The 70042-nt window shown below is 34.8% G+C and overlaps 6 protein-coding genes and 1 long non-coding RNA gene across 10 annotated transcripts; 4 read left to right on the top strand and 3 right to left on the bottom strand.

Annotated features, from left to right (window-relative positions):
• Positions 1 to 11667: 11667 nt before the first annotated feature.
• On the bottom strand, positions 11668 to 13492 carry LOC130511286 (putative defensin-like protein 38). Its single transcript, XM_057008200.1, has 2 exons — positions 13426 to 13492; positions 11668 to 11894 (listed from the first exon to the last, which is right to left on the bottom strand). Exons 1-2 carry the CDS (start codon positions 13490 to 13492, stop codon positions 11668 to 11670), a joined length of 294 nt encoding a protein of 97 aa, XP_056864180.1.
• A 14047-nt stretch (positions 13493 to 27539) lies between these two features.
• Positions 27540 to 29249, top strand: LOC108849873 (pentatricopeptide repeat-containing protein At5g41170, mitochondrial). The gene is given in 2 exon segments (XM_018623487.2): positions 27540 to 27755; positions 27758 to 29249. Coding segments are annotated over 2 exon segments (1185 nt in total). The 5' UTR covers positions 27540 to 27668; the 3' UTR covers positions 28856 to 29249.
• Positions 29250 to 30764: 1515 nt separating this feature from the next.
• On the top strand, positions 30765 to 34686 carry LOC108854209 (DNA repair endonuclease UVH1). Its single transcript, XM_018627718.2, has 9 exons — positions 30765 to 31713; positions 31790 to 32013; positions 32096 to 32181; positions 32326 to 32475; positions 32555 to 33289; positions 33426 to 33536; positions 33628 to 33888; positions 33998 to 34221; positions 34316 to 34686. Exons 1-9 carry the CDS (start codon positions 30848 to 30850, stop codon positions 34524 to 34526), a joined length of 2868 nt encoding a protein of 955 aa, XP_018483220.2. The 5' UTR covers positions 30765 to 30847; the 3' UTR covers positions 34527 to 34686.
• A 163-nt stretch (positions 34687 to 34849) lies between these two features.
• LOC108854210 (uncharacterized) lies at positions 34850 to 38804 on the bottom strand. The gene is made up of 9 exons (XM_018627719.2): positions 38569 to 38804; positions 38195 to 38398; positions 37925 to 38047; positions 37707 to 37747; positions 37558 to 37630; positions 35714 to 37465; positions 35503 to 35634; positions 35340 to 35413; positions 34850 to 35267 (listed from the first exon to the last, which is right to left on the bottom strand). Exons 1-9 carry the CDS (start codon positions 38647 to 38649, stop codon positions 35081 to 35083), a joined length of 2667 nt encoding a protein of 888 aa, XP_018483221.1. The 5' UTR covers positions 38650 to 38804; the 3' UTR covers positions 34850 to 35080.
• Positions 38805 to 38976: 172 nt separating this feature from the next.
• LOC130511828 (uncharacterized) lies at positions 38977 to 39797 on the top strand. The gene is made up of 2 exons (XR_008945345.1): positions 38977 to 39270; positions 39462 to 39797. It is a non-coding gene; the product is annotated as an uncharacterized LOC130511828 (long non-coding RNA).
• Positions 39798 to 57435: 17638 nt separating this feature from the next.
• Positions 57436 to 60760, top strand: LOC108852096 (phytyl ester synthase 2, chloroplastic). The gene is given in 14 exon segments (XM_018625590.2): positions 57436 to 57738; positions 57741 to 57869; positions 57959 to 58010; positions 58089 to 58144; positions 58221 to 58379; positions 58455 to 58559; positions 58638 to 58741; positions 58862 to 58983; positions 59130 to 59238; positions 59323 to 59453; positions 59552 to 59921; positions 59983 to 60096; positions 60177 to 60262; positions 60335 to 60760. Coding segments are annotated over 14 exon segments (2067 nt in total). The 5' UTR covers positions 57436 to 57518; the 3' UTR covers positions 60645 to 60760.
• Positions 60761 to 60898: 138 nt separating this feature from the next.
• LOC108849644 (uncharacterized) lies at positions 60899 to 63946 on the bottom strand. Of its 4 annotated transcripts, none has more exons than XM_018623229.2 (6): positions 63855 to 63946; positions 62322 to 63380; positions 61989 to 62240; positions 61824 to 61904; positions 61421 to 61738; positions 60899 to 61324 (listed from the first exon to the last, which is right to left on the bottom strand). In XM_018623229.2, exons 2-6 carry the CDS (start codon positions 63234 to 63236, stop codon positions 61268 to 61270), a joined length of 1623 nt encoding a protein of 540 aa, XP_018478731.2. In that variant the 5' UTR covers positions 63237 to 63380; positions 63855 to 63946; the 3' UTR covers positions 60899 to 61267. The 4 variants fall into 4 exon arrangements, with proteins under 4 accessions (XP_018478731.2, XP_018478733.2, XP_018478734.2 ...); XM_018623231.2 differs by having other exon boundaries at positions 63835 to 63945; XM_018623232.2 differs by having other exon boundaries at positions 61989 to 62237; positions 63739 to 63939.
• Positions 63947 to 70042: the final 6096 nt, after the last annotated feature.

Here is a 70042-nt window from a genome sequence, read left to right as displayed (position 1 = left end):
TAAATAAAATAAGTATCAAAAGGTACTTTAGTTTTAATATGGTAGATAATATAATGGACTTCTAATTTTTGTTAATAACATAAGTCCGTAAAACTTATTTTTTAATTACTGATATCTATGTAACAATATTATATTTCTTTTTATACTACTATTCATATTTTCAAACAATTTCTAAATGTACTTCAATTTTCATAATATAGAAATAAATTTTGATTTGAGATGGATAAACTTGGAAAATTACTGAAATAAATACACAATAAACTAACAATCAAACACAAACATAATAATTGTAGCTTTACATAAAAGGTTTGTTAGGATGCGGCTTACCTGTTGAACCAACAAAAATAGCATCACAATAACGGCAAACATAAATAACATTTGAACTGATGGCCATTTGTTTCTTTTTATTTTCTTGTTATTTTCGTGTTTTAAATTAGCATGGAATGATTATTGAATTTGGTTAAGCATCTGATTCTTTTATACAAATATTTTTTTCTTTTTTTAGAAATAAAATACAAGGTCTTCCCTAAAATATCAATAAAACACTAAAAACTAGGAGAAGTAATATACATACATTGACTTAGTATCTTTCAAAATTTTTGACTTTTTGTTTTAAATTAAATTCATAAAGCCTTTTATTTAATCTCTTGTTGTGATAATCTCAACTCTTACAGTTGAACCGCATAAATCTATTAAGACAATCGATTTTAGTCATCCATACAATTATTTTGTCCCATTACTGTTCATATCAAGACTTACCTTACAGCCGTCACTTGCTTTAATGGTTTCGGTGGGAATGTTGTTTTACGGTTTTTGCGGGGAATTGTTTTCGCGTTTTTGGCATAAAATGTATTTTTGTTGGGAAAACATGTTTTTTATGGTTTTAGCGAAAAAATCGGGGTTTTGCGGTTTTGCAGAAAACGCGTTTTTGCCAGAAAACGCTATTTTTTCGGTTTTGGCAAAAATGTGTTTTTATGGGAAAACGTGTTTTTGTGGTTTTGGAGGGAAAACCTGTTTTTGTGGGAAATTCGTTTCTGCGATTTTGGTTGGAATAGACATTTTCAGTTCTGGTGGGAAAACGAGATTTTTTGGGTTTTTGGCGCAAAAATGTGATTATCGGTTTTGGTAGGAAAACAATACTTTTTTGCTTTTGGTGGGAAAAAATATTTTTCAGTTTTGGCAGGAAAAAACTTTTTCGGTTTTGGCAAAAACGATATATTTCGGGTTTGGCAGGAAAACCGAGATATTTTGGTTTTGGCGGAAAACAAGATTTTACAGTTTTGGTGGAAAAACGTGTTTTCCGGATTTGGCGAAAAATGCCTTTTTGCGGTTTTGGCGGAAAATGTTTCTTTTTTTGCAAGAAAATGCATTTTTGTGGTTATTTTTTGAGTGACAAAATGATATTAGATTTAAGTTTGTAATTTGTTAATTATATCAGAGGTATAATAGACATTTTACCGTTTTGACAAACCATCTCCATCGAGATGGTTCAATTTGGATCAGCCAGTTGATATTCAAAATTTAGCCAAAATTTCAAAAACTTATCAAGATGAATCCTCTAAATGATTACCTCTTTTATGTCTAAACAAACAAAACTCTCATCTCCATCTTAATGAATCATCTGGATGGTGAAACAAACTGCCCCTTATATGATTTTTTTAAATAAGTTAGTGTATGGAAGAAGAGGAAAGTCGGAGGCTGGGAGCTGACCATGTATCACATCACCACCGTCACTGTTCTTCACTAACGGAGAGCCAGACTATCACACCGGAGTCGTCACACATCACCGTAATAGGAATCATGCTATCGGAAGCCATCTGTGATACTCTCGTTGGTGATATACAATGAATTCAAGAAGTTTTGACGTGGAGAGAAGACGTATACGAACCAGCTGAGCCGTCGCCTTTGTCACTGCCACCAGCATGCACCACCAGCTGAGTTTCTACAAACTCTTCTTTTCAACTCGTTGCGTCTTGTCGGTGGATCCATGTTCAACATGTATCTGTCTTCACCGAAAGTAACATTGTTATCTCTCTATTTACTCACCGAAGGTGATCTCACTCAAATTACCCTAAGGAGTGAATTACTCTCTCAAATAAGTGGATCAGTTGATGAGATAATCTTTTCTTTTTGAAGGAGATCAGATAATCCTTCTGTGCTTAACACAAACAGAAAAAAAGAAAGTGGGTGTAAGTTAGAAAATACATTGGAGTTGATCTTAAACCACATTCTGATACAAACATACAATGGACTTGATCACTTATTAAAACATAATAACTTAGAAAATATTACTTCATCACCCATTTGATCCATTTGAGGTTGTAGGCTAAGGCTAACAATAAACACATACCAAAATTTCATTCAACTCTTCCATAAGCCTTCGGCATGTTCCTACATATGTCTGAATTTTTTAGAACAACAATAGTTAAGCATATTTTCTTTCTTTTCCATATTTCTTTCGTTTAATTTATTTTATCATTATAATTTTGAAAGACTTTTTCTCATATCTTTAATGTTGATATTCTTATTTATACATGTTTCTTGATTACTTAATTGATTATAAGATGATTTATTACACACATCAACATAATAACTATTGATATCAAGTAGTAGTTGTACTGACGAAGAATTTCCATACACTTTCATGGTCTGTGGATTTAGACACCTGAGCATTTGGATCCATCATCGAAATGGTAGCAATAGCAATCTTTTTTTGTCGTCTTTGGAAGTATTAGACAACTTCCATTGGTTATATATTCATGTTTGCAAGACGTTTTGCACAACGCATCACCATTTTTCTTTGTACAAGTGTCATGTGAGGCCAATTTGCTTCGTGTTTTTCTTACAATAATGATTCGATGTTTGAGCATGTCCATTTTCTATTCCTGATGAAATAAAATTAAAAGTAGTTAAAGCATAATTAAGTAGTAAAATTTAGGTTTACTGATAGTGATTAGGTCTCAATAAAAAAAGATTATACAAATATTTTCGTATAATTAGGTTTGATTAAAATAAATAAAAAATTTGGACGTGCAAGTAACATTTGAGTGGTTTACAAAGTTGTCTTGTTTTTTTTACATATCTGAAAAAAAATTTAATGTTCTTATGGAATATGTTAAGAATTATTGAAATTTTTTCATACGAAGTCTAACCTAAACTCAAAAAACAACGTAATGTTCTCACTTTTATGTGTTTGTACTTTAAAATTAACTATAATTTGATCTGCGTCTCCACGTGGATTTTTTTTATTTAAATTTTGTTTTACGTAAAATCATAACCATTGATTTTATAAAATACCCATGTATATTTTTATGTTTTTAAATTACATTTAGAGTAGAATGTATTATTTTATAATAATAGATGTTTTATAATAACTCTTTTTATTTGTACATAATATTATATCTAAAATGTTATCAATTGATGCAATTTGATGTAGTTGTACTATTTATATATATTATTTTTTGTTTTTTAGTTAAAATGACACAACATACTAAAATTTAAATTTGTTGCATTAGTTTTCGATGAATTATTATTATTTTATGATATTTTTATTCTTGAAAATTGTACTTTCAAAATATTTAATTTGACTAAACTAAATAAGGAAATACTATATATAAAATATTGTTTATATAATATATATACTATATATTTCAGTTTGTGTTTTATTTTGACCACACAAAAAACAACCATAATTTTGTTATAGCCTCTAATAACATAATAACAATTTAACTAAAACTAGATTCTGACCCGCCCTTTTATATTTTTGTTTTTTTAAAATTAATATTTTTATATTTATGTTTTTATTATATTCGTATGTTTTTTTTGAAGTCATATTTGTGTGTAAATATTAATCAAAATATATTTATTAAATAATGGCAGTTTAAAAACTGATCTGGTATATATTCGGTTAGGGATGGGTTGTGGGTCGAACCCGGCCGCTGACCCACCAACCCGCGGATTTAAATTTTGTTTTGGTCAAAAATCTGACCCATACAACCCGTAAGCAAATAATTTTGTACCCGTTCTGCTTAATTTTGCGGTTATCCGCAGGTTATATTTTTTTTAAACCATAATTCTTTAATTTAATTATTATAAAATATATAAAAATATATTTATAATAAACCTTTTATATATTATCAAATTCATATTACAGTTATATATTTTGATTTGAATAAAACAATATTTAAAACTTAAATAAGATATATGGTTTGAAAGTTGAGGTCGGATCATAATTTTAAATATGATATATGATTAATTAGCGTTTGTTATGTAAATATGGTTGCTTTTCCAATTTCTTAAAAGGACAACTCTTTTTATTCAAAGGTTGCAGTTAATTCAAATTCAATATATTGATATATTGAAAAATCTAATTGGAAAATCATGTCTGACCTGGATCTGGTTCAATTCGAGTAACCGGTTTGGATAGATTGGTTCATTAATAACAGAACCGACTGCTTTATTGGTTTGGAATAAAAAAAACGCGTGTGTGGTGGAGTGTGTTTAATTGTCTTTAAGTGATTTGGCAGTTATATTAATACAAAAGGTATATTAAGATGTATTTAGTGGCAGTTATAAAAATGAAAGGTGGACATAACTTACTATCAATTGGACATGTTGAAGAATTAATAGAATAGATGATTAAGGGTCAAGATATGAATATCTATCTGGTTAGATAAGATTTGAAATTTTAATTAATTATTTTAAATGCTGCGGTAGAATCTGTAAAACAAAGTTATAAAAATAAGTACTTAATTTATTCTAAATGCAGTGGCTACATATGTAAATAAAATGAAGTATAAATATATATAAATAAATGGAAGTACCAGAAGTTACTTCAATTTTAATAGTATAGATTAATCTTAAATGCTGTGACATGATCTGTTAAAAATAAAGTATTAAAATATTTATTTAGTTTATTCTAAATAAAGTATAAATATGTAAATAAAAATAAGTATCAAAAGGTACTTTAGTTTTAATATGGTAGATAATATAATGGACTTCTAATTTTTGTTAATAACATAAGTCTGTAACTTATTTTTTAATTACTGATATCTATGTTAACAATATTATATCTTTTTTATGCTTACTATTCATATTTTCAAACAATTTCTAAATGTACTTCAATTTTCATAATATAGAAATAAATTTTGATTTGAGATGGATAAACTTGGAAAATTACTGAAATAAATACACAATAAACTAACAATCAAACACAAACATAATAATTGCAGCTTTACATAAAATGTTTGTTTACGATGCGGCTTACCTGTTGAAAAACCACAAAATAGCATCACAATAACGGCAAACATAATAACATTTGAACTGATGGCCATTTGTTTCTTTTTATTTTCTTGTTATTTTCGTGTTTTAAATTAGCATGGAATGATTATTGAATTTGGTTAAGCATCTGATTCTTTTATACAAATATTTTTTTTTCTTTTTTAGAAATAAAATACAAGGTCTTCCCTAAAATATCAATAAAACACTAAAAACTAGGAGAAGTAATATACATACATTGACTTAGTATCTTTCAAATTTTTTGACTTTTTGTTTTAAATTAAATTCATAAAGCTTTTATTTAATCTCTTGTTGTGATAATCTCAACTCTTACAGTTGAACCGCATAAATCTATTAAGACAATCGATTTTAGTCATCCATACAATTATTTTGTCCCATTACTGTTCATATCAAGACTTACCTTACAGCCGTCACTTGCTTTAATGGTTTCGGTGGGAAATGTTGTTTTACGGTTTTTGCGGGAAATTTTGTTTTCGCGTTTTTGGCATAAAATGTATATTTTTTGGAAAACATGTTTTTTTGTGGTTTTAGCAAAAAAAACGGGTTTTGCGGTTTTGGCAGAAAACGCGTTTTTGCCAGAAAACGCTATTTTTCGGTTTTGGCGAAAATGTGTTTTTATGGGAAAACGTGTTTTTTGGTTTTGGAGGGAAAACGTGTTTTTGTGGTTTGGAGGGAAAACCTGTTTTTGTGGGAAATTCGTTTCTGCGATTTTGGTGGAATAGACATTTTCAGTTCTGGTGGAAAAACGAGATTTTTTTGGGGTTTTGGCGCAAAAATGTGATTATCGGTTTTGGTAGGAAAACAATACTTTTTTGCTTTTGGTGGGAAAATATTTTTCAGTTTTGGCAGGAAAAAACTTTTTCGGTTTTGGCCAAAAACGATATATTTCGGGTTTGGCAGGAAAACCGAGATATTTTGGTTTTGGCGGAAAACAAGATTTTACAGTTTTGGTGGAAAAACGTGTTTTCCGTTTTGGCGAAAAATGCCTTTTTGCGGTTTTGGCGGAAAATGTTTCTTTTTTTGCAAGAAAATGCATTTTTGTGGTTATTTTTTTAGTGACAAAATGATATTAGATTTAAGTTTGTAATTTGTTAATTATATCAGAGGTATAATAGACATTTTTACCGATTGACAAAACCATCTCCATCGAGATGGTTCAATTTGGATCAGCCAGTTGATATTCAAAATTTAGCCAAAATTTCAAAAACTTATCAAGATGAATCCTCTAAATGATTACCTCTTTTATGTCAAACAAACAAAACTCTCATCTCCACCTTAATGAATCATCTGGATGGTGAAACAAACTGCCCCTTATATGATTTTTTAAATAAGTTAGTGTATGGAAGAAGAGGAAAGTCGGAGGCTGGGAGCTGACCATGTATCACATCACCACCGTCACTGTTCTTCACTAACGGAGAGCCAGACTATCACACCGGAGTCGTCACACATCACCGTAATAGGAATCATGCTATCGGAAGCCATCTGTGATACTCTCGTTGGTGATATACAATGAATTCGAGAAGTTTTGACGTGGAGAGAAGACGTATACGAACCAGCTGAGCCGTCGCCTTTGTCACTGCCACCAGCATGCACCACCAGCTGAGTTTCTACAAACTCTTCTTTTCAACTCGTTGCGTCTTGTCGGTGGATCCATGTTCAACATGTATCTGTCTTCACCGAAAGTTAGATTGTTATCTCTCTATTTACTCACCGAAGGTGATCTCACTCAAATTACCCTAAGGAGTGAATTACTCTCTCAAATAAGTGGATCAGTTGATGAGATAATCTTTTCTTTTCTGAAGGAGATCAGATAATCCTTCTGTGCTTAACACAAACAGAAAAAAAAAGAAAGTGGGTGTAAGTTAGAAAATACATTGGAGTTGATCTTAAACCACATTCTGATACAAACATACAATGGACTTGATCACTTATTAAAACATAATAACTTAGAAAATATACTTCATCACCCATTTGATCCATTTGAGGTTGTAGGCTAAGGCTAACAATAAACACATACCAAAATTTCATTCAACTCTTCCATAAGCCTTCGGCATGTTCCTACATATGTCTTTGAATTTTTTAGAACAACAATAGTTAAGCATCTTTTCTTTCTTTTCCATATTTCTTTCGTTTAATTTATTTTATCATTATAATTTTGAAAGACTTTTCTCATATCTTTAATGTTGATATTCTTATTTATACATGTTTCTTGATTACTTAATTGATTATAAGATGAATTTATTACACACATCAACATAATAACTATTGATATCAAGTAGTAGTTGTACTGACGAAGAATTTCCACACACTTTCATGGCCTGTGGATTTAGACACCTGAGCATTTGGATCCATCATCCAAATAGTAGCAATAGCAATCTTTTTTTGTCGTCTTTGGAAGTATTAGACAACTTCCATTGGTTATATATTCATGTTTGCAAGACGTTTTGCACAACGCATCACCATTTTTCTTTGTACAAGTGTCATGTGAGGCCAATTTGCTTCGTGTTTTCTTACAATAATGATTCGATGTTTGAGCATGTCCATTTTCTATACCTGATGAAATAAAATTAAAAGTAGTTAAAGCATAATTAAGTAGTAAAATTTAGTTTACTGATAGTGATTAGGTCTCAATAAAAAAAAGATTATACAAATATTTTCGTATAATTAGGTTTGATTAAATAAATAAAAATTTGGACGTGCAAGTAACATTTGAGTGGTTTACAAAGTTGTCTTGTTTTTTTTTACATATCTGAAAAAAAAAAATTAATGTTCTTATGGAATATGTTAAGAAATTATTGAAATTTTTTCATACGAAGTCTAACCTAAACTCAAAAAACAACGTAATGTTCTCACTCTTTATGTGTTTGTACTTTAAAATTAACTATAATTTGATCTGCGTCTCCACGTAGATTTTTTTATTTAAATTTTGTTTTACGTAAAATCATAACCATTGATTTTATAAAATTCCCATGTATATTTTTATGTTTTTTTAAATTACATTTAGAGTAGAATGTATTAATTTATAATATAGATGTTTTATATACTCTTTTTATTTGTACATAATATTATATCTAAAATGTTATCAATTGGTGCAATTTGATGTAGTTGTACTATTTATATATATTAACTTTTTTTTTTTGTTTTTTAGTTAAAATGACCCAACATACTAAAATTTAATTTGTTGCATAGTTTTCGATGAATTATTATTAATTTTATGATATTTTATTCTTGAAAATTGTACTTTCTAAATATTTAAATTTGACTAAACTAAATAAAGAAATACTATATATAAATATTGTTTTATATAATATATATACTATCTATTTCAGTTTGTGTTTTTATTTTGACCACACAAAAAACAACCATAATTTTGTTATAGCCTTTAATAATATAATAAAAATTTAACTAAAATGATTAACGGTCAAGATATGAATATCTATCTGGTTAGATAAGATTTGAAATTTTAATTAATTATTTTAAATGCTGCGGTAGAATCTGTAAAACAAAGTTATAAAAATAAGTACTTAATTTATTCTAAATTCAGTGGCTACATATGTAAATAAAATGAAGTATAAATATATATAAATAAATGGAAGTACCAGAAGTTACTTCAATTTTAATAGTATAGATTAATCTTAAATGCTGTGACATGATCTGTTAAAAATAAAGTATTAAAATATTTATTTAGTTTATTCTAAATAAAGTATAAATATGTAAATAAAAATAAGTATCAAAAGGTACTTTAGTTTTAATATGGTAGATAATATAATGGACTTCTAATTTTTGTTAATAACATAAGTCCGTAACTTATTTTTTAGTTACTGATATCTATGTTAACAATATTATATTTCTTTTTATACTACTATTCATATTTTCAAACAATTTCTAAATGTACTTCAATTTTCATAATATAGAAATAAATTTTGATTTGAGATGGATAAACTTGGAAAATTACTGAAATAAATACACAATAAACTAACAATCAAACACAAACATAATAATTGCAGCTTTACATAAAATGTTTGTTTAGGATGCGGCTTACCTGTTGAAACCAACAAAAATAGCATCACAATAACGGCAAACATAATAACATTTGAACTGATGGCCATTTGTTTTTTTTATTTTCTTGTTTTTTCGTGTTTTAAATTAGCATGGAATGATTATTGAATTTGGTTAAGCATCTGATTCTTTTATACAAATATTTTTTTCTTTTTTTTGAAATAAAATACAAGGTCTTCCCTAAAATTTCAATAAAACACTAAAAACTAGGAGAAGTAGTATACATACATTGACTTAGTATTTTGACTTTTTGTTTTAAATTAAATTCATAAACCCTTTTATTTAATCTCTTGTTGTGATAATCTCAACTCTTACAGTTGAACCGCATAAATCTATTAAGACAATCGATTTTAGTCATCCTTACAATTATTTTGTCCCATTACTGTTCATATCAAGACTTACCTTACAGCCGTCACTTGCTTTAATGGTTTCGGTGGGAAATGTTGTTTTTACGGTTTTTGCGGGAAATTTGTTTTCGCGTTTTTGGCATAAAATGTATTTTTGTAGGGAAAACATGTTTTTGTGGTTTTGGCGAAAAAAAGGGTTTTGCGGTTTTAGCAGAAAACGTGTTTCTGCCAGAAAACGCTATTTTCGGTTTTGGCGAAAATGTGTTTTTATGGGAAAACGTGTTTTTGCGGTTTTGGCGGGAAAACCTGTTTTTGTGGGAAATTCGTTTCTGCGATTTTGGTGGGAATAGACATTTTCAGTTATGGTGGGAAAACGAGATTTTTTGGGGTTTTGGCGCAAAAATGTGATTATCGGTTTTGGTGGGAAAACAATACTTTTTTTCTTTTGGTGGGAAAAATATTTTTCAGTTTTGACAGGAAAACACTTTTTCGGTTTTGGCCGAAAAACGATATATTTCGGGTTTGGCAGGAAAACCGAGATATTTTGGTTTTGGCGGAAAACAAGATTTTACAGTTTTGGTGGAAAAACGTGTTTTCCGGTTTTGGCGAAAAATGCCTTTTTGCGGTTTTTGGCGGAAATTGTTTCTTTTTTTGCAAGAAAATGCATTTTTGTGGTTTTTTATTTTTTTTGAGTGACGAAATGATATTAGATTTAAGTTTGTAATTTGTTAACTATATCAGAGGTATAATAGACATTTTACCGTTTTGACAAAACCATCTCCATCGAGATAGTTCAATTTGGATCAGCCAGTTGATATTCAAAATTTAGCCAAAATTTCAAAAACTTATCCAGATGAATCCTCTAAATGATTACCTCTTTTATGTCTAAACAAACAAAACTCTCATCTCCATCTTAATGAATCATTGGATGGTGAAACAAACTGCCCCTTTTATGATATCTTTTAAATAAGTTAGTGTATGGAAGAAGAGGAAAGTCGAAGGCTGGGAGCTGACCATGTATCACATCACCACCGTCACCGTTCTTCACTAACGGAGAGCCAGACTATCACACCGGAGTCGTCACACATCACCGTAATAGGAATCATGCTATCGGAAGCCATCTGTGATACTCTCGTTGGTGATATACAATGAATTCGAGAAGTTTTGACGTGGAGAGAAGACGTATACGAACCAGCTGAGCTGTCGCCTTTGTCACTGCCACCAGCATGCACCACCAGCTGAGTTTCTACAAACTCTTCTTTTCACTCGTTGCGTCTTGTCGGTGGATCCATGTTCAACATGTCTCTGTCTTCACCGAAAGTAACATTGTTATCTCTCTATTTACTCACCGAAGGTGATCTCACTCAAATTACCCTAAGGAGTGAATTACTCTCTCAAATAAGTGGATCAGTTTATGAGATAATCTTTTATTTTCTGAAGGAGATCAGATAATCCTTCTGTGCTTAACACAAACAGAAAAGGAGAAAGTGGGTGTAAGTTAGAAAATACATTGGAGTTGATCTTAAACCACATTCTGATACAAACATACAATGGACTTGATCAGTTATTAAAACATAATAACTTAGAAAATATACTTCATCACCCATTTGATCCATTTGAGGTTGTAGGCTAAGGCTAACAATAAACACATACCGAAATTTCATTCAACTCTACCATAAGCCTTCGGCATGTTCCTACATATGTCTTTGAATTTTTTAGAACAACATTAGTTAAGCATCTTTTCTTTCTTTTCCATATTTCTTTCGTTTAATTTATTTTATCATTATAATTTTGAAAGACTTTTTCTCATATCTTCAATGTTGATATTCTTATTTATACATGTTTCTTGATTACTTAATTGATTATAAGATGAATTTATTACACACATCAACATAATAACTATTGATATCAAGTAGTAGTTGTACTGACGAAGAATTTCCATACACTTTCATGGCCTGTGGATTTAGACACCTGAGCATTTGGATCCATCATCGAAATGGTAGCAATAGCAATCTTTTTTTGTCGTCTTTGGAAGTATTAGACAACTTCCATTGGTTATATATTCATGTTTGCAAGACGTTTTGCACAACGCATCACCATTTTTCTTTGTACAAGTGTCATGTGAGGCCAATTTGCTTCGTGTTTTCTTACAATAATGATTCGATGTTTGAGCATGTCCATTTTCTATTCCTGATGAAATAAAATTAAAAGTAGTTAAAGCATAATTAAGTAGTAAATTTAGGTTTACTGATAGTGATTAGGTCTCAATAAAAAAAAGATTATACAAATATTTTCGTATAATTAGGTTTGATTAAATAAATAAAAATTTTGGACGTGCAAGTAACATTTGAGTGGTTTACAAAGTTGTCTTGTTTTTTTTACATATCTGAAAAAAAAAATTAATGTTCTTATGAATATGTTAAGAAATTATTGAAACTTTTTCATACGAAGTCTAACCTAAACTCAAAAAACAACGTAATGTTTTCACTTTTATGTGTTTGTACTTTAAAATTAACTATAATTTGATCTGCGTCTCCACGTGGATTTTTTTTATTTAACTTTTGTTTAACGTAAAATCATAACCATTGATTTTATAAAATACCCATGCATATTTTATGTTTTTTAAATTATATTTAGAGTAGAATGTATTATTTTATAATATAGATGTTTTATAATACTCTTTTTATTTGTACATAATATTATATCTAAAATGTTATCAATTGATGCAATTTGATGTAGTTGTACTATTTAAATATTAACTTTTTTTTTTTTTTTGTTTTTTAGTTAAAAATGACACAACATACTAAAATTTTAATTTGTTGCATTAGTTTTCGATGAATTATTATTAGTTTTATGATATTTTATTCTTGAAAATTGTACTTTCAAAATATTTAAATTTGACTAAACTAAATAAGAAAATATTATATATAAATATTGTTTTATATAATATATATACTATATATTTCAGTTTGTTTTTTATTTTGACCACAAAAAAAACAACCATAATTTTGTTATAGCCTCTAATAACATAATAAAAATTTAACTAAAATGATTAATGGTCAAGATATGAATATCTATCTGGTTAGATAAGATTTGAAATTTTAATTAATTATTTTAAATGATGCGGTAGAATCTGTAAAACAAAGTTATAAAAATAAGTACTTAATTTATTCTAAATGCAGTGGCTACATATGTAAATAAAATGAAGTAAAAATGTATATAAATAAATGGAAGTACCAGAAGTTACTTCAATTTTAATAGTATAGATTAATCTTAAATGCTGTGACATGATCTGTTAAAAATAAAGTATTAAAATTTTATTTAGTTTATTCTAAATGTGGTGGCTAAATCTATAAATAAATAAAAATATAAATATGTAAATAAAAATAAGTATCAAAAGGTACTTTAGTTTTAATATGGTAGATAATATAATGGACTTCTAATTTTTGTTAATAACATAAGTCCGTAACTTATTTTTTTAATACTGATATCTATGTTTCTAAACAATATTATATTCCTTTTTATACTACTATTCATATTTTCAAACAATTTCTAAATGTACTTCAATTTTCATAATATAGAAATAAATTTTGATTTGAGATGGATAAACTTGGAAAATTACTGAAATAAATACACAATAAACTAACAATAAACTAACAGTCAAAACACAAACATAATAATTGCAGCTTTACATAAAATGTTTGTTTAGGATGCGGCTTACCTGTTGAAACCAACAAAAATAGCATCACAATAACGGCAAACATAATAACATTTGAACTGATGGTCATTTGTTTCTTTTTATTTTCTTGTTATTTCGTGTTTTAAATTAGCATGGAATGATTATTGAATTTGGTTAAGCATCTGATTCTTTATACAAATATTTTTTTCTTTTTTTAGAAATAAAATACAAATTAAGTCTTCCCTAAAATTTCAATAAAACACTAAAAACTAGGAGAAGTAATATACATACATTGACTTAGTATCTTTCAAAATTTTTTGACTTTTGTTTTTAAATTAAATTCATAAAGGCTTTTATTTAATCTCTTGTTGTGATAATCTCAACTCCTACAGTTGAACCGCATAAATCTATTAAGACAATCAATTTTAGTCATCCATACAATTATTTTGTCCCATTACTGTTCATATCAAGACTTACCTTACAGCCGTCACTTGCTTTAATGGTTTCGGTGGGAAATGTTGTTTTACGGTTTTGGCGGAAAATTTGTTTTTGCGTTTTTGGCATAAAATGTGTTTTTGTTGGGAAAACATGTTTTTGTGGTTTTGGCGAAAAAACGGGTTTTGCGGTTTTGACGGAAAACGCGTTTCTGCCAGAAAATGCTATTTTCGGTTTTGGCGAAAATGTGTTTTATGGGAAAACGTATTTTTGCGGTTTTGGCGGGAAAACATGTTTTTGTGGGAAATTCGTTTCTGTGATTTTGGTGGGAATAGACATTTTCAGTTTTGGTGGGAAACCGAAATATTTTTTGGGTTTTGGCGCAAAAATGCGATTATCGGTTTTGGTGGGAAAACAATATTTTTTGCTTTTGGTGGGAAAAATATTTTTCAGTTTTGGCAGGAAACACTTTTTCGGTTTTGGCCGAAAACCGATATATTTCGGGTTTGGCAGGAAAACCGAGATATTTTGGTTTTGGCGGAAAACAAGATTTTACAGTTTTGGAGGAAAAACGTGTTTTCCGGTTTTGGCAAAAAATGCATTTTTGCGGTTTTGGCGGAAAATGTTTCTTTTTTTGCAAGAAAATGCATTTTTGTGGTTTTGTTATTATTTTTTGAGTGACGAAATGATATTTAGATTTACGTTTGTAATTTGTTAATTATATCAGAGTTATAATAAACATTTTACCATTTTGACAAAACCATCTCCATCGAGATGGTTCAATTTGGATCAGCCAGTTGATATTCAAAATTTAGCCAAAATTTCAAAAACTTTTCCAGATGAATCCTCTAAATGATTACATCTTTTATGTCTAAACAAACAAAACTCTCATCTCCATCTTAATGAATCATCTCGATGGTGAAACAAACTGCCCCTTATATGATTTTTTAAATAAGTTAGTGTATGGAAGAAGAGGAAAGTCGGAGGCTGGGAGCTGACCATGTATCACATCATCACCGTCACCGTTCTTCACTAACGGAGAGCCAGACTATCACACCGGAGTCGTCACACATCATCGTAATAGTAATCATGCTATCGGAAGCCATCTGTGATACTCTCGTTGGTGATATACAATGAATTCGAGAAGTTTTGACGTGGAGAGAAGGCGTATACGAATCAGCTGAGCCATCGCCTTTGTCAGTGCCACCAGCATGCACCACCAGCTGAGTTTCTACAAACTCTTCTTTTCAACTCGTTGCGTCTTGTCGGTGGATCCATGTTCAACATGTCTCTGTCTTCACCGAAAGTAACATTGTTATCTCTCTATTTACTCACTGAAGGTGATCTCACTCAAATTACCCTAAGGAGTGAATTACTCTCTCAAATAAGTGGATCAGTTGATGAGATAATCTTTCTTTTCTGAAGGAGATCAGATAATCCTTCTGTGCTAAACACAAACAGAAAAGGAGAAAGTGGGTGTAACTTAGAAAATACATTGGAGTTGATCTTAAACCACATTCTGATAAAAACATAAAATGGACTTGACCACTTATTAAAACATAATAACTCAGAAAATATACTTCATCACCCATTTGATCCATTTGAGGTTGTAGGCTAAGGCTAACAATAAACATACCAAATTTCATTCAACTCTACCATAAGCCTTCGGCATGTTCCTACATATGTCTTTGAATTTTTTAGAACAACAATAGTTAAGAAATTTATCATTTCTTTCTTTTCCATATTTCTTTCGTTTAATTTATTTTATCATTATAATCTTGAAAGAATTTTTATCATATCTTCAATTTTGATATTCTTATTTATACATGTTTCTTGATTACTTAATTGATTATAAGATGAATTTATTACACACATCAACATAATAACTATTGATATCAAGTAGTAGTTGTACTGACGAAGAATTTCCATACACTTTCATGGCCTGTGGATTTAGAAACCTGAGCATTTGGATCCATCATCGATATGGTAGCAATAGCAATCTTTTTTTGTTGTGTTTGGAAGTATTAGACAACTTCCATTGAGATAATATTCATGTTTGCAAGACGTTTTGCACAACGCATCACCATTTTTCTTTGTACAAGTGTCATGAGAGGCCAATTTGCTTCTTGTTTTCTTACAATAAGCATTCGATGTTTGAGCATGTCCATTTTCTATTCCTGATTAAATAAAATTAAAAGTAGTTAAAGCATGATTAAGTAGTAAAATTTAGGTTTACTGATAGTGATTATGTCTTTATAAAAACAAGATTATACAAACATATTCATATAATGGGGTTTGATTAAATAAATAAAAAAATTTGGACGTGCAAGTAACATTTGAGTGGTTTACAAATTTGACTTGTTTTTTTACATATCTGAAAAAATATTTAATGTTCTTATGGAGTATGTTAAGAACTTACTGAAAAATATTCATACGAAGTCTAACCTAAACTCAAATAACAAAAATTTTCACTTTTATATTTCTTTTTACTTTAAAATTAACTAGAATTTGATCTCTATTTCCACGTGGATGTGTTTGGTTTAACTTGTGTTCAATGTAAACTCATAACCATTGATTTTATAAAAACCCCATGTGTATTTTTTTTTTGTAAATTACACTTAGAGTAGAATATATTATTTTATAATATAGATGTTTATAATACTCTTTTTATTTGTACATAATATTATATCTAAAATGTTATAAATTGATGCAATTTGATGTAATTGTACTATTTATATATTAACTTCTTTTTTCTTTTTTTAGTTAAAAATGACACAACATACTAAAATTTTAATTTGTTACATTAGTTTTAGATGAATAATTATTAATTTTATGATATTTCTTTCTTGAAAATTGTACTTTCAAATATTTATATTTGACTAAACTAAATAAGGAAATACTATGTATAAATAATGTTTCATATAATATATATACTACATATTTCAGTTTGTATTTTTATTTTGACCAAAAAAAAAACCATAATTTTGTTATAGCCTCTAATAACATAATAAAAATTTAACTAAAATGATTAACGGTTAAGATATGAATATCTATCTGGTTAGATAAGATCTGAAATTTTAATTAATTATTTTAATTTGTTTTAAATGCTGCGGTAGAATCTATAAAACAAAGTTATAAAAATAAGTACTCAATTTATTCTAAATGCAGTGGCTAAATAAGTAAATAAAATGAAGTATAAATATATAAATAAATGGAAGTACCAAAAGTTACTTCAATTTTAATAGTATAGATTAATCTTAAATGCTGTGACATAATCTGTTAAAAATAAAGTATAAGAATATGTATTTAGTTTATTCTAAATGTGGTGGCTAAATCTATAAATAAATAAAAATCTAAATATGTAAATAAAATTAAGTATCAAAACGTACTTTAGTTTTAATATGGTAGATAATATAGTGGACTTCTAATTTTTATTAATAACATAAGTCCGTAACTTATTTTTTAATTTACTGATATCTATGTTTCCAAACAATATTATATTCCTTTTTATACTGCTATTCATATTTTCAAACAATTTCTAAATGTACTTCAATTTTCATAATATAGATATAAATTTTGGTTTGAGATGGATAAATTTGGAAAATTACTGAAATAAATACACAATAAACTAACAATCAAACACAAACATAATAATTGCAGCTTTACATAAAATGTTTGTTTAGGATGCGGCTTACCTGTTGAAACCAACAAAAATAGCATCACAATAACGACAAACATAATACCATTTGAACTGATGGCCATTTGTTTCTTTTTATTTTCTTGTTATTTTCGTGTTTTAAATTAGTATGGAATGATTATTGAATTCGGTTAAGCATCTGATTCTTTTATACAAATATTTTTTTCTTTTTTTAGAAATAAAATACAAGGTCTTTCCTAAAATTTCAATAGAACACTAAAACTAGGAGAAGTAATATATATACATTGACTTAGTATCTTTCAAAATTTTTGACTTTTTGTTTTAAATTAAATTCAGAAAGCCTTTTATTTAATCTCTTGTTGTGATAATCTCAACTCTTACTGTTGAACCACATAAATTTATTAGGACAATCGATTTTAGTCATCCAAACAATTATTTTGTCCCATTATTGTTCATATCAAGACTTACCTTACAGCTGTCACTTGCTTTAATGGTTTAGGAACTTCGCAGTTTGCATCGATTGATGACAGTAATGTCATGTCGATCGATGGCGGTAGCAATAGGGTGATCGATTTCTTCCTCTTCGGATCGATCGGCGGAAGGGTGGAGTGGGTTCAGATGTTTCTCTGTGAACTCTTCATGCGTGATTATCCGAACTGGGTTGCTCGTAGCCGTAGATCTTATGGACTCTGTCGATAGATTTCACACCTCAAACATCGAAGGATAGTCCTCTTCCCATGTCGATCGATCGTGTTCATCTTCTATCAATCGATGGGTGTCAATATGCATAGCATTGCCGGCTCCAACAACCTTCTTATGGGGGTTCCCATATTCATCCACTACCCATAAATCATCTACCACAATAGCATTGATGTGGTGTCTGATGAGATCTTCTTCTCTAGCTTTGATGAAAGCTTCTTGTCTCTTGATAGCTTCAGAAGTCTGAACCACTTGTGTCTCCAATTTCTTCACATGAGTGCTCAAAGTGTCAAACTTTGAGGTCAAGCTATTGTACACATCATCTATCTTCCCATTAAAATCCACTGTGAGCTTCTGTTGACCCTCTAGAACTGAGTCAAGAATAGCTCCAAACTTGCTCTCCTGAGTAAGTGGTGGTGGATTCTGGTAGAAAGAATTTGTGAGGTTCTTGTTGCTGTTGTAGTTGTTGTTGCTGAAGGGTTTCTAGTACTGTGAATTCTGGTTGAAGTTGCTCCTCTGACTGTTGCCATAGAAATTCATGTTCTGATTCTGATTCCCATATCTCTGGAATCTTCCTATGTACTTCACATCCTTTTCCTCATCAGTCTCTATAACTTCTACATCTTCAGCAAAACTGACTTGCTTCTTAAAGCTATCCAGCTTGGTTTGCATCTCGTCCAACTGCTATATCCCTAAGGCATTGGCCGCTTTTCTCCTTTCATAGTCAGTGTTCTTACTGTTGCTAGTTGCCAAGTTCTCAATAAGTCTCACAGCCTCTTCTAAATTCCTGGTGTTGAAGTTTTCTTCACTAACTGTATCTAGAATTGTCTGGTAGACCAGGTCTAATCCTCTGAAGAAAGTGCTTAGTAGCTGCACTTGGTTGAATCCAGGGTGTGGACAATCTCTCTGATAGGTCTTGAAACGGACCCAACAGCGTCTGAAAGGTTCTGCAGGCTTCTGCTTGAAGGTAGCAATCTTAGTTCTCAAGTCTTCTGCGCGTGCTTCATCAAGGAAGTTCATCAAGAAAGCATTTTTGATGTCATTCCAGGATGTAAGAGATCCTGATGATAGTTGTTTAAGCCATTGCAAAGCTTCTCCAATAAGAGAGTGCTTTTAAAGTTTGCAAAGTAGGTAATCAGCTGGTACTCCATTGGCTTTGATAACTGATATGAGATCCTCGTACCTCTCTAGATGGTCTATAGGATGCTCATTAGGTGCTCCACTGTAGGGTATATGTCCTACAAGTGTGTAGTAGATAGGCTTCAACTCAAAATCGGTCCTCTGAATCTCTAGAGGGCGGATTGCAGATCTGTTGGCATAGTATTGATCTGGACGGTTGTACTCAGCCAGTGATCTGTTTCTGGTGGCCTTTTCTGCAGCTTGAGCAGCAGCTGCAGCAGCTTCAGCTTCTAGATCAGGGATTGCGATCCCCTGATCATTAATCTTTTGACCTGCTGCATAATGCAGGTGACCATCTTGGTAACGCAGGTTTCCATGTTCGTCCGTTCCGAGTATTAAAGTCACGACCATGTTCTCAGTATTGATCGATGCGCGAAAATGCGGTATCGGTCGATGTCAGATGAAAGATGTGAGTCGACGGGTACTGAAAAGTATCGGTCGATGTGGATGAAATAGTATCGATCGATGTCAGAGTGAGATCGATCGATGTAGGTGAACTGGTGTCGATCGGCGGTGACTGAAACTCGGTAGACAGTTGGCGATGAGAATCGGTCGATGCACAGGCAGGTGTATCGATCGATGCGGAACTGATCTGTTTGCGGATTGAACGTTCCAAAGCAGCGGGGTCAGCAGACAATAATTCATTTTTTTCCTTGCTTCTAATTATGTTGGGCATGCACCTGAAAAGAAAAGTAAAAAAAAATTATCAGTGACAATAGTAACAGAAAGTAAAACCCAGACTTAAATAAAATCTAATGACGATCAAAGCTCCCCGGTAACGGCGCCAAATTTGATACTTGCTCAAATTACCCTATAGCAATATTACTCTCATCAAAAGAGGTCAATTTTAGTACTTAGGGATCGAATCCACAAGGAGCTGAGGAATCAATAGATCTTATTATAACTAAGCTAGACTGAAGATTATTATTGCAGTGAAAATAAATGTAAACAAGGAAACTATTTTGAGCAGGACAATTACTCAAGATGATTGGATGGGTTAACTAGTATAATTTAAAAGAGTTAGATCTAAGGTTACTATTCAGGTTATCACGATTATAGAGGTATGATTCCTATGTGAGATGCTTGCATGATATAAAAGAACCCAACTAAGCAATAGCCCAACTGTCGTTGCGACCATCTAATAACTAGAACCGATGAACACGCCCCTGGCGAGCCATAGATTAAGGTATTGATAGATATTATGTCGCACGTATCGATCGACTTGCTGTCGCATGTATCCATCGATATGCTGTCGAATATATTGATTGTCATTTACCCCGCGTCTATCGATCGATCACTCTATATGAGTATCGATCGATCCGCTACTAATAAGCTTTACCGATCGTAGGTTGAATACAGTTCACCAAACAATCACTCAGTCAGCTGTCGCTTGTTCCAGGTAAACTGCTAGCTCAAAGAAAATAGATCCAATGATTGTATATTTGTATTCATGTGTAGGTTAACTACTCCTACACAAGCATTAAGCATGATCTTCTAAGATGAATATCACATGCTCAGGTAATCATATTTTGGGCTAATCCCTCATAACTATTTGAACCCTAAATCTAACAAAGGTGTCTACTCAGACATAGCCAAGTAAGACATAGACAAAATCATAGAAAGCTCTGTAAATAGAATAGATAAATAAATGGTGTTCAAGAATGCTCTCAGATTTGACAACTCTCTCTCTCACCAAAACTATGAAACTAAAAACTATATTAGAAAAACCATTGTCTGCTAAAACACATAGGCAAGACTTAAATACTAGAATAATTAGGTTAAAACACGTTAGGGGAATTATGGTAAATAGATGGTGTATTGGGCTTCAAGTCGGTTGTGACCAAATGTGGGCTTCTGCGGCTAAGTGTCGATCGATAGTACTGAGTGTACATCGATCGACGCGTGTCTCTCCTTGTCGACCTCGAGTGGTCGATACGGTCCTTCTCGGGTGTAAACTCTTTAATGCTCCAAAATTCTCTAAAATCATCATCTTTCTTCCACTAGCTCCGGTACCTATAAATATGCAATATATACCCAAGAATGGATAGGATATATCCTAAAATACCAATATACCATGCCTAAAAGTGGGTCAAAATCATGGTATATCAATTGAGCCATCGGAGTTTCTTGCCTGATCCTTAGCCATAAACCAGACATAGAGTCCGGACTGAGAAAGTCGGGCTTTGACATAGACACGAACCGGCAAAGAAAGCTGAGCATCCGGAATAGTGAAACACATACCACCTGAATGAGCCACATCATCAACTCTGGCGCTGGGATGTAGAGCTCCACCACATACGACTGCGGTGCTCGCTTTTCCGGTTGACCATTCAATTGTCGCAAAACCCCAGTACATGTCGTCTCTGAGAACCAGAGGACGAAGATTCCTTCTTCTAACTGTCAAATATTTTCTCCGGTAATCTCACCGTCACACAGGAGTGAAGATCCAGGGTGAAGGAGGCCTCTGACCATGTCACGCGCCGCCGTCGAGAGAAGATTCTCCGCAGATCTTAAAAAGAGGAAAGTTAGATCTGGGATATCCTCCAACCCTAAAAGCCGACCCACTCCACCACCGTCACTTCGAGGTCTCACCGCTGCTCCAAAGTAAGTCAAGACCGTCTCTGTCAATCTACAATAGATTCTTCGGATAGGGCTCGCTAGATTCAGAACCGCTTGCATATCGACGAAGGATCAGAGCGGTGATGGAGAGAGCAAATAGAAAAAGAGCTAGAGAAAGGAGTGGCGCCTCCGGCACCGACAAAACGCCGGTCTGGAACAAAGAGATTCAACCGTCGGTTTCTAGAGAGATGGAGGAGCGTTTATTTTAGAGAGATGTTTTGTGCTTTGTTTTGTTTTATAAGTTGAGAGTATCCTTACAGTTACATCATTGACATATCTGTCTATAATGATATATTAATTATTCCTCATAATTTCTGTTAAGAAGTATAAATTGTATTTATTAAATTATAGACACTTTATATTTGTTAAGAAATACAAAATAAAACACTCATAATAGTTTCATTTTTTATTTTCACCCCTAATATTACAAAAGAAAACATATACTATTTTAACCGATTATTACAATATAATATCTAACTATAATAAACTTTGATATATCTTTTCAAAAACCATTACCACACTACAGCAACATAACTTATATCTCAGTCCAAGAAACTGAAACTTATTCAACCAGACATTAATTTATTCAAATTTTAAATATTTTACTCAAACATTAAATTTATCAATTAATAAAGCACATGATGTTAAAATAGAGTTTAGAGGGGTTAAATGAACTTTTATTAGAAATAAATGTTCATATAAACTCATTTAGTACAACGGGTTTTAAATAGGTTATTCGATTAAATTTTTTATCTTAAATATGATTTTACTTAAAGTTATTAAGACCATATTAACCATATATATATATAACAAAATATATTAAAAATTAAGTTTTTTAACATTTTCAATAATTTTGTTCGGTTTTCGATGCGGGTTGTGTTTGATATTGGTTTTTGGATATAATAATTTAAAAACTGTTCGAGTATATAGACAATGTCTAATAGAGTATAAGACTTTGATTTTCGGGTTGATTCCGAGTTGAGTTTTTTAGATACGAATACTCTTGACTTATTATATTAGGTAACTACTAAGAAAATATAATATGTTGCAAACTTTATTTTTAAAGTTTAAAAATAATTTATAGAATACATATGGTACAAGTGTATGTATAGTTATGGAACTTGACATATTTAATATAGTAACCAAAATTATATTAAATTAAATTAATTCTAAACATAAATATGATTAAAATTCAAATATAAAAAACTAAAATAGAAAATATACGCCAGAATCTAGTATATTTTTATTAAAACACAAGTATGACCAATTGATAATGTTTGGTCAAATTAAAAAAAAAAACAAAATCTATATATCTATCTATTATATTAAAAGAGAAGTCATGACTTATTTCATGTGTGATTTTTTTAATTTGGACCACCTCTTAGAAAGTTGTTTAATGAATTATTGTATGCATATTTGAAATATTTTAATTATTCAGAAAAACCTAAACAGTTATTCCTATATTTTCTCTGAATTACATTTGAAAAAATCTTTTCATATCTTTTTATTTACAACATAAATATATATTTCATTTTTCACTAAAACAAACATTTTTAAATATGTAACTACTTTTGTATTTATTTAAAATATACATGTATATTTCGTAATTATTTTAAGTATAAATATATATTTCATTTTTTACTAAAATAAACCTTTTAAGTATCTAATTAATTATGTAACTATATTAAACATATGTAAAATTTTGTATTAAATTTGTGATATTAATTTAACTAATATTTTTTCAATTAAATCTTTGATCTCTAAAATTTTATTTTGTTTATTCAGAATTTTATTAATATTTTTGAAAATATGCTATTGATATGAATGGTCGGTCTACAAATGATATTTTGAAAATGTATTTAGTTTATGTTATTAAATATAGTAGCATGTATAATTTTATATTTCAATAATATAGATATAGGACTGCTTTCTTTTACAAAAAGATAATTAAGCTCATTTTTATGTGGACCATATTCATATATTATTCAGTAATTTAATTGTTTTCGTTTTTTTAGCATATACAATTTTGAAAGTCTAATAGATATTGTACCAATTAATGTCAATAACAAAAATGACAGATAAATGATTAGAAAAATATAATTCATGTGAATATTTTGTTTCCAGTTTTTTTTTATTATCGTAGTTGTAGGTTTAAGTGTTAATTATATAATGTGATGTATGATAGATGAAGAATCGCAAATAAAAACTTTTAACATTGAAAATTTTACTGTAAATAATCCAAAATTTTAGAAAAATCTAAATAACCAATAGACAATATAAGAAACCTCAAAAAACATGGATAATAAATAAAAAATTAGATTTAAAATGACAAAACTAAACACAATGTATTATGTTTAATAACTTAAATGAAGCACTTTTTATAAATTACACTTAATATATGTTATTCAGTCAAAGATTTAATTCATACGATAATCCGATTAACATATATGGTAATTTTTGTGTTTGAAAATATTTATTCTATTAAAATATTACCAATATGGTAAATATTAAAATTATATACCACTAATCATGTAAATCAAATATTTATATGTATAAAATGAAAATAATCACCCGCACGGTTGTGCGGATCAAAATCTAGTCTATACTATTAAAAGGGAAACATTCTGAAAAAATCTACTTAAACAAAGTTGTTGGACTCTTTAATTTTTGTTATACATTATATTACCTTAATTAATAAATTCCACTTAATTCGATTACTATATGCCAAACTAAGATTTTGCTCATAACATAATTATGCCTCACGTTCCTATCGCTATACACCCGACTTTTTTGCATTTAATATACCTTTTACACATCTTAATATTTGAATGTATTCGTATTCAATTCATACGTAATAAAAAAATCAAAACAAGTTAATAGTATGCAAGATACATATTGCCGACGTATCTTGCCGATGTTATATAGATAACCAGACATAAAAAATAACAATCGTGATACTATTACGTTAAATTAATTTCTATATTTATATAGTTCAAAATATTTACAAAATCAGATAAAAACATTTTGGTAAACCATTTGTTAAAATAAAATTATATATATATATTTTTTATAAAAAATTACTTATAATAATAATTTTTGGTTTAGTATAATTTAAAATTTATTATAAATCCTATAAATCTCTTTTTTTTTGCTTTTTCTGTTTAACAAAAATAAAACTTATAAATCTATACCAAATTTTTTCAAGGTAAACATTAATTCTCACCAACCCAACAAGTTTAACTCTAATGAAACGCACATAAAATTTAATAAAACAATAAATTTGGACATTCAGATATCCGAATCAGGTATAAATCATTTTTTTCAGGTTCGAGTTCTTTGCATCCTTGATATTTGGATACATTTTCTCGACATTTGAATATAACTAGGTATTTGAAAAAAAATTGGTTCGGATTCAGATCGGTTCCTTTTGGATCCGGAAATGTAATATAAGTACATTATATGTCCAGATCGATTCAGGTATGTAGGACCTAAAAAGACTCAAAACACTCCCGTAAAATTCGAAACACAAAAACACTCAAAAATCAAACAAATATCTAAAAATATTTAAATATTTAAAACCCAAAATTTTACCCTAATTCTTACTCGATGAACCAAAAAAAATCCATTTTTTATAGGAATACCCGAAATATATATTTTTAAAAATTAAATTTTATTTGAAGCCTTAAACTATAACCGAAAACACGAACCCAAAACTTACAAAAATATGTGTATAATGAAAATATATCTCAAATCCCCAAATATATGTATACACAAAAATTGGTATTTTAGACTCACAGGTCAAAAAAATCCAATAGGTACTTTTCCATGATCCCAGATCTGATCTATTTTGTGCCAGTTTCAGTTTATTTTTTGGATCTGAACAAAAATTTCATGCCTAAGAGAGAGTTACATAAACGTGAACGTACAAAATCTCAAGTAAACTAATTCATAAATTATATAATTTTAAACAAAATTTTTTATTCAATATAATACAATTTTATAACATATAATATGTATCAAAACTAATATACTAATTCATATCCAATTTTGTTTATAATTTAAAAACCCGTGCTTTTAAGCGCGGATCAAAATCTAGTAACTACTTATATCTGCATATTAGTATAACTACTAAACCTATTATTTTTGATTACGGAAGTTATAACTAAACCTATATGGGCATTAAAAAGACGGAAGCTATATATATAACCACTAAACCGAAGTCAACCTAATTTTGGCCTCCCATCCCACGATTACACAGTTAAATTAAAACATATTCACATGCTGATTTTTATGCATTTTTCATCTCTTCTGGTAAATCCTCATATTTCTCCTTCGAATCATTTGCTTATATCTCCTCTAATTGTTGATTCAGTTACATTTCATGGTTGTAAATTTCAGAAACCGGAATAAAGATGTTCCACGGTAAATGTTGAATTTCTTTGATCATGTTTGTTTTTTTGTTAAATCCGATGAATGGCTAATAAATATTTTAATTTTTTGACACAAACTTAAGAACTTTGTTCTCGTGGAATTAATACAGATCCAACTTGTCAGAGATGCTGCGCAGAGGAAAAGACAATTAATCATGTTCTTTTTCTTTGCCCTCATGCTCAAGCGACTTGGAGATGTTCTGGATTACCTCTATTTCATTCTCAGTCTCAGGATCTTGAAGAAAATATCTCGGCCTTATTTGAGTTCATGCATCAAGAGGATACTCTGCATTTGATTGCAAAATTATCCTTTTGGGTGCTTTGGTATATTTGGAAATCAAGAAACGAGTTTCTGTTTGCAAAAAGGAATGTACATCCAATGGAGGATATTTATAGAGCTCGGAGGCAAATGCAGAATGGAATACACTCTACATTAGCAAAAAAGTCTACTCCTACTCCTCGTCCTAAATCTACTATGTGGGAACCTCCTCCTTTAGGCTGGATGAAGTGTAATTTTGATTGCAGCTTTCGCAGTAATGATAGATGTGCTGGGATTGGTTGGATTCTACGGGATGCAAATGGTGTGCTTATGAGGGCTGGAATGACTCGAATTGATAATGTTTTAACCCCTTTACAAGGTGAAACATTAGGATTCTTATGTGCGATGCAACAAGTATGGATAAAGGGTTGGCGTAATGTCTGGTTTGAAGGTGACTGTATGGAATTGGACAGGATTGTTAATTAAGTGGTACTTCAACATGCTCAGATTGGCAATATTATTCATGATATCAGACATTGGATGTCTCTCTTAACGGAATGTTCTTTGAGCTCAATTAATCGGGAAAGAAATACGGCAGCGGATGCACTTTCCAGACGTATCCTAGATGAGCATGAAGATGTTATTAGCTTTTTATCTCCTCCTTGGTTGTTACAATATTTGTATTGGCCATATACTATTTAAATTCAATGAAATGTTGTTCTAAAAAAAATATTAATATTCATTCTAATTAAGGAAATTGCAAGTGGTCTGGTTGCTCGGTCTTACAACAAATGTGTCTTTGTTCACAGGTTCATGTAATTTAAAAAAAAAAAAAACTACGTTGTTTGGACTTAGGGAGATTTAGAGAAAATATCTATTTTAGATATTTCATAAGTCACTTGGGTTCCATTTATTTTTGTCCACCCCTACTTCCAAGGGATCCAGAATCGAAGCTCCACCGACGATTCTGAAGAGAGGAACGATCGAATCGACTTGGTTGCGTTTAATGGCGACGAGGTTTCTTCATCTTCATCGACATCGTATGGAGAAAGTTGATTCGGGAACCACCTTTTACTTTAGCCGCCTTTTGAGCCTCTCTCTCTCTCTCTCTGGTTTCGTGCTTTCCGCGATTACCGAGCGATTCTGAGAAACAGTCTCCACTTCAACGAAGCTCTGGATCTCTTCACTCGCATGCTCGAGTCCCATCCCCTTCCATCCACCGTCGATTTCACCAAGCTACTAACCGCTATTTCCAACTCCAAGAGATTTGATCTCGTCATCGCTCTCTGCAACCACCTGGAGACGTTAGGGATTCCGCACGATCTCTACACTTGCAATCTCGTCATGAACTGCCTCTCCCGATCCTCTCGGCCTCATCTCGCTTCGTCTTTTCTCGGGAGGATGATGAAACTCGGATTTAGCCCCGACATCATCACGTTCACATCTCTCGTCAGTGGATTCAGGAACAGACCCGAAGACGCCATGTATATCGTTAATCAGATGGGAATCGAACCCGGCGTTGTGATGTACACCACGCTCATCGAGTCTCTTTGCAGAAACGGACTTGTGGATAACGCGATGGACATGTTAAACCGGATGGAGAACGATGGGGTTAGACCTGATGCCGTCACCTACACATCTCTCGTGAACGGTCTTTGTAACTCCAGCAGGTTGAGTGATGCTGTTAGGTTACTCAACGATGTTGATATGATGAGGAGGAGAATCAACCCTGATGTAATCGCTTTCAATGCGTTGATCGATGGGTTTGTGAAAGAAAGGAAGCTTCTGGAGGCTAGAGAGCTGTACAGCGAGATGATTCGTATCTCTGTAGCTCCTCATGTTTTCATGGTCTCTCGTGGGGTGTCTCCCAGTATTAGGACCTACAACGTTTTGTTACATGGACTATGTTTGAACGGGAAGCTGGATAAAGCGTTGTTGATATTTGAGGATATACAAAAGAGAGCGATTGATGTTAATATTATTACGTATACAATCATCATTCAAGGGATGTGCAGAGCTGGTAAACTCAAAGACGCTGTTGATTTGTTTTGTAGCCTCCCGTCCAAAGGGATGAAGCCTAACGTTGTAACATACAGTACAATGATATCAGCGTTGTTTAGGGAAGGTTTTAAGCTTGAAGCTCATGTGTTGTTCAGAAAAATGAAAGAAGATGGGTTTTACAAATATAGGTGAATAGTCACAGGTGAATTGATCATAGTATTGAGGAGTGTCTTCTGATGATTGCTTCTTCTACTCACATAAAAATGATGGCGCAGTTACAGTTTCTAACTAACTATGATGCATCTTTCATAAGCACATGTTGGCTATATGTGTGTAGGGTGATGATACACAGCCTGAGTTAATTCCTGATAATGTCACATTTGTATCTTTGATTCTGGTTCCAAGGAGATGCCTCAGATAGGCTAATACACGTAACTAATTAGTGAAGCAGCGAGGATTTGATGAAGCTGTGAGATTGTTTATACATCCGGTGAGAGAGGAATAGTGTACGTAGTTTAGGTAAGTGCATACATATATCAATATATGGATTGATTTCTCTCATATGTATTCTTTTGTAACCTTGTAATTCAAGAAGTCTCTCTCAAAACAAATATATCTTCTCTTATTGCTTTGTCGGGAAAAATGAGAAAACAAAGAATAAAATCTTTTAAAATAATATGTTTTGAAGATTCGAGTGCAGGAAAAACATTCGTAAGAAACGAGAGAAAAGCAGAGAAAGAAAAGCAGAGAGAAAAGCATATCTAGTCTGGGTCCGGCGAGCGGCCGGCGCGTGAGCGTGCGTGCCGTCACCGGAGCCCCTTGAGCAACCGCAAAAGCTTTGGTTCCCAGCTTTCTTCACGTCTCCTCTCCCTCCGCCTTGCCTGAGCTCTGGATCAGTCACCGGAAGCGGCTCTGACTTTGGAGTAATGGTGCGGTCGTGTTGAGGATCGACGAGGGGAAGCTTTTTGGTTTTTATTTAGTTAGTGTCTTGCTCCGAGAGACGGAGGCTCGTACAGTTTCGTCGAGGTCGGCTTTTGTTCCCGGGAGGTGGAGGCTTCGTCAGCTACACCATCGTCGGTTTAGTCACCGGAGGGCAAAGGCTTCTTCAGTCTTGCGCTGCCGGTTTTAGCGGATCCGGTTCTTTGGATCTTTTCGGATATTTTTAGTGGCTTGTAAGTGGTTCTTCGGTTCTCGACTTCTTGCGCTTGAGGTGTGTCGACTTGTTTAGGCGGATGAGCTCTCGATTGGATCGATGAGGCTCTCTGGAACGAAGATGAAGCGAAGAAGAAAAAGGTTGGTCCCGTCGGAGGCTTGTCGGTATCCTGAGCTCAGACGGAACGAGAGGTGTGGGAAGGAAGCTCCAGTGGCGGTTTCAGGCGGTGTCGGTCGGGTTGAGACGAAAGCGACGTGTGGCGTACGGACAGTGCTGATCATTACACATGTCCGGTCTCCCCGACGTGTCGACTCGATGAAGCAGACCGGTTTTCTTCTGGTTTGTGTAAACCGATGTTGGTTCGGTATTGGATTGTTTTTTGGGTTCGTGTTGCTTGGGTTTGAGGGTCTTGTTCTTGAACTTGTAACTGGACTTGGCCCATCTTATATATATAAATTTCAATTTGGGGAAAAAAAAAAGATTCGAGCGCAGGACCTGATATTCCGGTCTAGGAATTTTTGATGCTCGAGTTACTTAAAAGACGACGTTATTAGGTTTGTGATACCGGATAAATCTATACGATTGGTTATCTGGTCCAACTGGTCTGGTTCTAATCTTATTATCTCAATTTATGCTAACGGTTTGGTCGGTTTATCGGTTTAATAAACATAATTTGTAAGCGTTTATCCATTTGGAGATCATTAATCAAGAATCAATAGCTCTGATAATAAAATGTAACAGGAAAAATATAAAAAGGATAGTTCGCAAACTAGATATTCACCGTGAACCCAAAACGATGATTGCTAAGAAAAAATGATCAATTCCGAAGAATCTAATGTTTAGTAAACCGATAAACCAACCAACCGGTTAGAATAAATTGAGATAATAAGATTAGAACCAGACCAGTTGGACCAGATAACCAAATCGTATAGATTTATCCTTTTATCAGTTTGAACGTAATCTATCGTAATAAAGCTTTTCTATCGGCGTCAAAAGTCGTTACCGCCGACTTGCGTCGTTCTTCGTCTTCGATGGCGCTGAAATTTCATCAACAGATCATATCAGACCTTCTCGAAGACTCCAACGGCGGACTAGTAATCCTCTCTTCCGGCCTCTCCCTCTCTAAGCTAATCGCTTCTCTCCTCATCCTCCACTCCCCGCCACAAGGAACCTTACTCCTCCTCCTCTCCCCCGCCTCCCAATCCCTCAAATCAAGAATCCTCCACCAAATCTCCTCCCTCGATTCCCCTCCCCCGACGGAGATCACCTCCGACCTCCCGGCGAACCACCGCCACTCCCTCTACTCCTCCGGCAACCCTTTCTTCATCACGCCGCGGATCCTAATCGTCGATCTCCTCACCCAGCGCATCCCACTCTCCTCCCTCGCCGGAATCTTCGTCCTCAACGCTCACTCCCTCTCCGAGACCTCCACCGAGGCCTTCATCGTCCGGATCGTCAAATCCCTAAACGCCTCCGCCTACGTCCGCGCCTTCTCCGATAGACCGCAGGCCATGGTCTCCGGCTTCGCCAAGACGGAGCGGACCATGCGCGCTCTCTTCCTCCGCCGGCTCCACCTGTGGCCCAGGTTTCAGCTGGACGTCTCCCAGGAGCTCGAGAGGGAGCCGCCTGAGGTTGTTGATATAAGAGTATCCATGTCGAATCACATGGTGGGGATACAGAAAGCTATCGTTGAAGTGATGGACGCGTGTCTCAAGGAGATGAGGAAGACGAATAAGGTGGATGTGGATGATTTGACTGTGGAGAGTGGTTTGTTCAAGTCATTTGATGAGATTGTGAGGAGGCAGCTTGATCCCATTTGGCATACTCTTGGGAAGAGAACCAAGCAGCTTGTTTCTGATTTGAAGACTTTGAGGAAGTTGCTTGATTATCTTGTTAGGTAATTTCGAAACGGATGGATCGTAGCTTCAATTTTTGGGTGTTCTGCAGTTTCTAACTGCCTTTTTTTGTTGTAGGTATGATGCTGTGAGTTTTCTCAAGTTTTTGGATACGCTCAGGGTGGCGGAGAGCTATCGATCTGTTTGGTTGTTTGCAGAGTCGAGTTATAAAATATTTGATTTTGCTAAGAAACGAGTGTACCGGCTTATCAAGGCAAGTGAGGTTAAGTCGAAAGAACATGTTAAGAATACAAGTGGTAAAAAGAGAAAGTTAAAGGGTGATAGTGCCTCTGTAGATGCAGGTAAATGATAAATTGGTGACACTCTCTCATGTTGTTTGTAGTTTTATAATTATTTTGCTAATAATGAATTGACATTAATCAGTTGGTGGTGCAACGGCTAAGAATGGGGATTCTGGAGTTGTTATTGAAGAAGTTCTGGAAGAGGCACCCAAATGGAAAGTCTTACGTGTGAGTGTCTGAGTGAGTTTCAGTTTTGGTGCCGTTTCTCTGTTAGTATTGATTTGATGGTGGAATTTGGTTCAGCTAGTGACAGTATTTTTTCCTTTGATTTGGCTGCCACGCTACTTAATGGTGTGTCCATGATTGATACAGGAGATTTTATTAGAGACACAAGAAGAAAGAGAAAAACAGACTCTCTCTGAGGAAGACAATAGTGACAACAATGGAATGGTTCTTGTGGCTTGCAAAGATGAACGTTCCTGCATGCAGCTTGAAGATTGCATCACAAACAATCCACATAAGGTTTACTCACTTAGTCAGATAACTAGAGTTTGTTTAATTTTACGTCATGCATTGACAACTGAGAAGAATACTTGTGTAGGTAATGCGAGAAGAGTGGGAAATGTACCTGCTGAGCAAAATTGAGATCCGCAATGTGCAGACACCTCAAAAGAAGAAACAAAAGACTCCCAAGGGTTTCGGGATTCTTGATGGAGTAGTTCCTGTGACTACAATACAGAGCTCGGAGGGTAGCAGTGTTTGCAGACAAGAGCATGAGGCTCTTATGGCTGCTGCATCCTCTATCCGTAAGCTTGGGAAGACGACTGCTTCTGAAAATAATAATCCAGAGGCTCAAGTTGATAAGGCTTCCAGTACCAAAGGAAAGGCTAAGAAGGAGTCATCAAATCTTCGGAGATCCATAAGAAGTTGCAGTAAGAAAAAGACGAACAGTGAACCTGAAATAGTAGTAACAGGCTCAGAAAATGAAGAAAAGGTTAGTGAAGCGAGCACATCAGACCCTCGAGAAGACAGTGATGTTCCCCCAAACGGTGCTAAGAAGCTACCGCCTGTGCATTTTTATGCCTTAGAAAGCGATCAGCCTATACTAGATGTCTTGAAACCGTCTGTGATCATTGTCTACCACCCTGACATGAGTTTCGTCAGAGAAATTGAGGTGTACAAAGCAGAGAACCCTCTGAAAAAGCTGAAAGTTTATTTTCTTTTCTATGATGAGTCTACAGAAGTGCAGAAGTTCGAAGCAAGCATACGCCGCGAAAATGGAGCCTTTGAATCATTGATTAGGCAGAAGTCTTCTATGATGATTCCCGTTGATCAGGTTTATATCTCAAATCTCAACAAGTTAGAATGAAACAGACCAAGTAGATGAAACTCTAAACCGGGATTTACGTTGTACTCTTGTTTGCACTTTCCTGCTTTCTCCTTATCCATTGTATGCTATGACTTGGAATCAGGATGGGCTTTGCATGGGGTCGAACTCATCTACAGAGTATCCAGCTTCAAGTACTCAAAACTCATTAACCCGAAAAGCAGGTGGAAGAAAGGAAATTGAAAAAGAAACACAGGTTCATATCTCAGCACTTATCTGATCTCTAAGACTAACCCGATTTGGGAAACCTTTTACTCAAGAAATTTAGTGGCTTTTTTCTTCAACAGGTAATAGTTGATATGAGGGAGTTCATGAGTAGCCTACCAAATGTTCTTCACCAGAAAGGCATGAAGATAATACCTGTTACACTAGAGGTCGGCGACTATATCCTATCTCCTTCAATATGCGTGGAGAGAAAGAGCATTCAAGATCTCTTTCAAAGCTTCACCTCAGGTCGTTTGTTCCACCAAGTCGAAATGATGTCCCGGTATTACAGAATACCCGTTCTTCTCATCGAGTTCTCTCAAGACAAAAGCTTCTCCTTTCAGGTTACCCTCTCACATTCCATGGTCAAACGTTTAGCATTTTCTTCAATCCTTAGCATTGTTTGATCTATTCTCCATTGAGTTTGGACTGTTTATTTTTTCCCTTTTGCAGTCTGCGAATGATATATCAGATGATGTGACACCATATAACATCATATCAAAACTATCATTGCTGGTTCTGCATTTTCCTCGGTTACGGATATTATGGTCTCGAAGTCTCCATGCGACCGCTGAGATCTTCACCACCTTAAAATCAAACCAAGACGAGCCCGATGAAACCCGGGCAATAAGAGTTGGTGTGCCTTCAGAAGAGGGTATCATAGAAAATGACATCAGGTAACAACATAAAACTATCTTTTCAAAACTGCAAAGAAAAAAGAAAAAGCAGTTTTTGATTTACATTTGGTAAAATGATTAATCATGTGGACAGAGCCGAGAACTATAACACATCAGCAGTAGAGTTTCTTAGAAGGCTTCCTGGAGTTTCAGACGCTAATTACAGATCGATAATGGAGAAATGTAAGAGCTTATCTGAGCTCGCGTCTTTGCCTGTGGAGGAATTAGCAGAAGTCATGGGTGGTCAGAAAGTTGCTAAGAGTCTCAGAGAGTTTCTTGACGCCAAGTATCCAACTTTGCTTTAAAGAAAAGGTAACATTACATTAATTTTAGAAGCTCGATCACACAAAGCTGCTTAGTTATTTCTTGTTCATTTGTTGTAGACTAGAATAATATCCATTGATTATTGTTCTGTTGTAACACTTACATTATTGAGCATATTCTGATTTTAAAAGATGATTCTGATTTTAAAAGATGAAAATCTAGTGAAAAAAACATAAAATCGCTTACAATATTTAAGTCTGCTTAGAAGTAATGATGAAAAAGAGACGAACATTTTTGTTGAAGTATGGAGATACTAGTTGCTTGCTTCAAGTATTTACTGTCATTTGTATATAGAGCCCAAACATTAGTCCTTTGGATTGGGATTGAATACATTTGAAATATTATACAACGCGTCATCATTATATAAATACACCAAAAGAAAAAGAAGTCAAAATTCAAAACTCATTTTTCTTTCACTCAAACAACAAAATTTATACTATATATAAATATGAAACAAAATCAGGAAAAGTAAATTTATATATTGAAAAGGAAAGAAATTTGTACAATGTTCTTATGGTCGTGAGAATATGGGTTTCTAACTCCTCTTGGCATTCTTAAGATTACGTACAGTCATGACAAGTCGTTGTCTCTCACCTTCAACTTCTGCAAATCTTACACTTATATCTGAATACCTCTCTTGCATCTCCTTCAACTCCATTTCCATCACTTCATTTTGCTCTTTTAGCGATGCTACTTCACTTACCAAGTCTTTAAGATCATCACTGTGGAAAAGACAATCAACAATCAGAAATGATCGGTAGTTTCTCTGGTTTGTATTTGGTTCATGAACATACCTCTTGGTCGATGACAGTACTTCTCTATTTTGCAAAGCAATAGCTGCTTCTGGACCATGCAGACATTCACCAGTCTGTTTATAAAACCAGAGTTATGTTCTACTGTTTGATTAAAGTAGTAGGAATGCAATTTTAATTATTTTAAAAGGTTAGTTCTCTTTACCTCTAGGCTATTCAGACTTAGTTTGTTGAGTTCAGTCTCCAATTTCTCGATTTGGCTATTCAATTCCTTTTCCTTTTCGATGAACATCTTTGAAGAGTCTTCTACAGCATTTTCCTTTAGTCTGATGTGTTCCTGGATCACAATTTTTTTATTTGGCATCAACATCAAAATATTCAGCAAGTAATGACTGTTCTAGTGTTAGATGCCATACCTCGAGCACTATTATTCTTTCCTTTAGATCATCACATTTCCCTCTTGCAGTTTCTACTTCTGATTCCAAAAGGGTAACGACTGCTTCTTTTTCATCTTTGATAAGCTGCAACTCCTCTGCCAAACACTCTGATCCTTTCTTCATCTCTGCAATCGTGCTTGATAGCTCAACTCTCAAGATCTCAATCTCATCCTTAAGCCTTGTGATCTCCTGTGTTAAATCTGCATTGGCATCTTCTTGTTTCCTCTTCTCGCTCTCTAGATTTCTGGATTTCTCCACAAGTCCTTCCAACATTCTCTCCATCTCGTTGAGCTTTGCTTCATGCTCTACTTTATTCGCTCGGAGTTCATCCTCAGAGTTCATGAGAAGCTCTTCTAGCTGACGCTTCTGCACGCGCAGGTCACGTGATTCTCTCATCGCTTTCTTAGTCATCTTCTCGTTTGCTGCCAAAGCAAAAGACATCTGCTCGGAGATTCTCTTGAACTCATCCTGTATTTTCCCGGCTACACTAGCGTTCTTCCACCTCGACTTCCTCAAGGCCTCTTCCGCTTCGATAGCTCTCTTCTCTTGCTCCACTTTAGCACGTGTGACAGCTTCAATATCTGCTTCAAAGATCTGAGCCTGTTTCTCCACCTCTTCTTCCATCTGCGTTTCAAGTTCTTCAATGCGGCACAGAGACTTTGACAAATCCTCCGACTGCTTCTTCAGCTTATCTTCTAGCCTCTCTATTTGACTCTCTAGCTCGTTCACGTTTACAGGAGAAGACGAACACTCATACTGCATCTTCAGCTGTTCATGCACTTGACTTTGCTCTAGCCTGTACGACATCTCGTGGTTCTCCTGCTTAAGTATCTCGTAGTCCAGAGCAAGCTGCTCCACCTGTATCTCCAAATCGTCTTTGTCTCGTTTATGGATCTCTATCTCATTGTAAAGGTCAGTGATCCTCCGCTCAAGGACGTGTGCCTCTTTCGCATCCATGTGTCCCTTCACGATCTCGTCCAACGCCTTTTGATCCTCATCTTCATCCGTCTCGCTTGTGCACGACCTTCTCCTTGGCTCTTCACCTGCTCTTTTACGTAACATTGCTTCTAGATCTTGCACGGCAAGGATCAACTCGGTGTTTGACTCTTGCGTCTTCTCCAGCTGTATCCTTAGACTGAGATTCAGATCCTTCTCGTAATCAAGCTCTTCTAGAAGAGCTTGCGGGTCTTTTCCTTCGCACTGCAACTTGTTTTTCACTTTATTACTCTCAGAATTTGCCTTGAGTGAATCTCTTTCCTGCTTCAGGCTAGTCACTTCTCTCAGTAGATCTTGACTTCTTTTGGTCTCTTTAACGATTTGTTTCCTTAGGCTCTGCAGCTCTAGTTCCGAAAAATCAGCTCGCCTTGCCAAAGCAACGAGCTCGGCTTTAAGCTTATCCACCTCATTATCTGATGTAGTAGTCCGTGTTGTGTCTCTAGGTGGAATGGTATCGTTAGAACTATTCGTGGAGTCGTCGGTGCTGATTCCTTGATCAGAGCTGCCTGACCACTCGGATTCTGATAGATGAGGCTCTTCTTGATACACGTTTGTAACCGAATGGTGATGATGCATAGTTGGTTGGTTTTGGTGAATGAGATCTCCTCTGCTTCCGAGTTCTCCCAGTGTGTCCACTTCGGAGACACTGTCAAAGCTTGAGAGCGTACTGTCTGATTCGATGGATGCTCGACGTCTTAGTTCAGCAATCCGGGAAGATTTACCTAATGGTCCTTCCTATAAAGACAAATTCTATAAAATTAATGATGCACCAACGACTTGATTTGGATCGTGGCTGGAAGGAACTAGGAAGAAGATAAAGTTAGTACCTCCTGTGAATCACTTTTGTGGCTTTCAATGCTCCTTGAGCTTTTCACCAAGCTATCATTTTCTTTCACCACTCTGCAGAAAATGAACAAAGAAAAATATGAACACTCTGAAAAGACCAAAAAAGAGTTGAGGGTGGAGTTTATTGTACCTTTGCAGATCCACATTTTCTAGCTGCCTTTGTATTGATACCTAATAATGAAGAAAAAAAAAGACACAAGTTCGAAGCTTAGTATCACAGATCAAAAAGAAAAATATATTTTTCAAAAGACAAAGAAGCAAGAATCTTGTGAATTTTTGTTTTGAAATGCAAACACTCTAGTGTCTCTCATGACAAACATTAATGCAAGAAAGAGAGAGAGAGCTAACGTGTAACAATGCTTTTGAAATTGAATTGGGGAGAGGAAAAGAAACGTTGCAAGTTTTAATTGCATCAATGTAATCAGAAAAATCAATGGAAGTCTCTCCCACCAAACCAGACTTTGTAGATCCCTGCCAACAACAACAAAAGAGAAGCTAAAATAAGACTCTTGTGTTACAAAAAAAAAAAATAATAAGACTCTCTTAAAAGAAATGAAAAAAAAAAAAAAATCAGTTTCCACTTAATGAATAACAAAGTACTGTCCTCTCAAGTCTCACCGTGGTTGAAAGAATAAGATGATAGATTCTCTGATTAAATTTCCCTGTCTTGACATCTTGAACAAACTTAACCGTCTCGTAAACCGGAGACTCCCAACGGCAGTAACCGTCGAGCACCATCGCTTTCTCTGTCTTTCCCGTCGGTTTCCCAACATCTCCGGGAACAAGAGAGATCGTTAATCCTTCTCCCTTCAACTCACTCACCTGACAACAAACAACAAATCAAAGAAAAGTAAAAAAAAAAAAAATCCACTGTTCATACTTTGGTCAAATCAGATGTCAGATTCACTTTTCAAAAAATTCATTTTTCCCAGACAATTTATGTTTTGTGGAGAGAAAAAGAAAAAAAAACAAAAAAGAACACCGAGAGGAACCTGAGTGGCATGAAACTGAAGCTTGAAGACGATTTTGATGATCTTGTTCTTCTCGCTCCTCCATCTCCCTGACTTAAACATCTTCTTCTCAATATTCTCGATCGCCGTGATCCTTCCTTACCGGAGCTCAGTCAAGGCATTCTCGCTGATGAGTCAGAAGAAAGAAGAAACAGCGAGTTTCCAGTCCAATGCAGAGAGAGCAAAGAGGATCTGCTGCCAGACGAGAGCGAGTTTTGCTCCACCTGTGGGATTTGTTTTTTTTATAAATGGGACAAAGATAATGGAAAATAGTGGATCTACTCCTCCTTTTTATTTTACTTTATTATTACTATACTAAACACTTATTAGCTTAACAGTTAACGTCAATTGCTTGATTAATTTTAGGATTTATTGAAAAACATTGGCTCAGGGTTACCTACCGATTCTGTTTTTTTCTAGCACACTATATTAATAGGTTTTGTAGATTTTTTTAATGTGTTTGAAAAAACCTTTCAAAAAAAAATTCTTTCAAAAAACAAGAAAAATAATCAGAAATTACTAGTGTATTATTTATTCAACTTGTATAATATTTGTAGTTCATTTTCCTTTAACTTGATTTCCCTTTTATGTCAGTATTTGACCATTTTCTCTCTTAATATTTCAGCCATTGTCATTACAAGATCATAGTTTTCTAATTATACCAGTCAAGCTTTTGTTTCCCAAGTAAGTATTTATTTTAATGTATAAAATATTGTACCGACAGATTTGGGAAAAAAAGAAAGAGATTTTTTTATATTATCGATTAAAATAATTACTCTTACACTCTACTGAAACGGTCGGAACCACAATTCTTTTTCCCATTAGTGGTGGAAATTAGTTTATTAATCTAAAATGATATTTTATTTTTTCTAAAGCTGCATGTATTGGGTGGAGGGAACAGTGACTAATAAGCAATGTAATGACGTGTTTACCCATCATTGACTAGGTGAGTATCTATTTTGTAAGTTGTGTTTGTAGGGGTGATACAGTCAGATTCTTAAATATATGCATGCGGCGTTTGTCCCGGTGATGGTAAACAATAAAATAGGCAACGGTTATCTTTTCTAAAAAAAAAGAAATAGTCAACTTTTCTAGGGGTCAACTTTATTAATGTATATCTCAGTACAATTATTAAGTTTTACTTGATCATCATTTTAAAAACGTTTTGATTAATCAGTATTTAATTTTTATATTTATTACCTTAGGTTTTATTACAAGAATGGGTTATAGACTTTATAGTCGGTAGTCACATTTAAAACCATCATTTTACATGGAACATGCGAATTTTCATAAGCTGTGTGACATGAAGACATTATAGTTATTATTTTGTCTTTCCCTGTACATTCCAATACTTGTGGGGTATATAAGCAGCTGTATTTTTCTTGTCAGCTAACACAACAACTAATTCAAAATAACAACAATTACTGAAAAGAACAAACAAATAAACCGGGCTTCGTAGCCTGGTGGTAATGGAACCTCGGCTGAGGTGCCCGCCACCCAGCTTCGAAACCCGGCCACAGCGATTTAACATCCTTACTGCTGGGGCGCTGGACCCCTTCGGGGGATATTTGGGAAAGTGGCTGCCCAGACACCAGAGATATCAAAAAAAAAAAAAAAAAAAAAAGAACAAACAAATAAAAAGATGATTTTTAATGCAATTCAGAGATGGACATCTCCAGGAAGTACGAACCTTATCAGATTTCACCGTGGGTGTTTTGGAGGTTGGTCTACCTCGAAGACGTTCTAGCATTCTAGTAGGATAGTTTTTTTTCTGTCAACTAGTAGAATAGTTTATACGTAATATAAGTCACTAACCGAAAGGACGTGGGTTCAATTCCCACTGTCAACCTCTGCCTTTGTTACTGGTTCAATCATCAAAGTTTGGAATACAAGGCTTTACAAGACCAGCAATAGATTAGGTTCTTGAAGATTTAGAGATCTTTTCTTAACCGGTGGTGGTGGCCTAGTGGCGCTTAAAGAAATTAAAAATCTAATACGGCGAATCCGGGTTCAAACCGCACCGGTCACACGGATATGGGCTATTACTTTCAGCTCATTTGAATGTCCAGAATAGAGTTTATCCGTAGGCTGTATCTCCATCCGGGGATTAGGTCTGTGTCTTTAATAGATCCGGATTTAACTCTTTTGATTTACAAAAAAAAATATAAGTCACTAATGCTAAATAAAATATCTCAGTGCTACTGTGCTACACCATAGTTCGTTCGCAGTACATAACTTTTTTGTAGGTTTGTAAGTTTTTTTTTTCCATCAAGTTTTTTATATTGAAAAAGGCCCAAAGCCCAACCACAATACAAACACATTAAAAGGCCCGAACACATCTGGGCCAGTTAATGATTCGAAATGGGCCTATAGCCCAAAACCCAAATACCCAAAACCCTAGCAGCTAGGGTATCCTCGTGTCTATGGCCGCCGCGCAGATCGAAGATACACGAGTCGCACGCACCATCACACCACCACCGCTTCTCGCTGACACCGGAGAAAGCAGCCCTCATTTCACCGGAACCAAACCGGATCTCCAAAGCTCACACACCAACATCACGAACCCCTTCAACCTAGGGTAACCATAGGTGGAGAGATTCAATCGCCATAGCGAAATCTCATCCGTCCTCATTTACCGCAAGCACCCAAGAGAAGGTTTCGCATGCAACACCATCCTTACCGTCGGAGAGACTCAAACTCCTCCGACTAGAACACAAACCACGGCAAAAAAACGCAGAAATAAAAGAGATAAAAGAAACTAAACCCTAAAAAGATCTAGGGACTAAACGCCGGCGACGCAAGGCTGTGGAAGTCTTCACCCTTCGGAAGCTAGAGCAGAAGGCGGCGGAACTAAAGAAGCTTCCCCGTCTCGGAAACAAAAGGCCGGCGGCGACGGAGCTGTGAGAGCCTCCGTCTCCCGGAAGAGGAACCCGATCTATAGACATCTTCACCGCCATCATTCCCGTCACCGCGTCGTTACTCCACGGAAGACCCACCACGATTGGAGGCTAACCAGAGATCGGACAAGGCGGAAGTCGGAAGAGATGGAGAGAAGACAAAAGGCTGCTGGTTTTAACTGGAAGGAAACGGACACCGGCGGTGGCACGGACGCTCGCACGCCGACCAACCGCCGGTATCAACACTCGATTTACACTCGATCTACTTTCTCTCTCCTCTCTCTCTTCTCTCTCTGCTTGTGTAATGGATATGTCTTTTCAATTTTCTCTATTCTTGTAGGTTTGTAAGTTAATATCACCTTTTTAGAATCGAAATTGTATAGTAGAAGCAATATATACTGAAAATCGAAGTTATAACAAAATAAATCATAAATGAAGTCACATAAGCAGCCCCAACCGTCAAATACCTAACTGCTCGTAAAGGTCTACCTGTTTTAATCTGACACCTACCTCTTTTTTTTTTTTGATTAAACACCTATGTTTGTTTACTCAGCATGACACCACATTTTCTCCTTTTCCTATCTGTGTGCCATAAATGTTAGATTTGTGTTAAGGTTCTACAAGGCATTAATCCAAGCAATAAACACACAAATAATATAACCAAATCTGTGAAACAAGTAAATATTATACACTTCTAAGTTTGTAACACTTCTTTGATAGTTTTCATGAGGAGATATGTAGAACTCGGCATTTTATTCGTTAAATTTGATTCGATTTCATTCGAAAAATTTGGATATATATATAGATCTTTAAAGCAAATCAAATATTAAAACAAAATATCCGTTACAAACGAAGCAAATCAAAATACTAAAAATTTTAAATTCAGATATTTGATCCACTCTGACTTTTAAACAAATAGGTTTATATCTACAATTAAATATATAATTTTAAATGTATATTTTTTATAATTATTAGTTAACATGTAGTTTTGTTAATTTTATTTACAAAATTAATTATTAAATTAAGAAAGTAAGATAAAATATTTATAAAATCTTTAATTTTTAAACATTTTCTGTTTTATAAGAAAATTGAATTAACTTTTAAAATTTTTGGAACATATAGTTTCACTAATTTTTTATCTTTACTTTCTATTTTATATTATGTAAAAAATATTTTTTGAAAACAATCTTATATTAATTTTTAGATTTACTTATATTGGACAAAATGGATGAAATATCCGTACATATTCGCAAATATCTGTAAATTTTCCGGCGATATCTTGAAACTGAATATCTATATTTTTTGAAGTAAAGTAAATAAAAAAATTAGTTATCCATAAAATACGAAACAAATCACAATACTAAACATTGTGATAGTATTTGATAGGTGTCCACTCCTATAAATATAATTTTCAATGGTAAAATATCAGTATTTGGTATATCTCTAAGACACGTTATTAATTTGTTTTATAACCGCTTAGAAATCTTATGCTAATGCTTACTACTGTATGAAATTATCCGATATTAAGTACAGTCTTAACAAAATGAACATATACAATATGCTGTTTTTTATTTGGTAAACGAAAAGGTATTTTACCAATAGAGCTGACTTGTTTTGGTTAAACAATATATATGTTGTTTTAGAATGTGCGTGTTTAATAAGACACTAGATCATAACCCGCATGATTGGACGGATCTTTATTTTTATGATATATATAAACATTTCAAAAATTACAATCTAATGGTTCCAGTTTTTACTAATTAAGTAAAATATTTAATCACTATATTGTGTAACAGAAGCGTCGGTGAAATTTTATGAGCCGTAAAAATTTTAGTAATAGTTTTACAAAGTTATATGCCTTAAACAATTTAGTCATATTTTTGAGTTAATTCATATATTAACCTATTGCTTTTTTGTTTATTTTTTCAAAATTATTTATTTTACAGAAATTTTCTATGCACTATTATTAAATTTTATGATATATTTTGTATATATAGCAAATTAATATATACTATATAGCAAATTAATATATACTATATATTATAGTTTATGTTTTTATTTTCACCGCAAAGAAAAAACAACCATAAATTGCACAAAAAAAATATTCCAGTTCACTTTATTTTATATAAAAATAATATGTCAATTTTTAAGGAATTGGGTTAGATTATTTTATATAAAAACGAATAAAAATCTAAATTGGAATGTTAGATTTGTAGAGAATCACAGTAGATTAGTTTTTACATGTAATTATTTTTGGAAAATTGTGATTTCAAATCAATCAAGTATAACTGAGTATATTTCTTTTTCAGATCCGAAAACATCTATATTAATAAATTAAGTGCATTTATTTATTTCTCATTATAATTAATTAATTTTAATATTTTATTTTAAATGAAGTGGCAAAATCTGCAAATAAGAAAGAAATACAAAAGAAGTAATTAATTTATTATAAATTTAAAGACTAAATGTACAAATAAAAAAAAATATTTAATCTACTATCTATGTTTCTAAATATTTTCATTTAATCTACTATCCTTATTCCAAACATTTTTATTTTTTTACTTTAACTTTAATAATATAGATAGATACATAGATGTTCTCTTGAAACAATAAAATATCGATCTTGGCATTTAACTATTTAAATGAAAAATTGATATCGTATATTCCATTTATTCCATAATGTAAGATGCTTTAGTAAAGATTTGATATTCTGAAGTATAAAATGTTCTGCTATTTTAAAAATAATTTGAATTTTATTAAAAGTTGTTTAACCAGAAATATTTTACTACATTATTTTTATAATTGATTAATTTATATTAGATTTATATTATTAGTGATATTATTTTTAAGATAGTATTTTTTTTAATTTGTGTGCTTTATCCAAAATATCTTATATTATTATGGAATAATGGAATATAAGATATCAATTTAACTATGTTATTAACATCTTGATTGCACTATTTTAGCGTAATAATTAATCGTACCAATGACCAATCATATCTATATTGATTGCATTGATCACACCAACTACATCCGTTTTGAATTTTAGTAAGCACTAATCACACCAACTGCATGCAATTCTATATTTAGATTAGACATATATAATTCTACTCTTCTATAAGTATTAAGTAGGTTACATCTTAAAATTCTTAACAAATATTACTACCACCTGTCTTCTTTTTTTTTGCCAACATTTGGCACCTGTCTTTTTTGACCCAGCAGTCCATATATATTAGTTCTTCTATATTTCAAATCTGTATGTGCCAGATCAGAAGCCGAGTGACTGGCTAAGAGGCCTATGGCATTCAACCACCAACATGAGATTATGTAGTCATTTTCATTTTCATTTATTATATAATTTCTTTTCTTGTGTGCAACTATATAATCTCTATTACATCGATCATACATGTTGGATTTATAAAACAATTTATTTTATCCGGTTCGAGATCGTGGGATATGCATTTCAAAAAGGTAATCTATTCTTTATCTAACTATCACGTGATTACCAAAACAAAATTTATGGATGGACGAAAAACTATCGATTGCAAGCTTTCCCAAATAAAAAAAAAACAATACATCAAGCCTTTCAAAACTAATGGATAATGGACAGAGAACGTCTATCACGTCTAAATCACAAAAAATGTCTATAACCTCGACACAAGTACCAAATCAGTTACAAATTGCTTCAAACATATATGAAGATAATCTTCACTTTTAGTTGATGGCTGGAGAAACAAGATAAGTATAATTCAGCAAATAATTATCTTTTTCACTCCTTTCTCACTTTCAGCATGTGGGAATGAAAGTGACAGTTTCATTTGCTTTACAGAGCGCAAACCCTCTTGTGATTACGATGAATGTATATGTTACGCCATATCCCTGTTCGAAAACGCGGCCGCCTGACCGCGTAATCGTCCGCGTATACGTGATGCGTCTGCTTACCGTAGCGAGTTGATCCAATACGGTTGTCTTATACGCCGGACCGAGTTATGACAGTCGTGAGCGTATTTTAACATTACGCGCCGTTGAAAGGTGAAAATCGCGTGGTCCAGAAATCGGTTATTATGCGTTTATACATGTTCTTTATCTTTCTTTCTCGACAAAGACAAGAGAAATTGCAATTGCTTTTTCTCGAATCCAGTGAATTGAAACTAAATCCCTGTTAATCAAGCTCGACCATCTGTTGCTAACCTTTATTGAAGCAGATTCAAGAAAGAAAAACAAGCAACTACTCAAAATACGGTCGGAGTGTTATTGTCGGTGGCTTGGTTTCATCAATGTAGCCTCATGAACTTTGGTCTATGTAGCCTCAAGATGCTCTGTTCTTGACTAGGAGAAAAAGCAGAGAATCATCTAAACCCATTTGATTACATTTATCATTAAATGCAGTTGAGGTGGCTGACGGCACCACCACCGTGAGAGAAAAACAGTTTCATAGTGGTTGTTGAATAGAGAGAAGTGAGAGGAGTAGAGTTCCTTAAAACATTAAGAACAAATGTGGGCTCCGGTAAATCACCTGAATCCCTGATTCACCTCCGACAACATAGCCAAGATCTTCTTCTTATCTTATGATTTTGACTTTGACTTGCTTAAATGAGAATCCGAAAAGAAAGAAACACCTCCTTCCTTTGAAATCTGACTTTATTCATTTCCACCGTTTGAGAAACTAAAAAAAATATTAACTTTTTGATGTAAAAGCTGGATTTTAAGAGAATCTGGTTCTTTGTAATTTAAAGTCAAGGAAAAATATAAGAAACTTGTCGAAATTGATGTACTTTGAAAAATTGGGTGATAGAGAAATTGTAAAAATGAGTTTTTTTTTCCTTAGATTTCTCTTTAACACTAATAACAATAATGTGAATAATGAAATAATAACTATAATATATTATTGAATTTGGTATTTGTGATTTTTGTATATTTAAAATTAAATAATTCATTAAAAATTACGCCCCGCGTATTCCCCAATTTTTTTCCGCTTTTTTGATAAATCGCTAGGCCCGTACGTGCCGCACGCGTAGCGCCTAGCGAGTTTCCGAACAGGGCGCCATATAAATGCCACTCCTGAACAAACGGAACTATTTGACTACTACTCCAAGCGGAACTATTTGACTACTACTATCTCAGTTTTATACTAAGTATCATTTTAATATATTTTTTTTTTGTTACAAAAATTGTCATTCTAGAATTACAATACAATTTTAAATTTAATATTAATGACAAATATATTAATTTTATAAATAATATCATTTATCTCAAATACTATTGGTTGAATATACGCACTAATAAAATTTAAATACATTTTAATTATTTTTAATGTGTGTAAAAAATATCAAACTAATATTTTTTTATGAAACAGAAAAGGTATATACCACTTAGACCTGGATTAATAGAGATGATGGCAAAGCAGTAGTAGTATGTTATAGTAGTAGTAGATTACAGATAAATTATGCTCTCATTAATATAATTAATAAAATGTTTATTGAGCAGTAAATGATTTATATATAAAATTATCATACTAAATTAGTGAAAATATTTTTTTAAAAATTAATTTTTGAAAAATATAACTTTTTCAAAAAATAAAATTTTAAAATTAACTTTTGAAAAATAAACTTTTTCAAAAATATAATTTTAAAATTAATTTTTGAAAATAGAACCTTTTCAAAACTAGAATTTTAAAATTAATTTTTAAATAAATATAAAATTAATTTTTATTTTTAAAAAAGTTTGTTAAAATTTTCGTTTCAAATTTTTTTTAAAAGTAAACTTTTAATATGAAGTTTTGGATGATGTTAATCTAAATGTTTTCTTAATTGTTGATCGGGTAATATAAAATATAACTCTTATACTTATGATATTGTTCTGCCGATCAAGTTCTTGGTTGCGTGTGTTTTGCAGTTAGAGCATCTCCAAGAGCAACCTTATATTTGAGGTTTGCTGAACCTTATATTTGAGGTTTGTGGGTGACCTTCTCAAATGGTGAACCTTAAAAAAAACCTTAAAAGTTTTATATTTTTACATTGTAGTCCTTATTTTAGATAAGAATCAAAAAGAAGCATAAAACTTTTATAACAACTAAAATCATACAACAAAAATATTATAAACAATATTTATTAATAAATATAACATTCTAACAGCAAATTACATATAAATAAAAGACTTAAAATACATTATTATTCATTATTGTTATTATTTCCATAATGTTTCCATATATGGTCAATTAGCGCATTTCTAAGCGATAAATGAGCTTCTTTATTTTTTATTTGTAGATTACGAGCTAAAAATTGTTGAAACCGAATATTTTCGTTTTCCATTTCAACTTGTAGCACTGGCGCCGCTCTTGCATCTCTAATTGGTGCGTTGATGTCTCGCTCGTCTTCAATTATCATGTTATGCATTATAATGCAAGTGGTCATTATATCATGCAATACTTCTTTCTTCCAAAAACGACATGGCCCTTTGATGATAGCAAACTTGGATTGCAGAACACCAAATGCGCGTTCAACATCTTTTCGACATGCTTCTTGTCTTGTTGCAAACATTTTTTTCTTTGGACTTTGGGGATCACTTATAGTTTGAACAATAGTTGACCACTTCGGATAAATCCCATCAGCTAGATAATAACCCATATTATATTCTTGCCCTTGAATAATATAATTAGCTAGATAATAATTGTAATATTTATTTGGTTTATGTACTTTTATTTTATGCATTTTTATTCAGTTGTATTTTGTATTAAGTTGTTTGATGTAATATTGTATTGTATAATATTTGTTTAATATTATAAAATATTATGCTTTGTTTTTTATTTAAACATTTGTATATTTAGTTAAATTTATATGTATAAATTAAATTTATAAGAACATATATAAAAAATATATAAAGATACAAAACTGTATGGACTAAAATGATAAACAAGAAAGTTATCAAGATATTTTAAAAGATATACAAGTATAAGGACTAAAAAAATATGAAACCTCAAATATAAAGTTTTGTACAGTGAAACCTCGAATATAAAGTTTCACTGTACAAAACCTTATAATTTGAGGTTTTGAGGTTTCTCTTTGGAGCACACAAAACCTTATATTTGAGGTTATAAGGTTGCTCTTGGAGATGCTCTTATATTAATGACATTAAGATTTTAGAAGAAACTACCCTACTGTATTTTCTTTCCCGCCAAAAGCTTTTTGCTATAATATCATAATCTTACCAACAATTCGATCTAATGATTCGCAGTGAGAAATATATTCAGTAGAAGAAAAAGCAAAGCTGTGAAATGATTACAAGCATACCAAGTAATGCTCACATGAGAAAATGAGTTACAGAAAAGAAAAAAAAAGCAATGCTCACATGAGCGACAGCCGACAAGCCAATGTGCCCACGTGAAGCACCATTACCTCTATTTTCTGAGCCAACTCACGAAGTATGTTCAAAAAATGAAAAATGGAATTACATATGTCTTTTTATTGCTAACAAAAAAAAAGAAAGAAAGTTGTTTGTTGTGTAAGATTATTTTAAGCGTGCTATGCATACAGGCGAAGAATGGAATTACTCAGCTTAGCATAAGAATTTTTTTCCTTTTCCATGTTTTTTGCACGGTTAAAAGCAGAGTTGTGGCAATCGTCGTCAGTTTTTCATATGTATTGTTATTTTTAATGTATTATTTCATATGATCTGCAAAGATCTCTAAGTACAAATCATTGGCTTTGTGAACTTTAATATTAGGCCAATACTATGGCTAATATTAAGCACATCTATAGGATGCTAGAAATTTCACAAAACAATTAACATAAAACATTGTTAGACTAAATTTTAATAAATCCATTTGACTGAATAAATTTTTAACTAAGCATAACTGAATGGAATCGGAAATGGATACGTGGAAATGTGGAAATGAAATGTTTCGAAAGTGAAAATGTGATTTTTTTTAAGGAATAAACACGTTTTGGAAACATTTATTATATTGTTTTTTTCTATCTAGCCTATCTAAGAATATAAATCAACAAATAAAAAATTATGTTAAGTATACGAAAATAAAATACATAATAGTTAAACATCAAAATCATATTAAAATTTCTAAGTAGCAGATATCCAAAACTTAAATATTATGTAGATTAACTCAAAATAAAAGTATACGTTACAAAATTTGTTTTAAAAAAATTTCTTCACTTATCCAAAAAAGAATCACAAGTTTTTAAAGAGGACATGCAGGTTTTCATTGAGTTTCCAAAATGAAATTTTCAAAAAAAACAGAGTTGTAATAAGTTTCCACGAATTTACCAAAGATTCAGATTCCGAAACATTTCAATCTGAAACATGAAATGCAGCCTCTTCCAAATTTCCATGCAACCTGGCATAACAGAAAAGATTTTTAAGCCCTTTAAATTTATAACAGTCAGAGAAAAAAGCTCACATCGAAAAAGATATCTAGTATATGTATGATTTTTTTTGTGATACAGTTTCTGTAGATTATGGAACTTAATCTTATTAGTGTGTAGGGATTACAATATATATTACACAAGTATCATCACTAACTAGGGTTATATCATTTACACAATAGTCATTTCCATATATATAACTTGTATCCTCTATATCCTCCCTCAAGATGGAGGTACTCTTGTGACTCCAATCTTGGACGTAGCTGATATGAATTGCTGTCTTGACAGAGGCTTGGTGAGAGCATCCGCAAGCTGGTCCTTGGTAGAGATGTGGGCAACTCGAACAATGCCAAGCTGAATGAGATGGCGAATGAAGTGATAATCTATGGCAATGTGCTTCATTCTCGAGTGGAACACAGGATTAGCACAGAGATATGTGGCTCCAACATTATCACAGTAAATCACAGGAACAATTGGAACCTTAACACCCATTTCCTGAAGTAAGGAGCAGATCCATCGCACCTCAGATGCTGTATTCGCTACTGCCCTGTACTCTGCTTCCGTGGAAGATCTTGCGACTCCATTCTGTTTCTTAGAGGACCAGGAAATTGGTGTCGAGCCAAGGTAGATCACATAGGCGTTAGTTGAGACGTAGTCGTCACTGTCTCCGGCCCAATCCGCATCAGTATAGGCATGAAGAGTGAGGGGTGATCCCTTCTTCATGTAGACGCCATAATCTGGAGTCCCTGCCAGATACCGCAAAACTCTCTTAGCTGCTTGCCAGTGACACTCAGTTGGTTGATGCATGAACTGCGAGAGCCTGTTTACGGCGAAAGAAATATCAGGTCTTGTGAATGACAGATACTGCAGGCTGCCCACAATAGATCGATACTGTGCAGCATCGGACAATAGTGGACCATCTTTCAATGTGAGCTTTGGTGTTGTTGCCATCGGAGTAGAGACCACCTTAGCATCCAACATGTTTGTGCGAGCAAGTAAGTCAAGTATATACCGTCGTTGCATCATGTGAAGACCCTGTGGTGTCCTTGTCACTTCAACTCCCAAGAAGTAATGCAAGTCAACAGGATCTTTGATGGAGAAACGTTGCGCAAGCGACTGCAGAACAGAAGCTACATGTTGAGAATCACTTCCAGTGACAATAATGTCATCAACATACACAAGGATGTATGTGAATTGTGTTCCTGCAATACGAATGAAGAGAGAAGTATCTGACAAGGAGTTATGGAAGCCAATGTCGAGTAAGTGATGCTTGAGAGCTGTGTACCAAGCTCTTGGAGCTTGTTTGAGACCGTAAATTGGTTTCTTCAATCTACAAACATGCTGCGGTTTATCCTCATCAACAAAACCTGGAGGTTGTGTCATGTATACTTCTTCTTGGAGCTCACCTTGCAAGAAGGCGTTGTTCACATCTAACTGTTTAAGCGGCCAACCTTTGTTCACCGCAAGGTCAAGAACAGCCCTTATCGTCGTCGTCTTGATCACTGGGCTGAACGTTTCTCCAAAATCAACTCCATACCGTTGAGTGTTACCCCTCGCAACAAGACGTGCTTTAGGTCTCTCTTCTTCTCCATTTGGCAAGTACTTTGTTGTGTAAATCCATCTACAACTGACGAGGTTTTGAGACGGGTGAGAAGGAACCAAATCCCATGTGCCGTATTTGATATGTGCATCGTATTCAACTGACATGGCTCGACGCCAACGTTCATCTCTGAGAGCCCGAGCCAACGTTCGAGGTTTACCACCCAAGTGTTGTCGTGAAGCAGTAAGACTGAACTTCGTTCTTGGTTTCACTATCTGATTCTTAGATCGTGTGCGCATAGGATGCTGATTCGGAGCCGGTGTCGGGACGACTGGAGGATGATTTTGTGCGGTTTGGGTAGGAGAAGTATTTGAAGGTGGTTGATTTTGTGGTTCACTGGTTTCATTGACAGGGGTGGGGATACTTGAGGAGGAAGAAAGCGATGGTTGTGGCTGAGTTTGGGTTTCAATATTTTGGTGAGTTGGCTGGGCCTGGGTTTGAGGCCCATTATGATTTGGAGCAGTGGGCTCAGAATTAGTGGGAGAAGAAGAATGTGACGGAGAGTTAGAGGAAGGAGACGATACCTGAGTTTGTTGGGGTAACGGAGATGACGACGCCACCGGAGACTGCAGGTGAGGATCCAAACACGGGGGAGTCGAAGCTTGGTGGCTTTGTTGAGAGCGTAGAGGCACTGTAGTCACCGGGATGTGTATCGTCACAGGCGGAGTGGTCTCATCGACAGACACCGGAGTCGAGGATTGGGTCTTTTGAGTGAAGGGGAACACCGATTCATCGAAGACTACATGTCTGGATGTGTAGATCCTCTGAGTCGGTTGGTGAAGACAAAGGTAAGCACTTTGACTGGTGGAGTAGCCTAGAAAAAGACATGGTTTTGACTTATCCTCCATTTTGTTTTTGTTGTAGGGGCGCAACCATGGGTAGCAGAGACACCCAAACGTTCTCAGCTGATTGTAATTGGGAGCTTTCTGAAACAGTTTTTGATAAGGCGAATCGAACTCCAAGTTTGGTGTAGGTAGTCGATTAATCAAATATACTGCAGCAGCAAATGCGTAAGGCCAGTATGTCTTGGTCATCTTCGCGTGAGAGAGCAACGTAAGCCCCGTTTCGACGACATGACGATGCTTCCTCTCTGCAACACCGTTGTGCTCGGACGTGTGAGGAGGAGAGGTCAGATGAGAGATCCCGTGTTGTTGAAGGTAAGACTTTAAGGCTATAAACTCTCCACCATTGTCTGAGAATAATGTTCCAATTTTGTTTTGAAAACGATTCTCCACTAGCTCCTTATAGGCAATGAATATCTCCTTGACTTGGGATTTTAGTTTAAGAGGGTAAAGCCATGTGTATTTGGTGTAATGATCAACAAGAACAAGATAGTATTTGTATTGGTCTGAAGATAAAATAGGGGATGACCAAACATCTGAGAAAATGAGTTCTAAGGGTCGTTTAGATGTCAAACTCGAGTCAGAAAAAAATAGCTTATGGCTTTTATTAATCATGCAATCTGAGCAAGACATTGTTTTTTGCAGAAATTTGAGAAACAGGAAGAGAAAACTGAGAAATTGTTTTATTCAGAATGGAAAGGGAGGGATGACCCAAACGAGAATGCCAAGAAGATATCGTAGCCTTAGGAGTAGGTGACGCAAACATGGCCGCCGGAGAAGACTGATCAGTCGGCCATTGATACAGCTGAGCTCTAGCTCTGCCTTGGATTAACCGGGTCCCCGTGTTCAGATCCTTCACCTGAAAGGAAGATGGAAAGAATTCCACAGATACACGGTTAGTATTACATAAACCATATACCGAAATGAGGTTCTTGTTTATCTTAGGCACACATAACACATCATTGAGCATAAGTGGTTTAGTAGGAGGAGAGAGTAGTAGAACCAGTGTGGGTGATAGTCTTATGTGATCCATCGGCAATAGCAACAGTCTCACCTCCTTCATATGGTTGATGCAGGGACAGGTAATGGAGATCAGTGGTGATGTGGTGAGAAGCCCCACTGTCAAGTATCCAATTGTTGGCTGTGTATGCAGGCGCAGCAGCTACATTGGCACGAGGGGGTGCTTGCCATGGCGTAAACGGAGTCTGCTGTGCTGTCGCTTGATAGCTCTGGAACTGAGGACAGCGTTTAGCTCCATGTCCTTGTGTTCCACAAATTTGACACTTCCAAGGTAAGGTCTTGGACCTCTCGTTTGTTGTTGTTGCCAGCCTGGGTTGTGGTTATTGTAAGCAGGCCTCTGCTGATTGTTGTAGTTGTGGTTGTTGCCTTTGTGCTTCGGATAATAAGCAGGCTGCGGCTTCTGATGAGCAACATTCGCTGAGACAGGAACACTGGATGAGGATCCCGTGGCGGCAAGCTTGGCCTCGTGATGGAGAAGCTTCTCGTGGATCTCAGTAAGGGTGGGTGGTGTCTCACGTCCTTCAATCTGATCTACTACCTGCTTGTACTCTGCAGGTAATCCCTCAAGAACAGCATCAATCTGATCTTCATGATCCATAGGCTTCCCAAGGATAGCCAATTGATCAACTCGAGTGGTAATCCCTTGCATATAGAGATCAATACTCTTGTCTTCTTTCTTCCAATACTTAAGTTGCTGTCGCAGGTTCTTGATATGAGCCCTGCTTGGCTTCGCATAGGTAGATGCGAGTATCTCCCAAATCTGAGCAGCAGTGAGTGCTCGGGAGACCAGCGGTTGGATTGGCAAAGTGATAACACCCAACAGAGCACTATAGATCAAGCGATCTTGTCGTTTCCAGATCGTATGTTCTGGATTTGGTCATGTTTCACCTTCAACAGTGACCGTAGGAGATGGCACAACAGAGAAACCATCTAGATGGCCAAGAAGACCATATCCATCCACCAAAGCCTCGACTTGGAGACTCAACAGAAAAATTAGGTCTTTAGGAGCGACAGCTCTGATACTATGTAGATTATGGAACTTGATCTTATTAGTGTGTAGAGATTACAATATATATTACACAAGTATCATCACTAACTAGGGTTATATCATTTACACAATAGTCCTTTCCATATATATAACTTGTATCCTCTATAGTTTCCAACTTCCAAGTGACTCTTCAATCCACCTGGAGAAAAGGAAACAACTGGTAACATGGTTCTCCGCCAGTTCTGGTAGCACAGCTGATAAAAATGATCGATAGGCAGGTTTGGAATCAACACCTAACAATGGTCTCAAAGAGGATTCGACGATATGAAGGTGTCCTCCAAATTTGTCTTGCTACTCGTTAGCTTCAATCACACAAAAGGAACGTGCTCTGTTTTTAAAATAACACTCTCTGTCCGATAGCTCAGGATGTTAATTTTTTTTTTTTGAATAAATTTTACATATTATTCAAAAAAAAGATAATGTAATTTTGAAGCTGTTGCAATGGCAAAATTAGGGGTGGGCGTTCGGGTACCCATTCGGATTTCGGTTCGGGTCTATTCGGGTTTCGGCTTTTTGGGCTCAACAATTTCAACCCCATTTGAATATTTCAAAACTTCGGTTCGGATTCGGTTCAGATCCTTGCCGGTTCGGTTCGGATCCGGATAACCCATTTAAATTATTTTAAAATTTCACAAAATCTATAAAAAATAATATATTACATATAAACTTAAATAACATGTGTCAAAATATCAAAATTTAACATATAAATTAATTTGATTTGAATATTTGGCTAGAGAATCAATAAATATTTTCTCTGTATTTTTGATGTTTTGAGTATACTTTAAATATTTAGATATGTAATTTTGACTATCTGTATATATTTTCAATTATTTTAGACAATTTAAAAGTATTATATATATATATATATATATATATATATATATATATTTAGATGCTTTTTAATATACGTTAAATCTAAAAATAGTTAAAATATATAGGTATATTAATCTAGTTCGGATACATTCGGGTACCCGAAAAATTTCGGTTCAGATCGGGTTCGGTTCCGGTTCTTTAAATACCAAAAATTTGAACCCATTCGAATATTTAATTAATCACAGTTCGGATTTATTACTACTTTTTCGGATCGGATTCGGTTCAGTTCTTCGGGTTCGATTTTTTTTCCCAGCGCTAGGCAAAATCAGTTCTCTCCAGCCTCCTTTGATGGATAAACATTTATTTATGCAATGAATCGTAGTTTTACATGAACACCAATTTTGAATTTAATTTCGTAAAACCGAGTCGAAGTCGAGTCTAAACCAAATTCGAAACCGAAACGTGCCAATACCAAACCGACCTCTAGGGATGGCAAACTGGGTACTGGACCGCGGGCCCGGCCCGTTAGGGGTTGGTGTGGGGCGGGTTTGGGCCTAAGGATTCAATACCCGCAAAAAAGCGGGCCTTGCGGGATGGGCCTTGTGTGGTACCGGGTTGAAAGCGGGAAAGCCCACCTTATCCGCGGGATCCCACCTGTACCGCATCTAGAATCCTCGTCTTCTTCACCTGAAACAAAAAGAAAGCAATGAAACCTCGTTTTCTTCACCGAAGCATCTCTTTGTCTTCGCGGAACCACCGGAGCTTCTCTTCTTCCTCGAGCCACCACCGGAGCTTCATCGATCTACCACCGCATGCCGTAGCTTCTCTGCTTCGTTGAGCCACCACCGGAGCTTCTTTTCTTCACCGAGCCACCACCGAAGCTTCTCTTCTTCCTCAAGCGACCACCGGAGCTTCTCTTCTTCCTCGAGTCACCACCGGAGCTTCAACAATCTACCACCGCATGCCGTAGCGTAGCTTCTCTTCTTCGTTGAGCCACCACCGGAGCTTCTCTTCTTCACCGAGCCACCACCGAAGCTTCTCTTCTTCCCCGAGCCACCACCGGAGCTTCTCTTCTTCCTCGAGCCACCACCGAAGCTTCTCTTCTTCACCGAGCCACCACCGAAGCTTCTCTTCTTCCTCGAGCCACCACCGTAGCTTCTCTTCTTCCTCGAGCCACCACCGGAGCTTCTCTTCTTCACCGAGCCACCACCAAAGCTTCTCTTCTTCCTCGAGCCACCACCGGAGCTTCTCTTCTTCCTCGAGCCACCACCTTCTCCCGTCACCGACCAGAAGGTATATATTTTCTTCCTCGAGCCACCACCGTAGCTTCTAGACTTTATATATTTTGATTACAATTGCTGCATGTGTACTTCGTAAATGATAAAATAGAATGGGGCATTGAAACATGATTTTAATCTGATATTAAGTCATTGTTTTTTATTCTTTGAAAAGACGATTAGGAAATAGAATGGTGCGTTGAAACTGCTTTGTTAATACACGTCTCGTGATTGTGTGTTACTGTCTTCTCTTGAGTATGTCTCTGATATGTAGGAACTAGTAAAACTAGTAAGCATTAGTAGCATTGGTGTTCTTGCTTTGTTACAGTATTATAATTTGGTGTTCTTGCTTTGTTACATTGTTGTTACAGCAACGAAAAAGACTACTATGATTTGGTATTTTCTTTGTTTTATTACATTGGTGTTTTGTTTCTGGATAACAAGAAAAAGACTTTATTTAATCATTGGTGTTTTTTGTTTTGTTTTTATCAAGTCAGCAACGGCACATTAGATAGCAAAACAATGCAGTATTACTTTGTTATAACAAAGTCGCATAAATGGATTTTTTTGATACAAGACTAATCTTGTTTACTTTGTACTGTCATTAACTCAATGTTCTGATCGTATAACTATATGGTAAATGACGTTTATGTTTGTGGTCTGCTAAAATTCATTTTTGTTTTTGTGTGTTAGTGCAGGAAGAAGCAGACAGACTGTCTGAGACAGTGTATTATCCATTATCCCGCGGGACGGCCCGCAAAGGCTTGCTAGGAATGCGGTACGGGATTGGGCAGCTATGTTGAGGACCGCATCCCGCGCGGGACAGGCCCGCCGTGTACCGCCAGAAGACGAACCCGCAGCGGTACGGGACGGTACGGGACGGGAGAGCCCAATTGCCATCTCTACCGACCTCAGACAAGAAGAAGAAAAGAAATGCGGAGACGCATCTGCTGTTTTTCCGTGAGCACGAGATTGTCGTGTTCCATCGCTTGAAGATGGAGTTGAGCAACGAAAACATTCCATCTACCGAGAAACCCGTCGGACTCGAGTTTTCTCGTCAATGTCGCTTACCACAGTTTGCATCACCGATGGAATCTGTCCCATCTTCTCCTCAGGTTCCACAAGAGCTCACAATCTCCATTTTCCCCACCTCGAGTTAGCACAAAGATTGACCTCCGTGATCACCGCGACTGGACGCCGCCGGTACAGAGCGAAAGTGAGTGCGACGGCGAATCCGTATTCGAACACCGAGGCGGCGCGGCCAGAGGAGAGGAAGAGTTTGAGGATATTTTGGCGGAAGCTGAAAATTTCTACATGTCAGGCGGCGGAGATGGAGGTCCGCCTCGGTGGTTCTCTCCGTTACAATGTAGCTCACACGCTCCAGGATCTCCTCTTCTCCTCTACATACCTGGTTAGTCCTTTCGATCCATTTTGCTTACTTGCTTCTGAACAAAACGTGTTCCTCAAGCTAACCGAACTCTGAAATAAAAAAAACTACAGGGATGGATGGTACTGGATTAGGGCTCATTCGCCAGCATAGGAGACTTGGGGAGTAAGTAATGTTTGATTCTAACTTTACACTCAAATCTTATTTCTAATCTTATTGCGTTTTGATCATATATTTATATAGGATATTCGACGTATGGTGCCTTCACTTTCCAGCCACAGATCGTACACCTGCTCGAGGTCCTTCTTATCTCTCGGTTCATCACCGTTTTATAACCAAATGGATTATTAATCTTTATTTTATGTAAATTTTCAGACATTGTGAAACTCATTGAGAGGACAGTTAGGTCAGAGTACTACCGTGTCCCTAACAGACCCATTTACATAGTTGGAGAATCTGTTGGAGCTTGTCTTGCTCTAGATGTTGCAGCGAGTAACCCTGATATTGATATTGTCTTGATTCTTGCTAATCCAGGTACAAAATGAGAGTACTGGCTTTCTCTTGATTCTATTGTCTTGTTCTCATGATAGACAGTACTCTTTGATGCAGTCACACGCTTAAACAACTTCATGTTGCAACCTTTATCAAGTCTACTGGAAACGTTGCCAGACGAAGTTCCCAGCTTGATAGAAGATAATTTTGGGTTTAGAGATAGTAAAGTTTCAAGTCCTTCTTGTATAATCTTCTAGGTTTTGCTTGAAAGTCTGGGTATAACTGTGTTTTATTACATAGGTTATCCGTTTTCAGCAATGTTCGAGAGTATGCTGAATGAAACTGTCGCGCAGATGGGTGGAGGGCTTCTAGAAGATCTCTTTGCAGCTTCAGCTAATATGCCTGTAAGATTGCATTATAAGAGAACAAATGATAATATTGCATGCAGATCTTAGTGTTTGACTAGTAATGCACTCTTGTTTGTTATTTGCTATACTAAATTCATGAAAACAAATTATTTACAGACTCTGATTAGGATCTTTCCTAAGGACACACTTCTATGGAAGCTTCAACTGCTTAAGTCTGCTTCAGCATCTGCTAAGTCCCACATGTACACTGTCAAAGCCCAAACACTAATACTTCTAAGGTTCATAAATCTCTGTTTTCACTATTAGTTATAAGTATAGCTCACCAACAAGGATTAGCCTAGTGGCTAAAACTCTTTGATTGATAAAACTCTTTGTAAAGATTGGTAATATCTAGAACCTAAGATGTACCATTTGTCTGCTGCAGTGGACGCGACCAATGGTTACGGAACAATGGAGATATTGAAAGACTCCGTTTTGCATTGCCAAAATGTGAAGTTCGTGAGTTTGATAACAATGGACAGTTCCTCTTCTTGGTAAGATGCTCCTTATACAATATATTCATCAAGATTGTGTTTGCTTTACTAATCTACGGCTCGATTGGTCTAATATTTGTTTAGGAGGATGGGGTAGATCTTGCAACTATCATCAAAATTTCTTATTACTATCGCCGTGGGAAGATACTTGATTACATTTCAGATTACACTCTGCCTACTCCTTATGAGCTCAAAGAGTTTGAACAATCACAAAGGTAAGTAATACAATATTCTACTTCTAATAATAATAATAATAATAATCTGCTTCTGTTACTGTAACCAAACACTGAAGTGTTATGTTTCTCTGTCTCAGATTGCTAACAGCTGCTACTGCTCCAGTATTTCTCTCAACGCTAGACAACGGTACAGTAGTAAGATCACTTGAAGGAATACCTTCAGAGGGACCGGTTCTGTATGTTGGCAATCACATGTTGTTTGGTCTAGAACTGCGCCCAGCAGCGATTCATTTCTTGAAAGAGAGAAACATACTGTTGCGTGGCCTTGCACATCCAGTGATGTTTGCTAAAAAGATAGGCTCAAAGCTACCTGACATGCAGATGTTCGACTCAGCTAGGATAATAGGCGCAGTTCCTGTCTCGAATATGAACTTCTACAAGCTGCTTCGTTCAAAGGCTCATGTGGTTTTGTATCCCGGAGGTGTCCGTGAAGCCTTGCACAGAAAGGTAACTAATGATTCTCCTCCATGTTTAGCTTTTGAGAGGCTAAAGACCTAGTTTTCTGCAGGGTGAAGAATACAAGTTGTTTTGGCCTGAACATTCAGAGTTTGTAAGGATTGCATCTAAATTTGGAGCAAAAATCATTCCTTTTGGTGCAGTTGGAGAAGATGATCTCTGTCAAGTAAGCACAACTCTATTCTTCGTTCTTGTTTTAATTTGTTTCAGCCAGTAACTTTGTTGAGCAATGGAATGAAATCTCAGATGGTTTTGGATTACAATGATCAAATGAAGATCCCTTTCTTGAAGAACCTCATAGAAGAGATAACACATGACACTATTAAGCTGAGGTATTTTTATATATATTCAGTCACTTTTCAAAGATTGTATATATGTAACATTTGATGATAAAATATGATTAGGAACGATGAAGAAGGAGAAGTGAGGAACCAAGATTTGCATATGCCTGGAATCATTCCAAAGATTCCGGGACGGTATTACGTATATTTTGGGAAACCGATAGAAACAAAAGGTAGAGAGAAAGAGCTACATGATAAAGAGAAAGCTCATGAGGTTTACTTGGAGGTCAAGTCTGAAGTAGAAAGATGTATGACCTATTTGAAGACCAAAAGAGAAACTGATCCTTACAGAAACATACTGCCGAGGCTGCTTTATTACCTCTCACATGGTTTCTCTTCGCAAGTCCCAACCTTTGATCTCCCAAATCATTAAACTTTAGCTACTTAATATGTGTTAAAATTTTCGAACAACATTACTATATATACTAATACTAATGGAGATACGTGTTGTTTTAAACAAAACTATAGTTTGATATACTTTACAATGAATATCGATACGACTTCTTTAGTAACTTTGATTCAAATAAGTGTTTCTGTAGCCATGTTTTTTTTGTAAATCATATAAAATTCTTATACAAATATCTTCTATAACTACGGAAAGGTTATCAAAGGTTTAGAATTACCTCCTAATGTAGTAACTTTTCCCATTAATTTTATAACATTTCATAAATGCTGAGCGGTTTTCCTAAAAAGATGGTAGCATTTTTTTAACATGTTTGAATATGAAATACTTTCATAAAACTAGATCATAAAATATATATGTGTAGGATCCAGCAGCCTCTCGCTTCTGCTGAACTTTGGAAGCACAACCTTTAGGAGGAGGGAGACGCTGGTACCGTGGCTGGCAAGAAATTTATAACTTATTCATAATAGATTATTTACCTTTTGTTGACCAAAAAAAAAACCAGAGATAATTTTATCTGCAACATTCTTTTATTTGTTTCCTTCTAACAAAGGGGGAAACTATGTAGTGCAACCTTAATTTGAATCCTAGTTTCAATTGGTTACGTCAAAGTATCTTGGATTCTCTGGGTAATGATACTCCACATTCAACTGTAATTACAAAAGCAAAATAAGCGTTTGCTTTCGTGTAGATATTTCCCTAAAAGGAAAAAACGATATTACCAAATGAGTCTTTTCTAAACATACCTTTCCTTCGTCAGAATCAGTGTGCCGTTGAGGAAACACGACTCTCAAATCATTGTATAAATAGAATCTCCTCTCTTCATCATCCAAGCTTTTCTTTCGACCTAATTTTGAAGATTTCTTGCGTGAAGGGCAAACAAATTTAAGATGAAGAGCGTAGCGTAAGACTCCAGATTTTAAACAGTATTGTCCTGTTTCTCTGTAAGTCTGACGACATTTCGTGTTCTCACACTCACTTAGCGTATGGAATTCATGAACTGAATCAGATTTGACTTTTGTCGGAACAGAAGAGGCCAGAGTAACCTTTTGCCGCAGGAAAGTCTGATTATAACATAACACAATGATTGATCAAACATTAAATCAATGAATGAATCAAAAGCAATGAGATGAGATGTTTCGAGGCTACCTTTGTACCGTGTGGCATATCAGTTAGGTCATAGTTACAGAGGAAAGTGTGAAGAGGTGTCTTTTCAGGGTTACTCAGAACCTGCAAAACAGAGAAAGCTTCTATCATGAATTAGTCATCGAATTTCTAATTCATTACTGAGCGAAAACAGAGGCATGAGGGTACCAGTTGAATCCGACCCTTCATAGGGATCCGCAACCGGCTGTTAGCGGTCTGAGAATCAGAGTTATTCTGGTTCTTTTTCAATTTCTGTGTCCATAATTTATTCGACGAAGATGCACCAGAGAGATCTATGGAGGCATAGTATAACAAGAAGCAATCATCACCAACACTAGTTACTGAGAATGGAAGCTTCTGTGCTCTTGGAGAGATGTTTCCACCAGCAATACTAAGGATGGCAAGAAACCCATCGATCTGCTGTAAAGAAACAAGCAAAGAGAGATAGAGTCAGATGTTTATTACTTTTGCTTGGGCGTTGAGTTTTGGAGTAACTGAGACCTGATGAGTTTGCCCATATGAATATCTTCCTGACAAGAGTGACTCTTCAAAAGAACCAATCAACGATCTTTGAATGGAACGTCCACTCAAGCTTCTACCAAACCTTTTACATGGAGATGCATTGGCAACTGATTCAATACCTCTCTCCATTGAAAACTCTCTAGCATCATCAGACAAACTACGATGACCAGTCCAGAGTTCAGCTTCTTCACTAGTATTCCTTAAACAGACACCATCGTCAAAAATCTTCCCATTTTGTAAAGCTTTCATTCTCTCAGAAAATCTCGGACCAAGAGGTGACATAGATAGTGTGGGAGACACAGAGATATTCTGATGGCATGGTAACGCCTTAGCGGGTATTTGAGAGGTTTCATTCACTGGTGCATACAAGCAAGCGTCACCCTTTGCGGGATGAAGAACACTGGAGTCGTCGAGCAAAGGACCATCCGTGAAAGTAATAGAAGAAAGTTTACTACTCCTGTGTGATGAGGAGGAGAGATGTGATCTCCCGGAGATATTGGCCTTTTTGTGATCAGAAACACCAGGAGAAGTCACATGTTGGTTGCTGCAGCTGATATCGAGCTGGTCGCCTCTAAATGTCTCAGGGAAAAGAGTGTTGAGAGGAGAGCTTATTACTCGTTTCCTGACTAACGACGACCCACCAGTAATATCAACTTCATTACTAGATGAGCTAGTTCCATTTGACTCGACGAAACCAACTATCCTTCTAACATCACTTGGACTCCAAAGAATCTTATCCACGGAGGAGCAGAGGCTTCCCTGACTAGCTCCGGCGTCTGAATCATCATGTATAGTGGCGTTTACAGGGAGGCTTTGAGAAAAGCTGCGAGTTGAAGAAGCAGAGGAAAAAGCTTGGCGAGCTTCCTCATCTGAAACAGTCTGTGGAAGACCCATAACCAACCAATGCTCAAAGGCAGCAGGACCTTATCTCTCTTGATCTCTACCTTGTAACAGTGTTTCTAACAAAGGTAAAGAGCCCAAGTACCTATCCGATCCAAATACTCTAGTAACTATCGAGTTGATAACTGTTACACTCCCCTGAAAAATGAAATGAACAAAAAAATGAGAAGAAGAATTATCAAACTACATATATCCACCACAACAATACAGATTGAATCACGACAACAAAAAAATTGATCAATGAACATTATTACTGATATAAAATCCTGAAGCACACAAAAATTCAAAGAGATGGTATGATTCACTAAAGCACACACACACATAGGTGTATGTATTATTAGAACAAGACACAATCACAGAGTCTTCTTCAAAACAAACCAACACACAATCTCATCATCTTTCAGCTCACATAAGAAAGCATCTGATCAAACAATGAAGAGCAATCTCTCTCTCATCATGGTTAAAAAAAAAAAAAAATGGAGGATCGTATTCGTACGCAGTGATGGATGGAAGGAATAGAAACGAAATCCAAAATCGGCGATCGATCGATCATTCAGGGAATAATAATAATGTAGATGATGGTGAATGAGACCTTGTCTTTTGATCTCTCACCTTCTTCGTCGTGCTTATAAACAAAGCCCAACGTCGTCGCATCACCATTTCCATCGCTCTCTCCCCCCCTTTTTCTATTTTTCCCTTCCTTTTTTTCTTTTTTCTTTTTACTTTTTTTTTCTTCTGGAAACTCATCTCGTTTACAAATTACAACCATTTCGCCTAATTTTCGATTTTTTGTTTTGTTTTGTTTTGCCAACGGCATTAATAAATAATTGAAACGTTATATTCCTTTTTCAGTCTCACGCAACTCACACAATCACCATATCTCAGAATGTAACAGGAGTAGTATTTTAACGCAAAATTAGGCACCATCAAATATATTTTGGTCAAACTGTGCTCATTTCTTAACAGACGTGAGAAATCAGATCATGATATTACTGCTGTCCTTTTCACTTCTCATAAAATTAAAACAAATACCATAATCAGAAAGAACAAAATAATAATATCCTTTTAGCTCTAGCGCATTTTAACCATACTCAATTTTCTACTCCAAAACATTACTTTAAATTAAAATATGTTTAATCTCTATTCCACTTTTAACTTCAAAATGAAATAATAGATAGGGTTTCTCTATTTAGAGAATAATTCCACTACTCTATTTTAGAATTGATTTTTATTTATAAAATGATATTTTAAATCTTGAATTTAATTAGATCATACTTATATAATATTTAACAAATAATATAATGACATTAAAATGTGAAAAGAAATACGATATCTCATAAGAAATTATTAATAATTTATATATAATTTTTCATAAACTAATAAAAAATATCAGACTAAACATAATAAAAATATAAAATAGAATAAATGATTTAGTAATCTGATAAATTAGTTTTAGAACCATCATGAATCAGTAAAGTATTGCCCAAACGATGAAACTATTTAATTTAAAAAATTTCTTGCTCAATTGAAATTCATGAATAAAAAAACACTCCCTCTGTTTTTAAATGTAAAATGTTTTACATAAAAGCATCAACATTAAGAAATTTATTAATTTTTTAAAAATAGTATTTATTATATAAATTCAACCAACCATAAAAATGCATGCATTATTTTATTGGATACATAATATTCAATAAATACAAAAAGTGCATTGAAATGTGGAAACAACTTATATTTTGAAACAAAAGTTTTATTTTAAACTACTTATAATTAAAAACAGAGAGAGTATTATTCATTATGAAGTGCATTAGTTGAACATTTATGAGAAAACATATTCTAATACTTTTTTGTCATCAGCATAAATTACATATTCATATAGTTTTTGTGATTCATTTCGGCATCTCTGAATCCATAAAGACGACGAAGATAGGTTGCTTCATGACTGTCCGCCTTTGTATTATGCGTCTGAGGTATATGGATTAATTCTGAACTGTGAAAATTTTCTTTCAAGACTTTGATATTTTCTAGTAGGTTGCAAAAACTGGTCATTCCTCTTTGTTCGAAACTATTTTCACCAATTAAAAATAATCCATTATAAACGTAACATTAAACTGATGTAAGATTCTTCATGCATTCTATTGCCTATATAGAATTTACGTCAGTTTAATACTCATTATATATAGGGGTTATTGCAAAAGTGACTCAAAACTTGAATTCAAACAGAAAACTAACCTTTTCTTTTGACTCATTTTTTTTTTGAGTTTTTAACCCCACATCTGCATTTTATCTACGAAAATGCCATTAACCCTTTTTTTTTTTTTTTTTTCGAAAATGGCTTCTTTACTGTCTCAACCTCATTTTCTTCAAGTATTTACAATATTGCCACTGCCATGAATAGTGGGAACAACCTTGTACGAACTGTTTGGAGCTTTTAATGCCCTTTAATGCACGTAAATCTCTTTACACTCTCTCTGTTTCAATTGTTATGAACTAAAAACAACATTTCTTTCACTTTCTCTCCATATTCATCCAAAAAACTGAAGCTTTTGATTCAAAATTGTTTGGAGCCATATTTCTTTCGTTTTGACTTACGGTTGCTTTCGTTTGAGGTTCTGGGTGGTTGGAGAAGACCCTGTGTGCAAACAAAGTCATCTCACCTAGTTGAAGGTACGAATTTGAATTTTTTTCAAAATCTGTTCGCGTAGAAGACTTACAAGTAAGTCATCTGTATGTAGAAGACTTACTGATGAGTCTTCTGGTCAAACGGACGACTTAAACTAAGTCGTCCAGCTTTGTTTGGTGAAAAAAAACAGTCCAGACGACTTATATATAAGTCGTCTACGAGAAACAGGCTAGTTTTGCATTTGACCGAATCGTGTCAGATCTTTGACTATTTCTGGACGACTTATAATTCAGTCGTCTCTCGGAAAGTTAAAATTTCAATATTTTATTAAACTAGACGACTTACGTGTAAGTCGTCTTAGGTTAGTTTTGTAGTTGAAAAATAAAACTTCATAATTTAATTTTTACCAGACGACATAATATAAAGTCGTCCCGTCAGAAGACTTAATTTAAAGTCGTCCGGGGAAAGCAAAGTCGTCCAGAATTTTTCCCAATTAAGTCGTCCAAACCTTGCTTATCCCGGACGACCTTAAATTAAGTCGTCTAGCTGGACGACTTTTAGTTAAGTCGTCTGGAGAAAGTTAAATTTCAAGTTTTATTTTTCAATTACAAAACTAACCTGGGACGACTTACGTGTAAGTCGTCTAGTTTGAATAAAATATTGAAATTTTTACTTTCCAGAGACGACTGATTTATAAGTCGTCCAGAAATAGTCAAAGATCTGACACGATTCGGTCAAATGCAAAACTAGCCCGTTTTTCGTAGACGACTTATATATAAGTCGTCTGAATTTTTTTTTTTAACAAACAAAGCCGGACGACTTAGAATTAAGTCGTCCCTTTTAATTTTCAATTGCAAAAGTGACCTCTTTAGACGACTTACCTTTAAGTCTTCTAGACGACTTAAATCTAAGTCGTCTGCGATAATGTTTGTTGAACTTCTTCATTTTCTCTATGTTTACTAATGTGTTTTATTTTGAATATTTGCAGATGATTTTTAAGTTACATGCAGTGTATGGAGAATGGTTGTTGAGAGATTTCCGTTGGGATTTTGTGGTTGATGATCTCAAAGGAGCAAGATTGTTTTTATTGAATGAAGATTCAACACATGCTGAACTTGTTGCAATGGCTCAAGAAGATTATAACCTGGACATGAGATCAGTGACTGTGGAGATTAGCTACTCATTACCAGCAGAAATGATGATGACTCCAAGCAGTCCTCCCATTCATGTTACAAGTGATAGACAAGTTCGAAACTTGCTCGAGATACTCAAAACGCATAGAGTATGTCTTTGTGTATCAAGCCGCAGCAAGGTGGAAACGGTTTCAGAGAAAAGAGAAGAAGCTGGTGATAATGATGAAGCTGGTGAATGGGAAGAAGATGTTGGTGATAATGATGAAGCTGGTGAATGGGAAGAAGATGTTGGTGATAATGATGAGGCTGATGAATGTTTTGAAGATGTTGGTGATAATGAGTCTGTTGAAGATGAAAATCAAGATGGGGAGGAGGAAAATGGGGAGGAGGAAAATGGGGAGGAGGATGCTGATAACACTATTGTTGGTGAAACGGATCAGAATGGTGGGATTACAGTCTTTATGGAAAGGTTCTAGATGAGGACGAGGAAGATGATGATAATATTTGTTTTGAAGAAATTGAAAAGACATATGCTAAGACAAATGCTATTGAAGGAGGAAAATCGGATTGTACCAGCATCTATGTCAACCAGAGTTTTGTTAGCAAGGATGCACTGCTTTCAGAGCTGCGGTTGACAGCAGTGAGGGGTAGGTTTTCTTTCAGAATATACAAATCAACAAAAACTCTCCTTGTGGCAATATGTCGGGTTAGCGGTTGTGGATGGAAGATCAGAGCGAGTGTGAAACATGGGTCAAACACGTTTGGGTAACAAAGTATGTGGAAAAACATTTATGCTCAATTGGAGACCGAATCGCTCAGCGGAGACACTGTACTCCAAAGTATGTTGGTAGTCTTTTCATTGATCGTGTTGGGATCATTGATGGGATAACTCCACAGCATATCACTGATGCAATGAAGAACATGTTTGGCATGACGCTTGATTACACCACTTCATACAGAGCACTGTTATATGCACAGAAATTGGTGAGAGGATCAGCAGAAGAAGGGTATTCGCGTCTGCCTTCATATCTCGAGCAAATCTCCATTGCAAATCCTGATTCTATCACGGCTATAGAACTTGATTCTGAGAAAAGATTTAAGTATCTATTTCTCTCTTTTGGAGCTTCTATCAAAGGTTTTAAGTATCAGAGAAGGGTCATTGTGGTGGATGGAACTCACCTAAGTGGAAAGTATGGAGGTGTTATGTTAGTTGCAGCCGCACAAGATGGCAATTTTCAGATATTCCCATTGGCTTTTGGGATCGTGGATGCTGAAGATGAACCTTCTTGGGAATGGTTTTTCACAAAATTGGCTAGTTGTATATCTCATGACAAGCCTCTGGTGATAGTCTCTGACCGGCACGCGGCCATTAAAAGTGCGTGTGAGAAGGTGTTTCCTTGGGCAACCCGAGGAATATGTTATTATCACCTTCAAGATAACATTGTCAAAAAGTTTAAAGGGAAACATCTCATGTACTTGGTGAAAGGGGCTGCTTATGCGCACACGGTTCACGATTTTAACCGGTACATGGCTGAGATACGGAGTGCAAACCCGGAACTTGCAACGTATTTGGAGAAGGCCGACGCCAAGCTATGGTCAAGGGTTTATTGTAAGGGGAACAGGTTCAACATAAAAACAAGCAACATCGCTGAATCTATTAATTCCGCACTGAAGCGAGCAAGAGGATTTCCGATTCCGTTCCTGCTGGAGTTCATAAGGCAGAAGTTAGGAAAATGGTATTGGAAAAGGAGACAAGATGCTTTGAGTCTCCCAACTGTACATAGCCGGGGTGTTGAATACTTGCTTGCTGTTCGATCAGAGATAGCGGATACGATGACGGTCGAACCAATTGATGGATGGCGTTTCTTTGTCAAAGGTGGCAAAATGGACTGTGCGGTTGATTTGGAACATGTAAAGTGTGGTTGTGGTGTCTATGGAGTGGAGAAAATACCTTGCTCTCATGCTATAGCAGCTGGAACACATGCTGGTGTGCATATCGACACACTTGTATGTCCACTTTACTCAAAGAATCATCTGTATGCAGGATACTCAGAGAATATATATCCTATCGTGTCACAACATATTGAGGAACGAGAATGCTTTCCTCCAAACGTAAAGCGTGGTCCGGGAGACAGAAGAAATCAAGATGGCAATCTTGGTTGGAGCTATCTAGGATGAGGGGACACAAACCCAGGAAGAAACACAGGGCACGGAGATGCTCAAACTGCAAGGAAACTGGCCATACGAAACCACAATGTACACAACCAGTTGACTAGTTGTCCAGACGACCTAAATATAAGTCGTCCAGTCTTGATTACCCGTCCAGACGACTAATTTCTAAGTCGTCCAGTGTTTCGTCTACCTTCTACGAAGTCGTCCAGTGTATTAGACTACCTTCTACTATCCCTTCAAGTGTATTTTTTTAGACGACCTTTTACGAAGTCGTCCAGTGTATTTAAGTCGTCCAGTGTATTTAAGTCGTCCAGTGTTTAGACTACCTTCTACTATCCCTTCAAGTGTATTTTTGTAAGTCGTCCAGCTGGAAAACCTTCCAGACGACTTATTGTAAGTCGTCCAGCTGGAAAACCTTCCAGACGACTTATTTGTAAGTCGTCGAGCTGGAAAACCTTCCAGACGACTTATTTGTAAGTCGTCCAGCTGGAAAACCTTCCAGACGACTTATTTGTAAGTCGTCCAGCTGGAAAACCTTCCAGACGACTTATTTGTAAGTCGTCCAGCTGGAAAACCTTCCAGACGACTTATTTGTAAGTTAGAAAATCTATACAAGTTAGAAAATCAAATAAATCATACATGCCCACAAACATACAAATAGATTTGTGTAAACAAATAGTTCAAATATACAAATAGATTTGTGTATACAAATAGTTCAAATATACAAATTGATTTGTGTATCTATACAAGTTAAAAAATCTATACAAGTTAAAAAATCTATACAAGTTAAAAAATCTATACAAATTGATTTGTGTATCTAATCATACATGCCTACAAACATACCACCATCCTCATTATCTTTCAGATGCTGA

The sequence above is a fragment of the Raphanus sativus genome, chromosome 4 (assembly GCF_000801105.2).
Source record: "Raphanus sativus cultivar WK10039 chromosome 4, ASM80110v3, whole genome shotgun sequence".
Taxonomy (NCBI): domain Eukaryota; kingdom Viridiplantae; phylum Streptophyta; class Magnoliopsida; order Brassicales; family Brassicaceae; genus Raphanus; species Raphanus sativus.
Note: the sequence above shows the minus strand (reverse complement) of the source record. Positions and strands in the feature narration are given on the sequence as shown.

Excerpts from the sequence above, each read along its gene's own strand:
- LOC130511286 (XM_057008200.1), bottom strand. The coding sequence starts at position 13,492 with ATGACCATCAGTTCAAATGTTATTATGTTTGCCGTTATTGTGATGCTA. Across the intron at positions 11,895-13,425 it reads ATTTTTGTTGGTTTCAACAG|GAATAGAAAATGGACATGCT; the intron begins GTAAGCCGCATC and ends TTATTTCATCAG.
- LOC108854209 (XM_018627718.2), top strand. The coding sequence starts at position 30,848 with ATGGCGCTGAAATTTCATCAACAGATCATATCAGACCTTCTCGAAGAC. Across the intron at positions 31,714-31,789 it reads TTGCTTGATTATCTTGTTAG|GTATGATGCTGTGAGTTTTC; the intron begins GTAATTTCGAAA and ends TTTTTGTTGTAG. Across the intron at positions 33,290-33,425 it reads TGATGATTCCCGTTGATCAG|GATGGGCTTTGCATGGGGTC; the intron begins GTTTATATCTCA and ends ACTTGGAATCAG.
- LOC108854210 (XM_018627719.2), bottom strand. The coding sequence starts at position 38,649 with ATGTTTAAGTCAGGGAGATGGAGGAGCGAGAAGAACAAGATCATCAAA. Across the intron at positions 38,399-38,568 it reads TTCAGTTTCATGCCACTCAG|GTGAGTGAGTTGAAGGGAGA; the intron begins GTTCCTCTCGGT and ends GTTTGTTGTCAG. Across the intron at positions 35,635-35,713 it reads AAAGAATAATAGTGCTCGAG|GAACACATCAGACTAAAGGA; the intron begins GTATGGCATCTA and ends ATTGTGATCCAG.
- LOC108849644 (XM_018623229.2), bottom strand. The coding sequence starts at position 63,236 with ATGGGTCTTCCACAGACTGTTTCAGATGAGGAAGCTCGCCAAGCTTTT. Across the intron at positions 61,905-61,988 it reads TGAAGGGTCGGATTCAACTG|GTTCTGAGTAACCCTGAAAA; the intron begins GTACCCTCATGC and ends TCTGTTTTGCAG. Across the intron at positions 61,325-61,420 it reads CTGATTCTGACGAAGGAAAG|TTGAATGTGGAGTATCATTA; the intron begins GTATGTTTAGAA and ends TTGTAATTACAG.